The 60,699-nt window shown below is 36.2% G+C and overlaps 1 protein-coding gene across 4 annotated transcripts; it reads right to left on the bottom strand.

The window, feature by feature from the left end:
• Positions 1 to 18,900: 18,900 nt before the first annotated feature.
• LOC131523928 (cholinesterase-like) lies at positions 18,901 to 51,394 on the bottom strand. Of its 4 annotated transcripts, XR_009266882.1 has the most exons (7): positions 40,311 to 40,647; positions 37,440 to 38,978; positions 35,842 to 35,999; positions 30,465 to 30,805; positions 20,491 to 20,561; positions 19,174 to 19,279; positions 18,901 to 19,019 (listed from the first exon to the last, which is right to left on the bottom strand). XR_009266882.1 is itself a non-coding variant. In XM_058750578.1 (4 exons), the coding sequence occupies exons 2-4, from the start codon at positions 38,963 to 38,965 to the stop codon at positions 30,678 to 30,680; spliced, it is 1,812 nt and encodes a 603-aa protein (XP_058606561.1). In that variant the 5' UTR covers positions 38,966 to 38,978; positions 50,934 to 51,394; the 3' UTR covers positions 30,271 to 30,677. The 4 variants fall into 4 exon arrangements, 3 of the variants coding, with proteins under 3 accessions (XP_058606561.1, XP_058606563.1, XP_058606560.1); XM_058750578.1 differs by lacking the exons at positions 18,901 to 19,019; positions 19,174 to 19,279; positions 20,491 to 20,561; positions 40,311 to 40,647 and adding an exon at positions 50,934 to 51,394 and having other exon boundaries at positions 30,271 to 30,805; XM_058750580.1 differs by lacking the exons at positions 18,901 to 19,019; positions 19,174 to 19,279; positions 20,491 to 20,561; positions 40,311 to 40,647 and adding an exon at positions 50,934 to 51,393 and having other exon boundaries at positions 30,271 to 30,805; positions 37,440 to 38,901.
• Positions 51,395 to 60,699: the final 9,305 nt, after the last annotated feature.

Below are 60,699 nucleotides of genomic sequence, written 5' to 3'. Positions count from 1 at the left end.
GTTAGCAATGTAATCATACAACAGCACAGCTTTGCAGAATAGCAAAAAATCTTAATGTATATCAAAATGACATGTGAAGCATGTAAACATAAATAGATGATAAATACTAGAACTAGTTTTCTTGTGGATGACTCTTGATATCTTCCTTTCTGTTGCCTTTGATCCTCCAAATATTCAATAGCCAAGAAAATAAAAGTGGCAAAAACCACTTCAGTAAAATAAAATAAAATAAAATAAATCCTACTACTACTATTACTAATAATAATGATAACAACAATAAAATTAGAATGTGGAACATATTTAAGTGAATAGATGATAAATACAGCTAGATTATCAGTTTATTTATTTATTTTAATAAATGTGTTTTTAGCACATTGCTATGCATTTACTAGGATGTGTCTGGGTGTTTTTTAAGCATGTTTCTATGATATTGCTACAATATATTGTTGTTTACTGGCTCTGTAGGTCATCGACTCAAGTCTTTATATATGGCTTAGGTTCCTCGTTCAGTGTTAGACTGATGGATTTTTAGCCAATTTTATTGCCTATTAAATGGAAAGCGTAAATCTAATCATTATAAAAAGAGTAATTGCATACCTTTTCATGGACAAACCACACGATCTGAGTCATTCATGTTTGTAGCACAAACACTATGAGTAAATCACTAATGAATGCTACGGTTTTCAGTGGAAATGGAAGGTCAAGTCAAGTGCATTGCATATTGCACAATTTGGCAAATGTTGAAGACCACCTGTGTGTTTCCTACATACAGGAAATCTGCATCCTGTGCAGATAATCCACATTGCGTACTGTTTTCAGTCAACACATGGAAGTTGTATACCATTCCAGACATACGCAATGTCACTCCTCTTGTCCTTCAGACCCGTCTCTCTCTCTCTCTCTCTCTCTCAGCTGCTGAGATGAAAGTGCAGGTGCTGGACTTTCAGGTTGGCTTCCTGCAGTCTGTCTACATTTTGTTCATCTGGCACAGATCAAATCAACATGAGATTGGATATTTGTGGACTTGTATTCGATTTGGGCCAATTTCTGATTGCTCTTTTCCAACAAAGGTGGACCGAAGCTCTCAAGCTCTAAAAAGTACAAAAAAAGTATTACAAAGCACAATAAAATGAGTGCTTCAGGCACAGCTGCTATATTTCAAGACTTCTGAAGCTTTGTACGTAGAACAAACCAACATTCAAGTCATGTTTCACTTATAATCTTTAAATACAGTGAGATGTTAACTGCTGAGACTGGATTCTGAATCATTCAGATTCATTATCATTCAAACTGGTTTTGTGAACAGGTTCAACCAATTTACTGTAAAGATCCAGGTCAGATGAACGATTCTTTCGTGAAGTCTCTTCTGGAACATAACTTGTGATATATACTGTGTATATATAGCATGACTTTACACTATTTTGAACATAAAACAAGTGCTATGGACTAATTTTATGCTTTTTAAGCTTGAAAGCTCCATTCATTGCAACTGCATGGATTTACAATCATTGCATTCTGCAAAATCCACTTTTTTTTTTTTTTTTTTCACAGAAGAAAGTCATAGGCTTGGATCAACATGAGGGTGAGTAAAGGATGATTTTTAGGTGCCAAAATAAACTGTAAAATAGAATTAAATGTGGTCTTTCCTTTCTTTCACTTGTCCTTCTGCCCTTCCTGGCATATTGTTGACAATTTTTGTTTGGCAAGAGTGTATGTAAAACCGAATGATGCAATATCTGACCTTACCGCACAAAAATATGTACACAATGAAGCATGCAAGATGATGAAAACTCATGCCTGGATGAGAGATTCTGCCCACAGGCTCAGGATTTCCAGTGATGACACAAACTGTTGTCATGTTATGAGCAGCGCTGAACAGAGAAAAAGTAATTAATGCATGGATCGAGTCACAACATCTCATTTTCTCTGTACCGTTGGTTGATTCTTATGTGTCATAGTTTACATTGTGACAAAGTGATGTTAAGTGCTAGTGACTGCAACAAACAAATGGGTCAGGATGTGAAGAGAAGCACAGCACAAAAGAATCTTAAATTAGCCAAGTTATAATAGCACACATTAATTTGAGAGCATACTGAGCCAGATTTTTATTTATTTATTTCCGGCAAAAAAGATGGCAGTAATCTTACATAACTGTAGTAGAGTTCTACAAGGGATCTCTACAATATGTGCTCAGATTTGTCAAGATATCAAAGTCTGCAGTCAAAATACAGAGATCAATATTTCTCATCAAATTTACAAAAACAGTTTTTTTGAGTTGCTATATATTGACTTCTGGTGTCAAATACCAGAGAGTCTACCAAAACCTTTCTTCTAACAATGCTGAATTGCAAAATTGACTAAATTTAAGTTATTATATCATTTAAATATTATATATACATACTTTTCAATGATTTCATAAGATTTTTTAAATATTTTTTTGATGAATAGAAAAATCAAAGGAACAGCATTTATTGGAAATATAAATTTTAATGTTAAATTTTAATACATTATACATGTATTTACTGTCACATTTGATAAATGTAATGCATCCTTGCTGAATAAAAGTATTCATTTAAAACAAACAAACAAACAAAAAAAATTACAGGAAAGAAATGCTTACAGGTTGCAACGACACATAACTGTGGTCTTATATAAGCAAATTGAAATCTTGTTTTCAATTACATGTTAAACAGATCACTCCTTTATCTCATATGGTGGCACTTGAAGGTCATGAGTTGACTTCCAGGGAATGCATGAATCTATAAAATCTATACGTTGCATGCAATGCAAGTCGCTTTAGATACCAGCATTTGCCAAATGCATGAATGTAACATGTAGATGGAAACACTATTTGGCACATTTGCAGTTTAACCCCGTGTGCAACTTATGCACATTACACTGGTGCATGCATGGCTACAGTATGTGTGTGGGTGTTTGTTTACAGGTGTCTGCACGAGTGCATGTCGTCTTGCCTGTCATTATTTCTCTCCTGTCACCCACTTAGACAGAACTGCTGACAGCAGACACTCCAGCAGGGCTGTGTGAGTCACACTCACCCGGATTCTGTGCACTGGATGAAAAGGAGTGAGACGTAAAAATAAAAATAAAAAAAAAAAAAAGAGTTTTAAAGGAGGTGATATAGAAACAAACCATTAATTAGGTGCATAATAGAAGCCAGAATTTCTCTCAGTGACTGTGACCATTAAAGAAAAAAAATGGCGCCTGATAGAATGACTGTTTTCATAAATAATAATCTTCCAAAATAAGCATTAAATATTCACATGCTTATCTCTAAGTCATTTTAATTTGTTCTAGATGTCACATTATAATGCTTTGGAAGCCTGGCTAAAGCTAAAAAGGTGCAATTATAATACAAATGCTGTATTTTTAAGTCATTGACTGACTAGAGAGCAAGAAAAGTACCTGCGGTTCTGACAGTCAGATGGAAACCTCGTTCTGTCATTTGCATACAGTGTCATTTCAGCCTATCAGAATTAGGCTGATGGCCTTAGGAAAATGCCGTGCCATATTGTTAAGTGTGTAATTAGGGAGTTTCAGTTCCTAAGCGGACAATTAAAGAAGTTTTAGAAGTACAGGTTGCTGAATGCACTGACATTTTTAAATGCAGTCATTTTGCATATGGGCCAATACTCTCAGGGTCTCCTACACCTGGAGCTAAGAGCCCAAAGTGCTGATTTGACAAAAGTTGTTGTTGTTTTCTGGCCCACTTTTTGGCTTCAATTCCCAATCCACCAACAACGGCAGAACTGAGGAATGAGCTAATGAAAAGAGTGATTACAAAGAGTGATTTACAGTTCTTAAAAAAGGAAACGCGTTCATCTTTATCTCATACTAATATATGCAAAAGCTAATCTTGTAGAACAAAACGTACTGGCGTAATGTTTATTTTGAAGCTTATTCTGGCCAAGAACCACCTACCTAGAAAGGAATAGACCATGTGAATGACGTTTAAAGTGAATAACCAACCCATGTATGTGTGCTTAAAGGGTAGGTTTAGCTTAACACCATGACTATAAACTAGTGTGCAAAAAAGGATGGATGGATGGACGGATAGATAGCAAAGCAATGTATGTAAGAGACCTGTATGGAAACAAATAAAATTTGCAAGTAGACTTTGTCTACAGATCTACAATGTTTTCAACATTGAACATAAAGGTGCTGGTCATATAATTAGAATATCATCAAAAAGTTGATTTATTTCACTAATTCCATTCAAAAAGTGAAACTTGTATATTATATTCATTCATTACACACAGACTGATATATTTCAAATGTTTATTTCTTTTAATTTTGATGATTAGAGCTTACAGCTCATGAAAGTCAAAAATCAGTATCTCAAAATATTAGAATATTACTTAAGACCAATACAAAGAAAGGATTTTTAGAAATCTTGGCCAACTGAAAAGTATGAAAATGAAAGGTATGAGCATGTACAGCACTCAATACTTAGTTGGGGCTCCTTTTGCCTGAATTACTGCAGCAATGCGGCGTGGCATGGAGTCGATCAGTCTGTGGCACTGCTCAGGTGTTATGAGAGCCCAGGTTGCTCTGATAGTGGCCTTCAGCTCATCTGCATTGTTGGGTCTGGTGTCTCTCATCTTCCTCTTGACAATACCCCATATATTCTCTATGGGGTTCAGGTCAGGCGAGTTTGCTGGCCAATCAAGCACAGTAACACTATGGTCATTGAACCAGCTTTTGGTACCTTTGGCAGTGTGGGCAGGTGCCAAGTCCTGCTGGAAAATGAAATCAGCATCTCCATAAAGCTTGTCAACAGAAGGAAGCATGAAGTGCTCTAAAATTTCCCGTTAGATAGCTGCGTTGACTGTGGACATCAGAAAACACAGTGGACCAACACCAGCAGATGACATGGCAGCCCAAATCATCACAGACTGTGGAAACTTCACACTGGACTTCAAGCAACATGGATTCTGTGCCTCTCCACTCTTCCTTCAGACTCTAGGACCTTGATTTCCAAATGAAATGTAAAATTTACTTTCATCTGAAAAGAGGACTTTGGACCACTGAGCAACAGTCCAGTTCTTTTTCTCCACAGCCCAGGTGAGATGCTTCTGACGTTGTCTCTGGTTCAGAAGTGGCTTGGTAGCCCTTTTCCTGAAGACGTCTGAGCGTGGTGACTCTTGATTCACTGACTCCAGCTTCAGTTCTCTCCTTGTGAAGCTCTCACAAGTGTTTGAATCAGTTTTGCTTGACAGTATTCTCAAGCTTGCGGTCATCCCTGTTGCTTGTGCACCTTTTCCTACCCAAATTCTTCCTTCCAGTCAACTTTGCATTTAATATGCTTTGATACAGCACTCTGTAAACAGCCACACCTTTCAGTAATGACCTTCTGTGATTTACCCTCTTTGTGGAGGGTGTCAATGTTCGTCTTCTGGATCATTGCCAAGTCAGCAGTCTTCTCCATTATTGTGGTTTCAAAGAACAAGAGATACTCAGAATGTATACTGTAGGGATGGTAATTTATTCAAACTCAAATGTAAATATTCTAATATTTTGAGATACTGATTTTTGACTTTCATGAGCTGTAAGCTCTAATCATCAAAATTAAAAGAAATAAACGTTTGAAATATATCAGTCTATGTGTAATGAATGATTATAATATACAAGTTTCACTTTTTGAATGGAATTAGTGAAATAAATCAACTTTTTGATGATATTCTAATTATATGACCAGCACCTGTAAGAAATGTTTTTTGATCAAATCAGCATATTAGAATGATTTCTGAAGGATCATGTGACACTGAAGACTGGAGTAATGATGATGAAATTTCAGCTTTGCATCACATAAATAAATACATTTCAAAATAGAAAACAGTTCTTTTAAATTGTAATAATATTTCAAAATATTACAGTTTTTACTATATGTTTTATGTACATACACTGCTTTACAGTATTTTAAGATTGGTCTATGCATGAAAACATACAAACATACTTTAAGCGTCTATGAACTCATGTTGAACACAATAAAACTTAGTTGTTCTAATAACCGCTCTCTAAATCCAATCCTGAGGGGATGTGATCTTATCTCACCTGCTTTTGCATGATTCGCTTCTCTCCCGGATGAATTCTCCACTGGAGCAACTCTGTGGCATGTCCAATGCGACAGATAATGTTGTGCTTGATGCATGGAAGGATAAAGCAGCGATGCATGATCTCACCGGCAGATAAGGCCCTGTTTACATCAGCAAAGAGACAAAAGCATTCATGAACATGCATACAGGCGTCAGTGTCCTCAAGCGTACCCCTCACACACACCGCATCGCATCACATCAGCACAGGTCACAGTGCTCATGGTTCAAACATATGTGCATACTTTAACCAAGACATCCTTTAGAAATGATGAATTCATGTGGAATGTGTGCAAAGCCCCGAACTCTCTGGTTTAGGCCATAAAAGCATTTATGACATGAACATATATTCACATAGTATATTGTAAATTCATAACATTTGAGCAGCCAATGGATGATTTATTCAGATGTGCGCGAGTATGACACAATATACAAATACATTTGAACCCAGGAGTCATTCAAAAACATTTACTGAAACAAAATCTATAAACCAGCCTCTTAATAATAAATTGACTTTTTAGATGTAAAAACAGAAATAATTGGTTTAACTTAGATCCTAGGTGTTTGTTAATACTCACCACTGCCTTATTTCCTCCAGTCATGAGTGGAAGACAAAGAGGTGGACTGCAAAGTCAAACTCTGTCCTGATGGTGGATGTCTTTGTGAGAGGGTGATCCAGAGGACTTCCTGAGATCAAATCTGTAATTTATCTTCAGCAAGAGGAACAGCCAGAAACACTGTCCCAGACTCTAGAACGGAGGGCAGATTAAATAAAATAAAAACATCACATGCACCGTCTGTCTCTGCTATCATATGATGATATTTTGGTGCATAACTTTTTTATTTTATTTCATTTTATTATTACTATTATTATTATTTTATTTGTTTTTATTATTATTATTTTTTTTACATGCACTTAGAGATAAGTTTATGGAAAGGGTTATTGGAAAGGGTAATCTGACATTCACATGTGAAAGACTTTGTTAAAATAAACAAAATGCAATATTTATGTTCAGCAAGGATGCATTAAATTGATCAAAAGTGACAGTAAAGACATTTATAATATTACTTTTACTTCTGTTTTCTATACTGATAATAATAAGAAGTGTTTCGATTATGTGACACTGAAGACTAGAGTAATGATGCTGAAAATTCAGCTTTGCATTACAGGAATAAATTACATTTTCACATATATTCACATAGTAAACAGTTATTTTAAATTGTAATAATATTTAAAATATTAGTTTTACTGTAATATTTTACTATGAGCATAAAAGTGTTCTTTCAAACAAAAAAAGGCCAAATTTTAACCAGAAATGAATAAATAAAAATTTAAAATAAATAAATAAAATACAATAAAATAAAATATATTTTTAAATAATGATGACAATTAAATTAATAGAATAATAAAAACAAAAACTGTGATCTACATACAAAATCCAGTGTTTTTATATGACAAATTGGAAAATGTAAATATAACACCATGACTATACTGCATGTTTATGTCTTCACTCCCATGTAAGCAATATACACAACCTGGATCTGAAGACATTTTCTAAATGCTTATTATGAACAGTGTCTTATTAACCAAACAGGTATTGTAGCACAGCAGGGTAAATCAATTATGAATTTACATGATAACTGTGCTATCATTAATGCAACTTTGCATATAAATGGATCTGTGTAATGCTAAGTGTGATTGAGGTCTCCTGTGCGGAGCCCTAACGAGGATGAATCCTAAGAGGAGCGAGGGATTGTGGGAATCGTAGGCACCGTGACGCAGCTGACCCTGTGCAGAGCGAGTGGGAGATTGTGGGCTGACACAGAAGAACGGGAGAATCGCTGCATAACGTCTCCACTCCAACACTCCCACCGGCTCTCCAGACTAGCACTTTTATTTATAACGCTGATCTGTGGAAAACGTGCATGAAAACGAACAGAAATAGACATGAGAAGTGACTCAGCTCCCAGAGGGGTTATGCATCGCACATCGTCACACATAGATATATTTCAAACGCGCCGGAAAACATGAAAGATGGTTTATGACTAGCGTATATGTGAAGAGCCTACCCACATTAGCCTGGAGAGAGAGGAAATACATGAATAGAGACTGACAGTAGATGTGTATGAATCTGATTCAAGCAGCAGCTAGAAGGCAAAGTGCAGAATTAGACAAGATTAACAGTGCTGTAAGCGATTGTTTTGGAAATGCATGCATAAAATGTCTCTAACTGAAAGAGATGACTGAAATGGGTGTCTGTGTATCACAGCACAGGAGAGTCAGAAGAGCGGTCCAAACTTTGCCCGTTTGGGTTTTTGCTGACACGTCTTTGGAGGTTGGGGTTTTGGGTCGAAGGAATGAGGGCAGATCTAATTCAGTGGCTGAAGTCTGGCAGAAGGTTGAAAAATGGCTAAGATCACTTACAGCACTTTAAAGCTACATTATGTAAAGCTCATTGCAGACCACAAACATCGAAACATCCCCAGGAATAAGATTTTAATGTATTAGTTGACCCAAAAATGAGAATTCACCCTCATGTAATTCCATTCGCATTTGACTTATTCTGTGAAACACAAAAGGTGAGTTTTTGACATCTAACCTGGCCACTCTTTTCAATACGATGGAACTGAAAGACTGGCAAGACCTAAAATGACAAAAAAAAAAGAAAAAAGAAAAAGGAAAGAAAAGTGCACTCTATTCCAAGTCTTCTGACAGCATTTCTGCGAGGAAAAGACAGAAGGTTTAGTCACCGTTCATTTATTTGCAAGGATGCATTAAAATGATCAAATTTGACACTGAAGACTGGAGAAAATAGCACCAAATGAATAAATTACATTTTAAAACATATGAAAATAATAATAAAAAAAATAAATAAGCTGTAATAATATTTCACACTATTCTTTATTTATTTTTTAGTTTGACTGCGTCTTAGATCAAATAAATGAAGCCTTGGTGAGCAAAACTGACTTCTTTCAAAAACATTAAAACAATTGGTAACACTTTACAATAAGGTCCATTAGTTAATGTTAGTTAATGCATTAATATGCAATACATTTAATGCAATATTTATTAATAATTATTAAACTAACTGTTCATAGTTCAAATCCATTAAATAATATGAACAGATACCACTTACAATATTATAATAATGCATTAGTAAGCATTGAAATTAACATTAACTAAGATTAGCAAATGCTTTATAATCATTCTTCCTTGTTAGTTAACAAATGCAGTTCATTCATATTAACATAAATAAAAATCCAAACTTTTGAACAGTAATGGAGTGCATTTTAAAAGAAAGTACTAAATACTATGTCTGTCAGTCATACTATGTCAGGAAATCCTGCATCATTTTTTTTTTTTTTTTTTTTTTGTCTGAAGCCATTACTTGTTTTATAGAATTATTGCTTAAAAGGATTTTCATACTTGCAATGGTGCTGTTGTGTAAAATTCAAACAATTAAAAAATTATATTGCTGTTTAGCCTACATGAATCACGTGGATGGTTAGGTCAAGTATAGAAGGAAGTGAAAGTAAAAGAACTGCATAGAGAGAGAGAAAGAAAGAAAAATAGACAGTCTGTCACTTCTCCTCCCTAAAATATACCGACTGCCAATCATGTTCAACAGAGTGGATATTTACTGTATGAAACATGACCCGGTGTGAGAAAGCGCGCGCACACACACACACACACACACACGGGTTGAGGAGCACAAATCCTCCAGCAGCGGGATTGACACACCGATCTCTCATCGCTCTATGTGCTGCCAAACGCTCGGTCCACTCATCTCTGATCCTGCTCCAACCTTGAGCCGGTGTCACTCTGCCTGCGTGCCGCTTCTGTTATTTGTCTTGTGGCTGCTCTCGAGAGGAGTCTCCTTGTCTGCAGATCGGTTTGAGCACATGCATGCGTATGGTTATCGCCTGCAGCCGGTAATAAGATCCTGGTGATGGCATCACTCCTGGGATTCAAGAAGAAAGGCCTTTGGAGGAGAAAATTGTTGTGCGAGTTACTGTTAGTTTTGCACATACTCAGATTTTTTTAAACACTGTCATGCGAACAGTGCTGGGTAGTAATTTATTACATGTAATCTGGATTATATGTAATCCGATTCCAAAAAGTAAGTACTTGATTGCATTTTAAAGTACTCATAATGAGACTCCAGTTAGTTTTTAATTGATTACATATCCGCACAACAGCAATACACTATTTGTGATTCTCCACAATTTTTTTCCATCTTTTAAATTTGCCTTTTTAAAATAGAATACTGCGCTGATATACGTTCAGCAAGTCTTCCAATTTTGTGAACATTCACACAAGATTTTTACATTGCATGAACTACTAATTGACTTTTTTTTTCTTTTAATTATCACTCATTTGGTTATTCATGCAATTATTTATTTTAATTTACATTTTTATGATTTAATAATCATTATAGCTTTTCATTAAACTCACAATCCCCCTGCGGTTCATTTATTTGTGGAAACCCTGATGTAATCTAATGTTTCATGCACTATGTTTTTAATAAAAACAAATGTAATCGAAAGGTAATCAAAAAGTAGTCCGATTATATTACCTAAAATTTGTAATTTAATAGATTGCATTACTAACCATAATTCGGTCATGTAATTTGGCATCAGCAATGGACTACAATTTAAAAGTAATCTACCAAGCACTGTATGTGAAATGCTAAATACATAAATAAAAATTCTGAATTGCAATATCAAGAATGCATGACCATAAAGTTTGTAATATGTCCAGATGGATGCAGAAACTCCAAACTAAATGTATAATACATTAGACTGTATATAAAAAAATTTAAAAAATGACAACAAATGTTGTCAGATGTGACATCAGACATTAGGAGTGCAGCAGGCGATATGAAAACAGGTTAAATACTAGACAGTGATATATCATCAATGCATGGAGGGAAACAAATCTCTGTTTGTAAGGGGAGATTCAGCATTGATATACCAGAACATATCGAGTTGGTTTGAGCACATTTATTTCATAAAAACAAAAGAAGAGAGAAAACACCAACAACAGGAGGAAGGAAACTCAAACAGACAGAACCAAATCTGAATCACAGTGAAAACTCATAAGATGCTCACCTTTACACAAATTCCTCATGTTTTTCTCTCCTGTCTGCATTGTTCTGGGATTAGTGTTGTCATGCATGTCCGTTTGGATTCCGCTTTACACATATTGCTTCCCTGGGTGGAATGTGCTTATGAGGATTGCACATGAATGACAAACCACGATTAAGTAAAAAGGTGGATGCAGTCAATATAATCATATACAGAAGCATTCCAATTGTATTATTTATGATATTGAATAAATAGTTTAGATCTAAGGAAAGTTATGACATAAAATGTATAGCATAAATTTTATTCATTAAATAATACAACTGTGAATTAACCATAATGTAAGCTCATGTGTATTTACGGAGAGATTTTCTTGCCTTAAAAAAATATAAAAGTTTCAAAGTAAACTTCTGGAGCAAGTTTTACAAGAAAATAATATTTCAGTCTCTCTACTTCAATTTTTACATAAAAAACAAACAAACAAAAAAATACCTTTTTTTTCAGTGTAATTAAACATTCTCAAATCATGCTGTAAAAATTGGATAAATTGCGTATTTAAAAAAAACACACAAAATTAATTAATTAATTAATTTGATTATTAATTTATTTGACATTGAATATCCAAACCATCTCTGCTGGACAAAGTCATCTGTCACTTGGTAGAAGCTAGCCAAATTACACAGATGTCAACATGCACAGGTGGCATTTCATGCCTTTATGCTTAACAAAACCATGAACAAAACAACTTAAGTAAAATAAAACACTGCCTAATCTGCATTAGAAACAGGTTTGGTATTATTTTGAGTTGTTGCTGGATGCTCAATGCAAAATATGGGTCTTGGAGTAAAACCAGCTGCAACAACTAACCTATATCTGATTCTCGCAACTTTTCAGAAACTAAAGATTTCGGTTTCTATACCAAAATCTAGTCTGTATTCACTGTAAATGGGTTTGGAGCTCAAGAAGTCTAATTTCAAGCGGCTGGTATCTGGGTTACGGCTGACAGGAATGACAGGGTTTCAGGATGGCTCAGAAGTGTTTAATTCCCTCAGAATCCCTCCAATATGTTGATTAATGGCCACAGTCTCGGATTTCAACATGTGGAATGGATATAAACTCACCAGAGTTGCTCTCACACATAAAGCCAATGTCATTTTCTGTCTTTTCCCCCACTAAAATCCCCATTCCCGTTTTATTCTCCGAGTAAACGCTACCCGCTCCTGTGCTGTGCTCAACAGTTTCCCGTCCCCTCCGAAGAGGAGAAATAAATAAAAAAGCCCATAAGGAATCAGCCCTGACAGCTCTAATCAGGGGAGAATAAATGGGGCCGCGTCTACATAACGCATCTTATAAACATCCATTTGGGCTGCGGTGCCGCCGCCTTCAGGATGAGCCGATTGCAATGCCCCCTGGGAATTGCAGCCGATGGCAGTTTGTGATTAGGAGGGCCGCTCTCCACTCCATCCTTTTTAGGAGAGCTGTCCGGCCCCCTCAGCGGGTTCACTTTAAGCCTGGTGCCGGTGAACTGCAGGCTGAGGAGCTCTTGCCTTGATTCCCCAATCAGCCTGTGCCTCTTACAGCCACTTTAGCGGCAGTGTCTGAGGGGGATATGTATTAAGGACGCCCTGGGTCAATTACAGCGTGTTGATGGCCATGGATGGATGCGGGAGGTGGGGTTGGGGTCATTTGTAAGGAAGCCTGTGAGAAACCGGTGGAAACCAGACTAATGGTCGGGGCTGAAAACGGAAACACTGTACAGCTCTGTCCAATCAAGTCTATTCATTGCCAATTCATCTCGTCCAATCAAATCAGGTCATTTGTGACCCTGGACGACAAAACCAGTCTTAAGTGTCAATTTTTCAAAATTGAGATTTATACATCACCTGAAAGCTGAATAAATAAGCTTTTCATTGATGTATGGTTTGTTAGGATCGGACAATATTTGGCCGAGATACAACTATTTGAAAATCTGGAATCTGAGGGTGCAAAAAAATCTAAATATTGAGAAAATCGCCTTTAAATTTGTCCAAATTAAGTTCTTAGCAATGCATATTACTAATCAAAAATTAAGTTGATACATTTACGGTAAGAAATTTACAAAATATCTTGATGGAACATGATCTTTACTTAATATCCTAATGATTTTTGGCATAAAAGAAAAATCAATAATTTTGACCCATGCAATGTATTTTTGGCTATTGCTACAAATATACCCCAGCGACTTAAGACCTGTTTTGTGGTCCAGGGTCACATTTAAAGAATTTGAAAAAAATAATAATAATAATTCTATATAAAAGGCTGATCCACCATGTTCACCATCTCACCAAATTCCTCAAATAGATTCTTGCAAGCAAGCAAGCATAAATAAATAAATAAATAAAGTTGTTTATCCACTTTTAAAAATTGAGGATTTTATTATTATTATTATTATTATTATTATTATTATGAAATAGCTTCATTTTGTTTTATTTTTTTATTTTACTTTCAAAGGAACCATCATTTCAGCCAAGCTATTTTTGCAAAGAAGATTTGAAATGATATATTCACTAAACATATATTCATATAACATGGTACCCACATGGTACTTCAAGTTACCACAAATAATACCATGGTAGGCCATCACTATACCATGTCCAAAAATATAAACAAACAAACAAACAAACAAACAGTAGGTAAGAACATGTTTATACACACACACATACAGAACCAGTGCATAACATTAGTCAGTTACAATAAGGTCAAACAAAGACTCAGCCAAGTGTATAAACATGGATCAAGACAAAGGTAATAGAGACTGAAACATTCTGCTTGATTTACAGCATGTATGCAATAACAAGCTTTTGTTGCAAACATCACAAAACACATTCCAGCAATTCTTTCCTTTTAAAAAAAGAACAAAACGTCCTCAGGCCAGAGATTCAAGGTCTTTTACGCAAATTGTTCTGCTTTTGGTGGCATTTTAGGCCGTCTAATTACTGCTTGCTTATCTTACCTGTACTATTATTGTGACCTGACAGAGCAATGATGATGAGCACAGATTGATGAGATGAAGTGTGACATTGCACAACATCTTTTATCTGCCATTTTGCGTTAAATCAATGATTAAACCACGCAGAAATGGGATTAAAAACTGCAGAGATTGTGAATCATGCATCTAACAAGCAATTTAAGACAGAAAGGCCTCATTCGAAAGCAATTACAAGTGATCCTATTAGTGTTTGTGAACAGAACTGCCCCTCGTGTTCCTACACATCATGTTAATGACATTAAATTTACCTTAGAGTAACTGCAGGTATTTTTGATGTTCCCTTGGAAATCTTCTAAGGATTTATCTAGAGTTTAAAAACAGGAAAACGAATATTACATGTCCTCTCTAGATACACCTTTTTATAAAATTTGATTTAAAACTATAAAAACTCACAGAAATGCCATTAACTTCCAAGAGCAAAAGCTTGCATAGTAATATAACAGATGGCAACAGTTGCTAAGGTAGGATTATTTGGTACATTTTTAAGGTGGGGCTTAGCAAAATACAGTAAATGTAGGAAACTGAGTGTTTGGTTCACTAGCATTCCTATTTGAAGGAGACATTTTGAAGACATGGTCAGAAACTGGCCAAGACTACAAAAAAGTTGCATGAAATTACAGAAGGAGAGAAGAAGGGGAATGAAAATAGGGCAGAGTGTGATGTTTTTCACTGTGGACTGTCAGAAAGATTGAGGGAGAAAAAAAAGGCAAGTTGATTATATTTCTTGTCGAGTCTTGTAGCGTGACACAGCCCCACTCAGCAACTAAATACGCCTCAGCTGTTGAATATGTATGAGCCACAGTACAAGGTAGTAAATTGCATGTTCCTTTGATTGCTGACTTTTAATTATTAACAAGCAAGTCACAGGGAAAAAGCAGCTGTGAAATAAATAAAAGAAAAAGAAAACACACAAAAGTGAGTTTTGAAAATGTAACAACAGACCTGGTGTCTCTCCTCGTCTAGCAGACACGACTAACTGTCCGTAACTCGCTTCGTTTGATCTTTGAAAAACTTCCCGCGGTGGTAATTGGATATTTAAAGGTTGCACTCTCAACAGAACAAAGCAACAGTTCAGTACTGGTTAGGTACAGCAGACAACGAAAAAAATGATAATAGCTTGTGAACATTATTGAAAATGTTATGTAAATAACAATTCTAGCAGCAAAACCACATGCTCTAAAACACAAATCAAAATTTCACTAGCTGAATGAACAATAATACATCTGGTTTAAATGGCATAGACATTTGAGGGGAAACTCTATTGTTCATCTGAGCATGCAGGTTTGCTAGATCGGTGGTAAAATGAAAATGTACTCACCCTCAAGGTCATCCAAGATTTAGAACGAGTTTATTTCTTCATGGGAACAGATTCCATCACTTGCTCATCAATGGATCCTCTGCAGTGAATGGGTGCCGTCAGAATGAAAGTCCAATCAGCTGATCAAAACATCACAATAATGCACACTCCAGTCCTTCAATTAGTTTCTTGTTAAAGGAAGAGCTGTTTGTTTAGAAGGTTTTTTTTTTTTTTTTTCACTGGATGAAACAATATTATGGATAGAGGACTCATATTTTAGCCATATCACTGTAAAGCAGCATAGAGACTGAGTTTCAACATAAAGAATGCTATTCATGTATAGATTCATATAATCAGGGTCTTTAGAGGTGTTATGAGTTACCGTGTTCACATGTGACCCTGGACCACAAAACCATTTTTTTTTTTAAATTGAGATTTATACATCACATGAAAGCTGAATAAATAAACATTTCACTTATGTATGGTTTTGTTGGGATAGGACGATATTTGGCCGAGATACAACTATTTGAAAATCTGGAATCTGAGGGTGCCAAAAAAATAAATAAAAATAAAAAATCAGAATATTGAGAAAAATCGCCTATAAAGTTGTCCAAATGAAGTCCTTAGCAATGCATATTACTAATCAAAAATAAAGTTTTGATATATTTATGGAAGGAAATTTACAAAATATCTTCATGGAATGGAACATGATCTTTAATTAATTTCCTAATGATTTTTGGAATAAAAGAAAAGTCGATCATTTTGACCCATACAATGTATTGTTGTCTATTGCTACAAATATACCTGGTGCTACTTGTTTTGTGCTCCAGGGTCACACACACACACACACATATATATATGTGTGTGACCCTGGAGCACAAAACAAGTAGCACCAGGTATATTTGTAGCAATATATAAACAAGTATATATATGTAATATGCCACTACTGCTGAGAAAACAGACAAACTTGTTGAAATTGTCCAGTGCATTTCTGGTTATATAGAACAGGTTAAGTAAAATCACTCAATGAGACATATTAGAATGAATTCTGAAGGATCACGTGGCACTGAAGACTGGAGTAATGATGCTGAAAATTTTGCTTTATAACATAGGAATAAATTAAATTTGAAAATATATACAGTTATTTTATTTTTCTAATAATATTTCACAATATTACTGTTTTTACTGTATTTTTGATCAAACAAATGCAGCTTCAGAAACACTGAAAACTGACCCCAAACTTTTGAACTCTAGTGAATGTACAGTAAAAATAAAATTAATACAGCAATTACATAAAATGCATCATGACATTGACTCCCATTCTATTAGGAGATATCAGCAGCGTTTGGAAAGACATCAAAGAGGAAAAACAGGGTCCGAGCTTAAACCGATATCCTGAGCCTTATCTTGCTCACTGCACCTCAAACTCACCTTTTCAAAAATGCTGATTAAATATTTTGATGCAAAAACACATTTAAGCTGATTAGAGATTAGTGCCTCTCCATAAAAGACATCAGATAGGGCGGAGGCGATAGTTGGTGATGAGTGATGGATGAAGTGTGTGCGTGAGAGAAAGAAAGTGACTGAGAGCGAAAGGGAGATGGGTTGATGCTGAGGGTGGTTTTGAAATTCATAAGCCCCAGAGAAAGAGGAGGATTGGCAGAGAGGAAAGCTGTATGTCAGCTTAAAAATGCACATGATGCACTTCCCACATCAACAACTGCTCTCATACAGCCTTGATCAAATGATTTTACAGAGCAAACCATAAAAAAAAAGGGATACTTTAGCCACACAATGATATATTATGCACACATAAATATATACATATACACATGTATGTGTATATATATATATATATATATATATATATACACACACGTATATATACAGGTGCATCTCAATAAATTAGAATGTCGTGGAAAAGTTCATTTATTTCAGTAATTTAACTCAAATTGTGAAACTCGTGTATTAAATAAATTCAATGCACACAGACTGGTCTTTGGTTCTTTTAATTGTGATGATTTTGGCTCACATTTAACAAAAACCCACCAATTCACTATCTCAGCAAATTAGAATACTTCATAAGACCAATAAAAAAATAAATAAATTTAAAAAAAAAAACATTTTTAGTGAATTGTTGGCCTTCTGGAAAGTATGTTCATTTACTGTATATGTACTCAATACTTGGTAGGGGCTACTTTTGCTTTAATTACTGCCTCAATTCGGCATGGCATGGAGGTTTGTGGCACTGCTCAGGTGGTATGGAAGCCCAGGTTTCTTTGACAGTGGCCTTCAGCTCATCTGCATTGTTGGGTCTGGTGTCTCTCATCTTCCTCTTGACAATACCCCATAGATTCTCTATGGGGTTCAGGTCAGGCGAGTTTGCTGGCCAGTCAAGCACAGTAACACTATGGTCATTGAACCAGCTTTTGGTACCTTTGGCAGTGTGGGCAGGTGCCAAGTCCTGCTGGAAAATGGAATCAGCATCTCCATAAAGCTTGTCAGCAGAAGGAAGCATGGAGTGCTCTAAAATTTCCTGGTAGATGGCTGCATTGACTGTGGACTTCAGAAAACACAGTGGACCAACACCAGCAGATGACATGGCAGCCCAAATCATCACTGACTGTGGAAACTTCACACTGGACTTCAAGCAACATGGATTCTGTGCCTCTCCACTCTTCCTCCAGACTCTGGGACCTTGATTTCCAAATGAAATGTAAAATTTACTTTCATCTGAAAAGAGGACTTTGGACCACTGAGCAGCAGTCCAGTTCTTTTTCTCCACAGCCCAGGTGAGATGCTTCTGACATTGTCTCTGGTTCAGAAGTGGCTTGGTAGCCCTTTTCCTGAAGACATCTGAGCGTGGTGACTCTTGATGCACTGACTCCAGCTTCAGTTCACTCCTTGTGAAGCTCTCACAAGTGTTTGAATCAGCTCTGCTTGACTGTATTATCAAGCTTGCAGTCATCCCTGTTGCTTGTGCACCTTTTCCTACCCAAATTCTTCCAGTCAACTTTGCATTTACTATGCTTTGATACAGCACTCTGTAAACAGCCACACCTTTCACTAATGACCCTCTGTGACTTACCCTCTTTGTGGAGGGCGTCAATGTTCATCTTCTGGATCATTGCCAAGTCAGCAGTCTTCCCCATTATTGTGGTTTCAAAGAACAAGATATACCCGGAATTTATACTGTAGAGATGGTCATTTATTGAAACTCAAATGTAAATATTCTAATATTTTGAGATTTTTTTTTTAATTTTTAGAACACATTTTTTAAAACTAATAGAACACAGCAAATGACAATCAAATTAAAAACGGTACAACAAATCTATCATTCCATTGTAATTGGCTATGAATACAAAATCAAGTGATATAGCATATATAAAGTAACCTTAGTATTTTAAAGAGGTTTGAAGGTTGAATTATATTAGCATAATAAGTACTCCTACCATTTATTTATTTTTTCTTCTCCGGGAATTTTGCAATTAAACAATTTCTAAAAAAAAAAAAAAAGGAAAAAAAAAGTTACATTATAGTATACACTATTATACTATATTATATATATTATGATCAGTCTCTGTATGGAGAAAATATACAATTATATACAGTTTCTGCATAAGATTGTTGCTTACAGAAAACACGGAACATACCTGTATTTGCAAGGGACACTGGCATTTACCAGTACTGCATGAGTTAACCGGGTTAACCTAATCCACAGTTCTTTATGTCTCAGTTTCTGACCTCAGCTCAAGTCACCTAGCAAAGAAAACAGACACATTTACGGGTACCCAGCAGCTCGTCTGAAGGCAAAGGTTGAGGGAGTCCCTCCTGCTGCAGCAATTTCATTTTAAAGCAGCTCTTTCCTCACATGAAAGAGAAAATCACAGGTTTCATTTCTTTAATTTGCATTTTTTTCACTCCCCAAACCATTTTTAATCACTCCCTTGTGCGCACGATAATTAATGTATTCATTCAGCGACACCCCCTCATCCTGTCCTCTCCTCACCTTCCCTTGCAAGTTTTTCTTGCATTTCTGCTCTCAGTGGCCTTGCGTCGTGGGCGGAGCGAAAGAGTTCATCGTCCGCCGCTCTCAATTACTTGAGCACAGACAGACCACTGATAGTTTTCACGCTTCTGAAGTTTTCCAGTTACCTGAAAGAACCCCCTAAATAAATAGTAGACACCCTCAGATCTGTGGATGATTTCTATTACAGTAAACGAAATTAATCACAGCATGACAATCACAATCCTTCGAGTCGGCCCTCCCCAACTCTTTCCTCCTGTTTATTTTCCTCATATCTTGCTTTATTCTGTGTATGCAAGCTATTGGATGCGGAAAAAATAGTTTAAATAGTGGTGATTTGACAACCTTGACCTGATAGATAAAACTACAGAATATTCAGACCGGCACACAATGTATTTGCATTATACATCATAAACACAAGAAACGGATGGCACTGCGTGCACATGAAACATGAAGAAATATACTGTCACCTGTATACATCCATCTTCCAACAGCACAAACTGTAGCCTGCCAGTTTCTTAAAATTATTTTGAACACACGTAATGAACAAAGTAATGCATTTACAATTGAAACTAAGCAGGCAAGCAAGCCATAGGGGTTTCAAGTAGAAATGAAAAGCTAACACAACTGCAAAAAGAAAGCAACCGTGTTTAATACCTGGTTGTGAAATGATTTATGGAACAGTGGCAAAGAGCTTATTTTTTAAACTTGAAATATTTCTTTAAGTGCTGGTAAATGAGTCATACTAATGTATTATGGTTGTACTTTTAATTGTAGTTAATGCTTGTTTGTGGGGTTTGCATGCTATTTTTCCAAATTTGGTGTTTTTTGTTGGTTTGTAAAGATGCAACAAAATTATTAAAAGCTGTATATGACTATATTGGCAATAAAACTGTCAGCAAAAAAAAAAATAAATAAAATAAAAAATGTTAGTGGCACTTACCTGCTTTAACTGCCATGATGTTGGAGTGGTTGCTAGGTGGTTGCCAGGGTTTTGGAGTGGTTTCTAGAGAACTGCAACCCAAAATTGTTGTGAGTTTGGGACAAACATGGGATTGTCGTCAGGGTAGGCACAATATTGAATATGAAGCAAAAAACAAAACAAACAAACACCAAAGTACAGATTAGATATTTGAATATGACATTTAAATATCAACTTAAATATGTCATCTACTCTGATTATGGGCCATTGAACAACTGAAACTAACACAAATTCAAAATAAGAATATACAAATGTAACTCGAAATGAAATAATATTAAATAAAATTAGTCATCAAGGCAAGATTTATTGAAATAATTTAGTTAAACAATGTATTACAGTAACTAAAACTGAAATAAAAAAAAATAAAAATAGCAATGCTATATAGCATATACACATATACATATCTCAATAGAGTTGATGACATGGGTTGCTGAAACAAATGAACATTTTAATGGGACAGTTCACCCAAAAATGAAAATTCTGTCATCTTTTACTCCCTGTTACATTGTTACAAACTGGAACACAAAAGTAGATCTTTTAAAGAATGTTTGTAATCAAACAGTTTTGGGTCCCATTAACTTCTACATTTTTTAAGTCCATTCCATTGAAAGCAACGGGACTCCAAACTCTTAACAACATTCTTAAAAATCTCTTATTTTGTGTTACACAGAAAAAAAGTCAGTCATACAGGTTTGGACTGACATGAGGGTGAGTAAAAGTTGTCAGCATTTTCATTTTTGTGTGGACTATCCCTTTAGCATCAAAAATGACACAATTAAGCCTGAAAAGCAGTATGCATCACTACTCTTTATCACCAGCATCTCTGAATCAGCATCCCTTCATTCTCTGAAACACTCGTGTGTGTGTGTGTGTGTGTGGGAAGGCAGTTATGGGTAATAATCTTTCTTACAGCAGGCAGTGGCACGCCGCCTCTCCAGCGCAACAAAACCCTCTCATCAACCCAATCACACGGGTCCTCCAGCGAGACCCCAGAGCGCTCAACGCTGCCCTGCAAATGATGAGGTGCGCGGCCCGCAGAGGAGGACTCTCTCCTCTCCGCTTCCACAATCACTGCCTACACTCCTCCTCCCTGATTACCAGCCGTTTCTCCTCCACCCTCCTCTTCCATGAGGAGAAGGCAGGAATTCTGCTTATAGCTCTCCTAGCTGTCAGTGTGTGTGTGTGTGTATACTATATATGTGTATATGTGTGAACATGCAAATGTGTGACTGTTCTTTATCCCGAGTATGACGGCACATGTGTTTGCTAATGGGGTTTAATGAAATGCAGATCAGAGTCAATCAATGACAGTGCACAGCTTATGCTTCGGTCTCATGAAATGATCAATAGATGCAACACAATGAGACCTACAAAGGGTCATATCATAATTTGTAAAAACATAATTTAGGGTTTCATGACCATATTTTACGCTCTCTCTCTCTCTGACGTGTTCAACATGTCTTTAAAACCCCAAAGGGTCAACTACTAATAGTTGACAAAGAATATTATAGAGAATCAGACAGATTAACTACTATAAACAAACAAACAAACAATAAATAAATAAAATATACATATACCTGTAAATAATATCAAAAGTTTAGGGTTGATAAGATTTTTGAATGTTAAAAAAACAAAAAACAAAAAAAATAATTTTGTGAGATGTTCCTACATATAAAAATTAATTCAGTCTTCAGTGTCACATGATCCTTCAGAAATCATTCTAATTTGATTTGCTGGTTTAAAATAATAATGATAATAATAATAATAATAATAATAATAATAATAATAATAATAATAATAATAATAATAATGATTTCTTGCTGAAAATAACTATTTCTAAATAAATAAATACTTTATTTAAAAATAAATTAATTAATTAATTATAAAAAATTAAATAAAAAAAGATTTAGCCCAAAACTGTGAAAGGTACTGAAACACATTTAACTATCTGAAATTTAGTGTTCATCATCAGCTTCACACTGCTCTAAATCACACATCAAACGTTCAGCTGGCCTCATAAAAAAGTCAAACATTCCTGCAAAACCATTTAATGACTGCCCAGTAAACAATCCAAAGCCAACGCAACATGGGTGTTTGAAAACAGCATTATCCAAGCACCACTTGCAAAAGTTTAAGGGGAATGAACGAGTGTGTGAATTTGATGAAAAGGTGAGAGGGAGGAGTGTGAACTACAGGTGCAGAACGAGAGGAGAGCGGCGTGACTGAAAATTTTCTGTTAACTATTTTTGTATAATGATGATGAATTGGCCATTGTCCCTGTAATTTTCATGTCTCTTGCATGATAGAATAATTTCAACTCAAATCAATATTTTATTTACACTACTATTTAGGGCCAGTTAAGCTTAAAAAGGTTGAATAAATTTATTTTACTACAAATGCATGAAAATAATGTTATTTGGTATTAAAAAAAAAAAAAAAAAAAAAGCACCAAACTTTTGGTTGACCGTGTACATCATCCTGTCATTATCACAAGATAAGGATACAAAAGGAAAAAAATAAAGAAAAATAAAGAAAGAAATACTCTACAAATAAATGTTCGTATCTCATCTGATTATTTTGTCTTTTAATTTTAACCTTAATGGATGCCGAAAGATCATATTGATATAGCAATAAATAAAAGTATGATCAACAATTTGTGTACTTTTGAAGCAATTAATCTGACCACGTCGTTTTATAATCAGTGTTATTTCAGTATGAATATAGTTTTATTATTTTTATTACTATTACATATTTTATTAATATTTTGAATTAGCTTTTATTTAGATTTTTATTTTAAAGTTCAAATCGTTTTGTTTTGTGTGTCTATATTTATTTCATAATGCTTTATAATGGTTTTAGCTTTTTTTAGTAATCAGTGCAAAAAACAGATTCAATACTTAAAAAAAAAAAGGCTAAAACATCACAAGTAATATTTTAAAATGGATACATCTGCCACATTTGAAAACATTAGAGTAATAAGGCAAATTTGTGATTTTCGGCAACCCTAAACAACTAAACAGTTTTTTTTTTTTTTTCTTGCATTCGTGCCAAACAGCAACCTCTTTATTATTAAGCTCCTTATCTTTACTTGTTTGTACTTCAACATTCTGAACATACATAACAAATCAGTGCTGCCCACCCCTTATCTGCACAAATATGTAGAATACAGTTGCAGAATCAGCACCAATTGACATTCTTACTGTCATACAGTATACACATCGTAGCTACCAAGCTATACAGTTTCACCTTGGCCTAGTTTCGGCCTACAGCTCTTTTTCTCAAATACCTTTATATGCTTAGAAATCAGAAAATCAGAGTGAGAGAGAGACAAATAGTAAAAAAAGACACACAAAGACAGGCTAAGAGGCACTCAAACTGAAAGAAGAAAAGGAATCGTTGAAAATAAGAATACATATGAGAAATGAGACACCCACTCATACATAGGGGAACATAGCGGATGAATTAATCTCCCTACGTACACAAAAGCAATAACATTTGCTGCACCAATTCAAACAATTATCACCAAGTGAAGAACAGACACTGAATGAATAAATACATGAGCTGTGAGAATTGTCACAAGTTGTTCAATGTACCTTAAACAATCACATTAGAGTCCTCCTGATTTCTTTTTCTCCAGCGCCATATGTTTCCACATCCCAACTCGGCTGAACCTGAAGATAAACCCACTGCTTCCTCTACTGATGTGTATCTCTCTTTCATTTGATGTGACAGTGAATGGCCCGTGACAGCAGAGGTCAGCTTTTAGTGTATGTTGCCATGGCATTTCCGATGCATCTTGACGGATTGTTGGGTTCGTGGGTGAGGAAAGCTCTCCGAGGTCCATCAGCTCATACAAACTTCAGACAGCATAGGAGCACAACTAAATATCTTTAGACTCCACTGTACTACTTAAAAGTTTGGAATAATTAAGATTTTGTTTTTTGTTTTTTTTTGACTGCAAATATTTGACCAAAAATACAGCAAAAACTGTAATTTTGTGAAATATTATTACAAACTGACAGAACCATTTTATTTTTGAAATTATTTTAAAATGTAATTTATTCCTGTGATCAAAGCTGAATTTTCAGCATCATTACTCCAGTCTTCACTGTCACATGATCCTTCAGAAATCATTCTAATATGCTGATTTGCTGCTCGTTATTAAAAAAAAAAAAAAGATTCTTATTATTATCATGTTTTCAGGATTCTTTGTTGAATAGAAAGTTCAAAAGAACAGCCTTTATTTGAAAAAAATTAATATTTGTAACATTATAAATCTCTCTACTGTCACTTTTGATTAATTTAATGTGTCTTTGTGTGAATACTAACCCTTAAAATTTCAACTGTAGTGTATCTCAGTTTCCACAAAAATATGAAGCAGAACAACACTTTTCAACACTGATGACGATTACTGGAGTAACGATGCTGAAAATTCAAGAATAACTTATATTTTAAAATATATTCAAATAGAAAACAGTCATTTTAAATTGTACTATTATTTCACAATATTACTGTTTTTACAGTATTTTAATCAAATAAATGCAGACAAAAAAAAAAAAAAAGTCAATTATTTCAAACTTTTGACCAGTAGTATATATTAACATCAACCTATAGAGACCTTCTCACAGGGAGTCATTTACTAAATTAGTTCCTTCTCCAGGTCCAAAACTCGACCTGGCGGCTGGTGGTCTCTCCTGAGGAATGCTGAGAACAAAAGGCTGAGAAAAAAAAAAAAAAAGAAAAGTACTCTACTCTAAATCCATCCCCACTTTGGACTGCAATTAACAGTGTAATTAGAAACCCAGCAGTGGTTTTGTCCGTGTTGTGTGGTGCCAGTCTCTGTGGAAATCTGCAAACAGTGCGCGTTTGTGCTCCAGGGGTGGGAGATGCAGGTGTGTGTTTGTTTGTGACTGATGAGACGGAGGAAATGTGCTGAGGAGAATCCTGCGGGCTGCTGCTGTATCAGTTCTGAACACTCTGACCTCGTGAAGATCATATGCTGAGCACTTTCCTCATTATTATAATCAGGGTTCAAAAATTACCTCACAATGACAGGAAAAACTGGCTCGCCAGTCGGCAGGCAACTTCGTTTGACACTTAGAAAAAACACAAAAATCTAAATAATATCGAGTCATAAGCAGTTAGAATGGCGTATACACAAACAAAATAGAAATAAAATATTTGAGAAAATTATGAACTATTGGGGAGAAAAAAATACTAAATAAATAATTAAATACAAATATGTTTATGACCCTGATTTTAAAATAATTTTAACAATTACAAAATTTTATAATTATTTTGTATACAATAACTGATCCAAAACATCATTTTTAGATATCATAGTCATCTGAGAATGGCATAGATATTTTTGTGAATAAGAAGGAAATTATCAAGCAAAATTTAACACGCATTCTTTCCTCTTCATTCTGCCACACTAGTGATAAAAAGCTTCCTGTTTTTGTCAGGAAGTGCGAAAGAGAAATACAGTATGAAATTGCCCAAAGCGTTCATTTTACTCGGACTAAAATCACTTGAATGCACATCACATCATAATTATAACTTCCGAACTCATAATTAGGAACTTCCCCGGAGAAGTTGAAGGCAGCATGAGTGTTGAATCTCTCACACACTTCTCGTAAGGAGTGTTAATTGTCGGTGTGTGAGCGACTGTTACCGGAGCTGCTGGTCATGAAGAGCGTTTCAAATCATTGCATATAAGGATCCAGTTGAGTCAGGATGCAATCTTAGAAGACAGCTGCCTATGGACTATGTCACTAGGGTTTGAAACACAGCCTACATAAGTTTCTAAACAAATTGAGACACACATTCTGACAAAATGATAGGTAAAAAAATTGGTGTAGTAAAACAATTGTCATTAACAAATTGCTAGTAAACTTCACAAATGATTACAAAGAAACAAGTAGTAACACACCGAATCAATTTAAATTTGCTGAAAATGTACTCACTCTCAGGCCGTTCATAATTTAGCGTTGCATCACTTGCTCACCAATTGATCCTCTGCAGTGAATGGGTGCCGTCAGAATGAGAGTCAGAACAGCTGATAAAAACATCACAATAATCCACAAGTAATCCACACCACTTCAGTTCATCAGTTAATGTCTTGAGAAGTGAAAAGCTGCATGTTTGTAATAAACAAATCAATCATTAAAACATTTCTAACTTCAAACCTTTGCTTCTTGATAAAATATGACTCCATAATCCAAAATAACAGTTGAAAAAGTCCATTATTGTCCTCCTACATCAAACTGATTTAAAACCATTTGGTCTCTTTTAGCTGGTAAACAGTGCATATTTCTCCCCTGATTCAGACGAGACACCTTTTTCACTGGAGAAAGCAATATTATTTTAGTATTTTAGCCCGAAGCAAAGTTTTGAAGTTAAAAACATCTTAATGATGGATTTGTTTCTTATGAGCACACATCTTTTTGCTTCTCAAAACATTAATTGATAGACTGAGAGTGGTGTGGATTATTGTGATGTTTATATCAGCTGTTTGTACTCTCTTTCTGACGGCACCCATTCACTGCAGAGGATCCATTGATAAGTAAATGAGTAAATTAGTAAATTATGCTAAATTTCTCCAATTTCTATAATGCAGTTCTGCTAATATCACATCAGCTTTACATAATCTTCACAAACATGTCTCAACTCTGAATTTTTCAAATTCATATCATAACTTAATCTCCAAAGCGTGACCGTTTTCTCAACCATTTTAAAAAATGCCAATATTTTCATAATTGAGGGCACCTGCTATTATTACACAGAGCTTTTCTTTCTTTTGTCTCGATTTGGGGAGCTCTTTTTGGCCTTTAATAACAGAACACAGTGCCACCTTTAACCAAATGCTTGGGAAAAGGTCAGTTGAGTAGCGTCCCTAAATGATTAGTGCATAAATGGACAACTATGGCATTTCAGACCCCAACTCCATCTGCTCGACTATTAAACCCTCAGCATTACACGCCAAACGCTTGTGGCTTCTTCATATTATCAGCAGGAAGGGCGAGTTCAAGGACACACGGCAAAAATACAAACTAGCATCGGCAGACGGCTCAAACGTCACAACAAAATACGACGTGATCAGATTAGCTTGTGTTTCATAATACACACATCAGCGCTGTGATCTTTGAATAATCAGAAAGTGAAAAGTGACACTTGATGTGAGTGCTGATGTCACAATAGCTCTGCAGACACATCAAAATACAATCTGCAGCTAGAAGAGAAGGTTTCTTTGCAAACTTTAAGCTGTCTTGGCAAAAACGTCAGCTTGGTGATCAAGGGGGATCAAAAAGGAAAAAGAGGAAGAGGCTTTTAAGAGCAGGGACAATAGCTGGAGCTCCATTGAAGGTTTGGTGGATCTTGATGGTTGGAGTCTTAACTCTAACTAGGCCATTACAGGGCAGAACAAAATAGAAACAGAAACGGACAGGATGTGGCTTATAAATTTGGAATTGGCTGCTGCCAGTAATGCATGTTTGGTTTGATTGAGGTTTTCATCTTGTATCTGAATCCAAAATTATTTTATGCATCTCAATTTCAACATTTTATCTATTTATTCATTGCAGTGTTGGACACAGCATGCATGTAAATTTAGTTTTAGTCAGTGTAGAAGAACTTGACTGGTCAGCAGAAAGCAAAGTCCTAATCCCAGCTGAATGCAGACCTTGAGCCAAAAACTCATCACCAAACACCATGTACATATGGGTACAGTCATTTTATTCACTAGCAAAAGAGATGGAAATACAATTTTTAAATACATGAATTGTGTCTCCATAATTGGTGCCACAGTTTTTGAAGTGCCTTTTTTCTGTTCTAGAGAAGGGGTTGTTTCAATACCTTTGTCCATATAGTGTATGTACAAGTCATTGGTGTTTGGTGACGAGTTTTTGGCTCAAGGTCTGCATTTAAAGTCACACCAGAGGTGTTCATATATGTATATATGCAATGTTATAATATTATATTTACATTATATTGTAACAGGTCTGGGAAGTGAGAGCAAGGACTCCATGTATCATTTTATGACCATTGTCTTGTGTTACAGATATGTTTCCTGGCAAAAAAAAAAAAAAAACGTAGACATACTAAAAACGTAACTAATACGGATATAACATTTTGTTTCTATGACAACTGAATTATTTAGTTGTTTTTTTGTGTTTTTTTTTGGCTAGCACATTTGTGCTGCGGGTCATTGTGACACAGCTTCATATGCAAGATGAGTCAGTCTCCGTCCATCAATAAAAACACACCAACCCGATGCCCCATTGTGATTTTGTTCCACATATTTCTGTTATGAAGGCCTAATGAGAAGAATATTTGCCACATGGAGTTCTAGAAAATTACTTTAGGCATGCCAGATAAGCATCTGAATGTAAATTTACAGACGGTAAAATGGTCACTATACAGATGTTTTCTTTAGTCGTCGGCAGTCTCAAATAGAGCACATCATTTAAATCTGCAGGAGTAACATTATCATTCATTTCAGCTGAAAACAAGCAATGCTTTGTGTTACAATTTCTAATAAGGTCGTCAACTGACTTTTTCAATTGCCAAAGCCAATTTCATTCACATTAAATTGATGAGTGCTAAGTTATAGGCAAGATAATATATGCAAGGTAAGAATACATAGAATAACAGTAAGAAGTTTATTACATTTTGTCAAGCCAACAAACTGAAAAGAACAGACAGTAATTATGTTTGCATTCTCAGTGAGTAGTGTCTCCCAAAAAACAGAAGGAAGGAAGGAGGAAAGAAAGAAAGAAAGAAAGAAAGAAAGAAAGAAAGAAAGAAAGACAAAGTTACATAAAATCCAGCACAGACAGAGTTATTACAGTGACTAATTGTGCAATATTAGCATCATGTTGCTGCAACAATAATATTCATCTTCATTTCCATTATAGAAGTACTTATTTAAAGCACCACAAATGTGCCGTGTAAACACTGCGGTTTATTACTGTTTGAAGGAAGCTTTGTGTTAAAAATACTCCATTAATCCTGAATTTCATCATAAAATGCAGAATTTCCACTTTCATTCATATTTAATTCTATATATTCGCTCAAATACATTAATTAGAATGGAAAGTATTAAAAAATTACTGTTTTGATAACAAAACAAGGAACAAGCCTCAAGCAAATCATGAAAAATATTCAACATTAAACAAATCAGATTGCATAAATAGTACTGTTTAAAAGTGCGAAACTCAACAGTCACACATTACCAAACCAATCGAACAAAAGTTTTCTTGGCCATTAAGAGTTTTTTAAAAACAAAAAACAAACAAAAAACACCACGTGTGTATGAAATATATGTAATGCGTCCTTTTACGGTCAAGCTTGTTTTGTAATTTTCATTTTTCTAAATGATTGTCATTTAGATTCTCATTTCTGTAATAAAAAATATATATTTTTTATTTACAGTTTAATTAAAATCCAGCATAAATGAAAGGCTGTAGAACAAATAATATCATGCTGTTTAATTACTTAAGAAAGAAAGAGACAAAAAAAAAAAAAAAACAATTACACTGTGGATTGAAAATAAATATATATATTAATGGTCCTAAAACAAAAACTCTGGGGGACAATTATATTACATATATAATTAATTTATATATATATATATATATATATATATATATATATATATATATATATATATATATATATATATATATATATATATATATATTTATTTATTTATTTATTTATTTATTTATATACACACACACACACACACAGTAGTGCTGTCAAACGATTAATCGCATCCAAAATAAACAATTTTGTTTACATAATATATATATGTGTATTTATATATACACATAATAAATATGCACAGCACACACACATATATTATGCAAACAAAAACTTTTATTTTGGATGCAGAGTGGCTTAGACTTTTTCTTGTATCACTTAAACAAACTTACCAAAGTATCTCAATATGGACCCTTTTTTGAGTTCCCAAAATAGCAATTCTCTTCCAGTCAAGGCCCAGAGGAAGCAAAAAGGCACCATGTTGTGAAGATATAGAAACCATAGAAGCTTTCCTCCGTCCATATGTATGGGCTCTGGCTTTCTGAAGCTTTCTGAAGTAGTTAAGTGCACTGCATGGGCTGTTTTTGGGGAAATGTGGTCAGACATTAAAGGCCTTCACACTGTTGCTTTTTGACAGAGGCATAGTCGTTAAATTGATTCTTCCAGTCCAGCATGTAAGAATGCCAGCGGTGGAACTGAGACTTCCACTGCAACTCCACTTCATCAATACTTGCTACAACACAAAGAGAGAGAGAGAGAGAGAGAGAGAGAGGCAGGTCAAATTTGAGAAAGAAGGATATTGGATTTATCATAGTGCAAATGAGAAGTGAAGTCATTTAGACCGGAGAAACATTCAGGAGGCCTAAACAGAGCCTGCATGACTGTCTGAGTTTGTGCAGCGGTGCATGCGTGTATTATCGTGATAACAGCCCTAATGAAAAAGTGATAAATTGCTTTACATTTTTCTCATCTTGAAGCCATATACTCAACTTCGATCGAGCAGAACCAAAACCTCAATCAAATATTCAAAGCTCTGCTCAATGTTTTGGCCCGTTTACAATATACACAACCTGACTTTAATACTGGAAACCCAAAATAATGTTGGAAATATTCCCTGATGGTGGATATTTATCTCCAAGGTACATGTTAAAGTCACTAAAAATAATTGTAAGACAAACAAGTTGTACATGTACAATTTTTTTGGTGCATTTTGACAAATTTGTCATTTTGCACTTGAAATGCAATGTTTGTGTTCTGCAGCATGCAACATTTTAGGTGAACTATTCCCTTAAAGACCAACTTCTCTGAGCAGCATACCAACATAATCAATACCCAGAAGAATGACATTGTAAATCGCACAACCTTGCTAATAAAAAACAAAACAAAATCCAAGTTAATAACTAGTTACCTGCTGTACAGTTATTCAAGGAAATTCTATGTTAGAATTCTCTTTGCATAATTTTCTAATCTTATTGCCACAGAGCATTCAGTGCTGCTATTTTAGCTCCCTTTCTTTCAAGCACAAGTGCTATAGTTGAAAGAAAATAGTTGAGAATAGAGAGTCACGGCTTGCATGGCAACAGAATGTCACTTGATCCGTGTCACAGAAAGAGAGCGAGAGAGCAGAACAGGGCTGAATAACCATGTTCTTTATTTAGAATGAAATCAAGTGAGAGAACTTTACAACTTCTCACAATCATGAAAGGCTCCTCATGAGAGAATCACTAGAAAATCAGAGACAAGCACTTTTGTGCTTGGTCTATGAGTCAACAAATTTCTAATTTCTCTTTAATATAAAAAAAAAAAAAAGGACTCAACAAATGAGTCATTCCCTTTATGCAGTAACTTTTCAACTCTGTAACTCTAAACAATAAATAGGGCGATGCTGCAGTTTAAGGAAGCATATCTATAAAAGGGATATCAGACTTTTAGAAATATGCACTTTGATTATTTACACAATGGCAAGAAAACAATCACAGAATCCATTAAAAGTGCAGCTGACTGTTGTTTTCCCTCCAAAATGATGTCACTTCCTGGAAGATGATATCATTAAGAAACTGGCTTTTGTTAGTTAAAGGGATTTTATAAAAGACTGAGAGGATGGAAATTGATTTAGACACAGCAAAAAAATAAAAAAAAAACTGAGCATGAATTAAAATTATTAAATGTTCTGTTCAACATTTTCATTAAACCCATGTCCACTTATTTCTAAAACTGTACCTTCAATATATTATCAGTATTCTACTCTATATCTACAGTATTATATACAGAATTGTGTGAACCACCCAAGTAGTATCCTTCTATATTGGTGGTTTAGTTCTGGTTGCTGGTTCAACCCCTAGAAGCAGTGTGCCACGAGCGATCACCGCTGTGCTCTTGATCAGGACACTTAATCCCAGGATGCTTCGGGGGGATTGTATTTGAAATAAGTTAATGATGTCAACTTGGTTCAGACTCCATAAATCACTGTTTACATTACAGACTAGAGTTTGGTATAAAAGCAGGGGCCAAATGGAGTTTACCATCTCGACTTGACCCCACTCACATGCACTTCAGCAAATCAGCTACTACGACTGGGTGCTGCATCACTAATTAATATTCATGAGTCAAGCTGATAAGATTTCTTCGTTCCTATGCCCTCACTTTAAAAAAATAAAAAATAAAATAAAACCTTGTTTGTACATAAGCATAGCAGTCTCAAAAGAGTAGGCACGTCTGCGAATCCTCCGGGAACGGCTTTGCCGTCACAAGCGCCAGAGAGACTGCACACGGCCCGCAGTGACGATAATTCAATTTGCGCATATGTGCATTTGTATGCGCAGTCACTGGCGCCTGACCTCCAGTACATAAACGAGACAAGGCTTTCTCCTGCAGCTCTCCATGTATTTCTTCACCTAGACTCAAATCAGAATCGATTCATTCCATTTCAGTGTCAAATTCAATTCTGCTCCCTACGGTTGCACTACCTGGAACTCCAATTCCCTTCCGTTTTCTACCACCGATAATACTGACAGCCAGAACTTCAGGAGTTTCTACAATATTGAGCGTCACCTTGCAAAGACCTCCAGAAAGCCGATTAAAAGCATCAGTCTATATTCATTGCTTAAATCAGTAATGACAGCTGTGAAGACAGCCCAAGGTTTACAAGATGATTTTAAGTGTGCCAAAAGCAGTTTAAATATACAAACGCACAAGCGACCGCTTCCAGTACATAATGCCGTGACTTGCTCTCCCACCTTATGTTTAGTAACGCACTTAAAAGCTCACATCTCTCACCACAGGCCTAGAAACAAGCCACAAGCTACATGCTTAGTTGAAAAAGGTTTAAATGAGCGAGGAACAACAGCAGAATGCTCTTCAGTGCAACCAAAAAAAAAAGGTTTTTTCTTTCTCACTTTGGAATTTGATGACACAAAATGGCATATGTTTAGTTGTAGGTGCCTGAATAACTTCAGACTCAATCACTTGTATTCTCTTCAAGAGAGAAGATTCTCTTCAAATAGCATCCATGGTGATCTTTTAGCAAAGTCCTCAGTAACAAATAGAATATCAAACCTACTTCACCTGAAAACACCCTGATGGTGGAATACATGTATAATGGATAAAATGGATGCACGGCCAAGACTGAAGCATTCAAAGCCATTCACGCTGAATTTAAATTGATGGCATTTTTACATAGCAGCATTTCTGCAACATATTTTTCCATTACACGCATCCATGTGACCTTATGAATACATTCTGAACGTGTTTAACAAGTACTTGCTATTCACGGTAGGGACAAAACAGCTTTTGAGGAAAGTGTACATTTCAATCTCAAGCTCCTGGATTCCAGGCCAAATCGTGCTACTCTTGTTATTCATAGTTCGGAATGACAAAATAAAATAAGACATTCACCGTTTTTTTTTTTTCCTGTAAAGCATTTTCATTTAACTCGAGTAACACAGCTCGGTTCATACAAGCTGAAACGTTATTAGTGATGCTTGCTAAGGGAACTTGTCCTACATTTTTATGCTTCGCACATTATGTCCTACTACTTTTCAGACACGAGTTCTACACCTTAAGAATGACAAAATTACAAACATCTCAAAAGACCTCAGCCACCGCAAAGCTATGACCAGCTCAAACAGCAAAGCATGATGCTAGCAACACCAAGATCATAGGTTAGATTCCCAGGGATGGCATGAACTGACAAAGGGTTTATTACGAATGCAATGCAAGTCATTTTGGATAAAACATACTTGCAGCAAAATTTTAGATTATATTTTGCTGCATGTGTTTTTGTGCTGATACAATGATAAAGAAATTTGCAGCAGTGACAGAAATTAACTTTATTATTAAAGGACAATATCTGCCACCTTAAATTGATTGATTGAAAAAAGGGCATTTTTCTATACTTATCAGATGCATGCATCACTTTTATGTAAAATTCCTAACATTCAAATTAAATTCAGTTGGAATAATAATGCAGTGTATGGCTGTTACCAACCCAATGAAATCCAAAACAAATTATCTTTGCATTGCAGAGGTGACACAGAAGTGGCATCAGAAGAAATATAGTGTATTTATGTTGCATTTACAATTACATAAATAATGTTATGAGATTGTCTTTTGATTCAATATTTAAATATGAAATTATTTTGAATTTTAACTTTAATTAAAAGGTACTTTAAATATCAAACTAAAACCACCAGTAGGTGGCAGCAAGTCACTGTCTCAATGAGTGAGCTGAGTGAGTCATTCATTCAACTGATTTGTTCAAACTGCAAAAGGAAAAAAGCAAGTGACTGTCTTTATGAATGGGTCACTGAATTACCAGTTAACCTGATTCGTTCAAAACACATATTCATTCAGTAATGAATCACCACTGTGTACTGCTCGGAGACTCGATTCTGCTTTGGATTTATTTTGAAATTTTTGCTGTCAAAATAAAGGGAAACAAACAATACTGACAACATTGTGTATAAAATGTAACTCACAATGTTAACTTACTGTTTATTTAACTGTTCATTAAAATAAATGGCACATTTGCAATCGTGCTGATACTTGGGAAAAACGCCACTCCGGTTGTGTTATTTTGTGATACAACTACATCATATGATACAAATATATGACTAAAGGTGTGTCCGATTTAATGCAGTGCTGCGCAGACCGATCGGTGCATGACATCAAAGTACTGTGAGAGCAGACGGCTTCTTATGCTTTCGAATTGCTCATGCAACACTTTGTCATACTTTGATCGGTCTGCGCAGCACCGCTTTAAGTCAAATACAACTAAAACCTCATCGGAGATGTCTTACATTATGAGACACCATCTTAAATACACCGTCTTAAATGACTTAAATTGACATGTGAACATGCAAATCCACAAAGAAAGAATAATAAAAATCAATGCTAATTAATTTTAATTTGGTAAAGCATTTAGATAGGTCTAAGCCAAAGTGTCATCTAAAATTTAAGACCGCTCATAAGTAAAAATAAGACTTTTATGGTTTTAAATTTAAAAAAAAATTACCCTGTTAAAGCACCTGCCAAATGAAAAAAAATCAAAATGTAAATAATTGCAGTGCCTTTGAAACACTCAACCACCTCCAGTCCCGCATTAAGCTCCACTAGCTGGCCAGTTCTGCACTACAGGTGTCCTCGAGAGACTAGAAGACGACACATGTGCTGGCCATGCAGAGCCGGAGAGACAAGCAGAAGCGAGTGTGTCATGATTTTCTTTGTTTATGAGGTGTGGGTGGACGGCTGTTCTCATTCTGTGACTCTCACCTGTGACATACTCCAGTTTTGGCAGGAAACTGTCCCAGAACTTGCACTGCTGGGCTCGAAGCATCCGGAGTGTTTGTGACAGGCCAGTGTTAAGCGTGACATACTGCTGATGTTCCAGCATGAATGGCGGCCAATCCGCTCCCTCCACACTCGGATCCCTGAAACGTCAAGCAAGGAAATCAACCAAAAGGTCAGTTTATGTATGGTGCCAAGATACATCAATACATTTGTGCCCCAAAACAACTCAAGCCAAAAAAAATCAATGCAATGACTCAATAGCTACGACGTTTACATGCTCTTGTAAAGAACACCTTGCAGTTCTTTACAACAAGAGGCTTTGAATCCCAGCAAAGTCATCATAACAAGCTATTTAAAGAATCACACTCAATACTTTTCATACGCAAATCAGCCCATTTCAGGAAAAGATTAACTTCAGCGTGTTCTTTTGTGATCTTGTTTACTGATCATGTTCATTGATGTATTAGCATCATGTCGTTCCCCTGCAGCATAAAGAGTGTATGAAGTGTTAATTGAAAGAAACTAAGCTTGCTCACAGCCACAATAAAGGCTGTCTCTGCTTCTCCATAATTTATGCCAAACAAATGAGGATGCTAATCAACACTAGCCTGCCAGCAACACCAAGACTTGCTTTTTTTTTTTTTTTTTACACATTAACTGAAAAAGTGTGAGCAGATGAAAGCCTGTCTCATCAAGATATTATGGATTAAACAACTTCGCCAAATCTGCACTGTTTTATACTTTTCTCATCTATAAATATAAACAATCGCCCCTCAGTGTTTTTAGTAAATATATACAAATGCATAAAATAGTCTTGTAAACACAAATGTGAGTATAATATTCTCTGTATTAAAGAAATTACAGTTCAGACAAAAAAAATGTCATTCCAACACCATACAAAGTTTTTCTTCTGTGAAAAACAAATAGGCAGAATGTTTACACACTGCTTTTTAAATACAGTGAAATTGAAAAATTATGGCAATACTTCAAAAGGGACAAAGAGCGCACCATAAGGGTCATCCATGTTTTGTATGCCACAAGTCATATGATTCTACATGTCACATAATGGTTTTTATGTGTTGAACAAACATTCACACTTCAGTTAGAAGGCATGCAACAACCAACATTGTTTCACATCATTGATGCCAAACCTGGCGCACAAACCACGTGTGAATATATGCAACACAAATGAGATTTGACAGCAACTACAGAGGGCAAGGATTGGAATGAATTACTACTTCTTTTTGTGCTCCACAAATATCACACCTTTAGTTAATCAAAGGGGCAGTACCTTCAAAAGGGCATCTTTGTAACTTATTTACCCCTAAATTGTTCATAGTAGTATATAAAGTTTACACATTACTACTCTAAAGTACTGAGAGGGTTGATAAGGTACAAAGTTGTCCAGAGTAACAAGATGTTGTAAAGGTACCGTTTTTGCACATTGTTTTCTCTCACAGTGCAGTATGTGTTTGAAACTATGTAAATTAAATAGAGTAAATGACAGTATATTCATGTTTGGGCAAATCTGGATAGAAAATAAGCTCATGAAGAAGGTTTGGTGTCAGATTTACACTTACCCACTTCTAGCAAAGTTGCTCCAGTGCTCCATGATCCTCCTGCTCAGAGCTTCCTCCTCCTTTGAGAATCCAAAGGTCTGGTTCAATGGAATCCCAAAAACAAATGGGATCTCATCCCCGTGCATTACACCCATCCACCCAGGCCAGGGGTTGAAGCTGGAGCGATGGTTAAAGAGGAACAATCGGGCACTGCCACCATTCTCGACAAACCTACGGGCAAAATCCAGTAAGGGACATGAGAAATAGCCGTCGCCCACCAACCAGCCTAGGGCCTCTCTGTTTTTTGGCTTGCTCTGCTCATCCGTCCAATCAGTATACTGAAGTACAGCCGCCTCTCTGGCTATGTAACTGAAACCAGGGAGGCCCAAGGATACACCTCCGAGGAACTGGTCTCGATTGATAAGACTCTGGTTATGGATGCCAAATCCAGGTGCGCCATAAACAAGGAAGTATGTCCCTTCATCCCTGTTCAATCCCAAAAGTAGTTCAGTTTTCAGTAAATGCCCCGACTGGATTAAGACACTTGGCATGTCTGCGAGAAATTCTCCATCCACTGTTGGTGGAAAAGGCACACTTATTATCACAGGATCAAGAATGACTTCAAATTGACGATTGACTATCTTCTCAGGTTCAACTGCCCTTAAGCAAGCCTCCATTTCATCAGCAGATGATCCAAGTGGGCAGTTAAGACGCTGAGCCAGAGTCAAGGAACGATTCCAGGCCTGAGCTGGCTCCACTGCCGCCCACACAGCATTGGGACTGCCACTCTGGAGAATTGCGCGGGTGAATAGTCCATGGCTGCCCTGCGAAAGCAAATGGTGTCCCACTGAGCCAGCACCAGCACTCTCCCCAAACAAGGTTACAGAGGATGGATCACCCCCAAATGCAGCAATGTTCCTTGACACCCAGCTGAGAGCCAGGCGCTGGTCAAATAGACCAGCATTACCTTTAATGCTCTCACTTTCTGGTAGAGATAGGAAGCCCAATGCTCCTACTCGGTAGTTCATGGACACCACCACCACTTGTTGTGAATGGCTAAGGAAACGGCCATCGTACACGTCCAGGGATGCGGTACCTGTGGAAAAGCCTCCACCGTAGATCCACACCATAACTGGGACAAAGGGTTTGGCTCGGTTCTGGAGGTCAGTTGAGGGAGTCCAAACATTGAGGTACAGGCAGTCTTCGCTAATTCTGGTGTTGGGATTCCACATCTCAGCTCCAGGGAATCCTGGGTACAATGTATCTGGATTCTGAAAGCATGAATTGGAGTACTGAGTGGCATCTCGTATCCCGTTCCACACCTCAGCAGGCTCTGGTTGTCTGAAGCGAAGCTGGTTCAATGGAGGCTTGGCATAGGGGATCCCAAGGAAGGCTGCCACATACTCCGAACCACCAGGCAAAGGAAGCCTCAGTCCTCTGACTTTGCCTTTGTCAGTGGAGACGATCAGCTCATCTTGCCCTGCTGCCAGTTGTAAGAACAACAGAGCCAGAATTAGCAAAGTAGCTTTGATGTGAATGCCCATCATGATGTCTTCAAGGCTGATAAATAAAACCATAAGAGAGATCAATATACGCTTCATCAATCAAAACATGTCATGTTCTGTTTGGGGTTTCAGAGAACCTAGATCAGCGGTTCTCAATTCCAGTCCTCGCGTACCCCCCCTCTGCATATTTTGCATGTCTCTCTTTGTTAACACAACTGATTCAGATCATCAGCTCGATAGAGGTGAGCTCCGTGAATGAACTGTGTTCCAATTGACATGGTCCCTACACAGTGTCCATTGCTCCCTACCCCCTGAACATGGGAAATCCGTTGAAGTTTACTTCACTTTGGAACATTCATTCACGGATTGGCGCTGCGCCACAGCCTGCAGCGTCTTCACACACAGACAAAACTTACTAGAGAAGCGTGAAGTATGGCATAATATACCATTGTAAATAAATACAATTTAAATTCACGTCTCGCACACTTCAATTTCCTTTGAATGGAACATATACGTTCGCTTCGAACTGGAATCATGGCAGAATATCCTGTGATGCTTACTTCGCAGGGCACTTACAATCGAATAGAACAAACGTCTGAAGCAAAAGAGAAACATACAAGACGTGCAGAGCGGGTGTACTCGAGGGTCTGGAATTGAGAACCGTTGACCTATATCATATTAACAAGTATCAGTCTGCTGTGTTTTGATTAGATCAGAGGAACTTATTTAAAGAATACGAGGTAAAATTAACTGTTAATTTCAAATTAATTATTAATTGTCACTGAAGTCTCTGGGACCCCAAACATAAAAACAGCAAAGTCAATCACAACAGAGCATCAGGGTTAACAAAGAGTGACATCATAACAGTATATAAATATATATTAGGGCTGGGCGATATGGCCTTTAAATCGATTTAAATCGATTTTTTTTCTCCCCTACTTAAAATCAATCTGCAGATGACAAAGAAATTGTTCAAAACAAGTTTTAACTTTATTTTGTTTTGATTTTCCCTTCTGGGATTTGATCTGGATTTCCCCCTTGGGGTTAAAGTGCAATCAGAAACAACAAGCCAAAGAGACAAGATGGCAGGCCCTGCCATTGAAAACAGTGAAAATGTAACATAACATAACATACAGTATAACATAAAACGTAACATAAAACATAAAATTATGTGACCCTTTTTGATAAGTTTTCTTTAAACACAAGTTTAACGTCTTGCTATTCAGTAGATAGGAGGTAGTTCTGATAAAGGATGGACGATGACATCGTGGGGGTTAGGGGGTGTGCCCAAAGCGTGAATCAGTATTCAGAAAGGCACGGAAAACGAATAACGATTGCTAACGGTTGCCTGTTACAGTTACATTACAGTACATAAAATGTCACTTACCACATAAACAGAGTAAGGAGAGAAGAAATATACATTTTCCTCCCTTGTATTTATTCTCCGCAGTGAGTCAATGTCATGGACGTAAGGGTAGAGCAAGTTTAAATATCTTTCTCGTCTATATCCATCTTGTAATCCCGCTGTTTTGGGTATTTAAAAAAAAAATATATTCTTTGTAATAGAGCAGACACTGACTGTTGTTCATGTATGACCTCATTTGGCGAGACGGCAGACGCTGAAAACACTGCGTGCTTCAGTATGTGTGTAGCAAACGAAACTGCGCGTCTGTGCATTCATTCATAAGGAGACACGCAGGATTCATATTTAAATGGTATTTTTGCAGCTTAACATTTACAGATACTAGTTCATATCGCAATTTGATTTAAGTGTAATGACCTACTTTTGATTTATACATCCAAACTTTGACAAATTCAATGACATTCCGCGTTATACAGTACATTCTGTTTTTATAACTAGATTCCGTGATTCTGTCCGCGTTTTCCGCATCGCGGAAATCATAAGCCCTGATCGCACCGCGACGCTCACGACCGGTGTAGACATGGTGTGAGTTTTTTTTTTATGCGTTATGTTATAGCCCTGCTTGTTTTTTTTAATGTTTTTATGAAATCTCTGTATTGCTCATATAATCGTATTATTTACTGCCATGCGAGCCACAAATTAAAGCTTGGCGAGCCGCATGAGTCTCGTGAGCCGCGAAACACGGCTTTAAGGGATCCGCATTCCGCAGTACACGTCATCTTTTCGAACACGTTGGGATGCGGCGGATTGCGGGAGGATCACGAAACCCTAACTAAACTCTAATATGGCAAACGCGCGTCGGGAGGGCTGAGCCCTTTCGGGACTACGGGAGCGTCGGCGGATGTTAAAGAGAAAACCGATTTTCATTCAAACAAAATCGACGTGAACTACACATTCGAGTTAATCGATAAAATCGATTTATCGCCCAGCCCTAATAAATATATATATATTTTTTTTTATTTTTTTTTCTTCTAAAGGCTGGCTCTCCCCTGTGACAAAACAGCATATTGTGACATTACACGGCTACACAAGTAAGGCAGGAGCCAGCAGAGACAGTCAGACAGCTATTAATGACACCTCGGTTTCAGCTTACTCCAGATGGAGAGGAAAGCTCAGACAATCAAAATGCTCTCTATGACTCACTCAGTATGATGAGACACCCAACAACCCCTACAACCCTTCTCCTTTTCGAGATTACTCAGCTCCAAGTGCAAAAAAAAAAAAAAAAAAAGATTTTCTAAAATTAGACACCCTGATTGCTTGTTGTGATAGTGGGTAAATCCTGCTTGATTAATATGGCATGCCTGCACCAGACAGATTGACCCAGAAGACTGAGCGAGCTCCTACGTTATTGAGAATAACTACTTTCCTTAAGCAGAAAACATGCTATACAGAGCATCTTCAAGAGTGACAGGACAGCTTCAGGGTTTGCACATTGGGACTGTTGTTGACAATGTGGTAAATTAACTTGTAAGTGTTTGTTTCCTCAAAATCTCTTTATCGTGGTGAGAATTTTTACTTCTGCCTCTTCTTTGATGTCGTGATGAAAGGAGACGCTCCTAATCTCAAATACAAATACTAAAAATCACAACTTTCCTCAAATCTTGTAGAAAGCAAACAATAATAATGAGCATCTGAAAATGGAGAGTAGAATGTAAAACGTAATTGTAAAAGTTAATTGTCATAGACTGGTAAACATCATACAGAAAAGTAGTATTTTTTCTGGTGATTTCTGAAGCCACACTCTCAAATAACAGCATAAAAGCGGTCTCTTGGGCAGTACCTTTACTAATATGTACATTTTAGGCACTAATATGTACCTTTAAGATACTAATATGCACCTTTTAGTGGTAAATAAGGTACAAAGGTGTACCTTTTGAGAAGTTACCGTCGCAGTGACAGCTTTTGTACTTTCTTTTCTGATAGTGTAAAGAGAAGTGGGCTTGTTTTGATAAACAACCCAGAACAAAGTCTACAAGGTATTCTGGTCCATAGATGTGACTATTTATTGATTTATGTTTTTTTTTTCTTCTTCATCCATTTATTGTATGCCAGGTGAAAAATGGAAGTCTGATGGCTAACAAAAGTAACAGCACTCTCTTCAGCAAGCTGCATGATTTGAGGTTTCATTCATCAAAACTGTGCAGTAGGCTACACATTGCATGTTTACACTTCCATTAAGTTTATTTATTTATTATTTATTTATATATATATATATATATATATATATATATATATATATATATATAAAGAAATTAATACTTGTATCCAGCAAGACTAGAAAACTAAAAGAGAATTGATCAAACATGACAGTAAAGTCTATTAATGTCTTTATTGATCAAATAAATGCAGCCTTGGTGAGCTTAAAAGACTTATTCCTAAACATTAAATACATCTTACCAACCTGATACTTTAAAACAAGTGCAAATATTCAAAAGTTAGAGTTTTAGAGAAAGCTCTTAATTATAAATATTCAAAATAATAATAGGCACCACTAATTATTAGATTTTACATATAGATTAAGTCAGCAATACTTTGATTAATGTCTTAATGTTAATTTTACATATTAGATTACCCTAATTTATAAATCAAAGTAAACGATAGGGTTTTGCCGTAGGAGCTTTGTCACTAATGAGGAGCCAGACTGAACAAAAGGACAAAGGACTGTCTCAATTTAGTCAGAATCCATGTTAGTTTTGCAATTTAATGCCTGACAGATGAAACAAAAATCATATGCAACAAAGAATATATTAGATACCTTGGCAAGAAATGGCACATTTTCAATCAATATTTAGAAGATAATATGCTAAAATATCTTTGTAAAATGGTGAATTTATTGCTTATATATATATATATATATATATATACACACAGTGGGTACGGAAAGTATTCAGACCCCCTTAAATTTTTCACTCTTTGTTATATTGCAACCATTTGCTAAAATCATTTAAGTTCATTTTATTTCCTCATTAATGTACACACAGCACCCCATATTGACAGAAAAACACAGAATTGTTGACATTTTTGCAGATTTATTTAAAAAAAAAATTAGATATGAGAATGTCCGGCCATCAGTTTGTGACCTCAAGCTCAAGTGCACTTGGGTTATGCAGCAGGACAATGATTCCAAACACAGCAGCAAGTCCCCATCTGAATGTCTGAAGAAAAACAAAATTAAGGTTTTGGAGTGACCAAATCAAAGTCTGGACTTAAATCCAATTGAAATGCTGTAGCATGACCTTAAACAGTCCATTCATGCTCGAAAACCCTCCAATGTGGCTGAATTAAAACAATTCTGCAAAGAAGAATGGGACAAAATTCCTCCACAGCAATGTGAAAGACTCATTGCCATTTATCGCAAACGCTTGATTGCAGTTGTTGCTGCAAAGGGTGGCACAACCAGTTATTAGGTTTAGGGGGCAATCACTTTTTCACACAGGGCCACGTGGGTTTGGATTTTGTTTTCTCTTCATAATAAAAAACTTAATTTAAAAACTGCATGTTGTGTTTACTTGTGTTATCTTTGATTAATATTTAAATTAGTTTGATGATCTGAAACATTAAAGTGTGACCAACATGCAAAAAATTTAAAAATCAGGAAGGTGGCCAACACTTTTTCCACACTGTATTATCTATCTATCTCTATATCTCTATCTAATATATCTATATCTCTATCTAATATATCTATCTCTCTATCTATCTCTCCATCTATCTATATATCTATATATATATATATATATATATATATATCACACACACACATACATACACACCCTTTTAATGTGTCAGAAGAAAAGAACTAAAGAAAGACCAAAAGACCACAAGGGGTCAACCCAAAAAAAGCATGAGATAGCTTGAGAGATATATCAGTGAGTAGACTAATGACGGTTTTATTCATCCGACAGCAGCATCATAACACTGGCGCCAGGTTCATGTAAATGGCATGTTTAATGTCAGTAGATCCCTGAAGATTCACAGCACTTTATCCAACCGACAATGCAGAAAGACAACAGCAAATCTCTTGTGCCTGCAGGTTGAATTGAGAAGATAAAACTCTCGCCTTCGCTTTTTCGTTTTGTCCCTTTAGACCAAGCCTTCAGACAAGTTTGTTTCCCTCTTCACTCATATCTTTGTCTTATCTTAGGCACACATTTTTTTGAACCTTTGTCTAAGAGAAATCAGACATTTGGGTTGAGTTGTCAAAAACCTCTGAAGCGGATCTCAATGAGACCCAAGAGGATGGCGTTTTGGGACTTTCGTTGCAGTTCTTAGGACGAGCACCATACCTTTGTAAAGGCCAATCTGAACATTTGGCTTAAAGTCAACATGAAATGGCATTCAAAACCCATTTTACTTCAATAATGTGATTTTCAAGTGAAACAGGATAAGAATAAAAAATAAAGATAAAAAAAAAAAAAAAGTAAGGCCAGTTTTTACTCTGTGACTGATTGAATAATGAGAAATGTGCATTGCATAGCAGAAAAGATCATTCAGTACACCAGACTAGAAATGCGCATTAAGAAAGTATACACATACCTATAACATTTGTAAACTAAAACAGCAGTTTAGTTTTATTACCAGAGGTGGACAGTAACAAAGTACATCCACTGGATTACTGTACTTAAGTACACTTTTTGAGTACTTTACTTGAGTATTTGTTTCTGGAAACTTATGACTTTAACTTCACTACATTTTAAAGACAAATCTCATACTTTTCACTCCACCACATTTCTATCAAGGCACTCGAAGTAGATAGTCGTTACCATGTAGCAGCTTTGAAAGTCAGTTTATATATATATATATATATATATATATATATATATATATATATATATATATATATATATATATTTTTTTTTTTTAGACAGACTATCAGTAATCATTTATTTTCCCACTTTGAACACCAACCAGTTGCAAATGTGATATTTACTTACAACAATATTGTAATACTGTAGTACAATATTGTTTACTTGCAAGATATTGTAAAGAGTACCTGAAAACCATACTTGAGTAAAAGTACAGATACCTTACAGTAAAAAATTACAAGTCACCAATTCCAAAACAACTTGATTAAAATTCTTATAGTATCTGATTTTAACATTAGGCCTACTTAAGTATTTTACTCATACTAAATATAGGCTCAAAGAAGCACTAGTCAAAGAGACATTCCAGTCAAAAACTGTAATGTTGTGGAGAAGCTGGGAAAACAGGCAGAGACAAGGATCTATGTGCAGGTATTTCATGGAAAAACTAGAGCAGACAATAAACCAAAGGGAACAAAGAACAGAATGACGGGCAAACAGACAATCATTACATTCAACAACTCACAAAGAACTAAAGAAACACTAGGTATATACACTCTAAAAAAATGGTGCTATATAAACCACTTTTGGTGCTATATAGCACCATATCTTTAATGGTTTTATGGTTCTACATAGATCTCTGACAAGCTACGCAATAAGCAGATGAATCGCCTTTGATTATGAACGCAATATTGCGTAGCTTGTCAGTGAACAACGGCTCTGTGTATTAAATGCCGCTCCATCTGAAAGCACATGATGGAGATTTACTGCTAATTACGGAACCGGCTTTACTGACGAGATGCGCATGATCATCGCATTCGATATATCGCACAGCCCTACTATATACTATAGCACCTTAAATCACCCCAAAGAACCACTGAAGAACTGCTGAAGAACCATACAAGAGCTTAACAGGTTCTGTATATGGTAGCGGTGCTATATAGCCCCTCAGTCATGCCAAAAAAAAACGCTGACGAACCACTGAAGCACCAAGATTTGCTTCCCCTATGATTACGAGCCAAAGAACCAATTTCAGTGCTATATAGCACCATTTTTTTAGAGTGTATATATTATATGTATGTATATACAGGAGGCTAACAAGCTGAACAAGATAAGATACAAACTGACTACAAACACCACGGGAGACAGGAAGTGGCAAAAGTCCAAGACAAGGCATAGAGAACATGTAACAAAAACAAGAAAGAGCTTATTTGTGAGGAAAACCAAAATAAAACTGAACACCTCGAAAAATTGCAAATAAATAAATTAAATTAATTAAATTAAATTAAAAATTAATTAATCTTTTGTAGCAGAAATAAACTGCTGCAGAAAAGCTAGGTGCCATGCAAAATGTAATGTGTAACTGCAACACTCATTTCAAATGTACTGGAGTAAAGAGTACAGATACTCATTCAAAAATGTAGTGAAGTAGAGAGTAAACATTGTTAATATCTTTGATACGCAGTACAACTACAAAGTATCCAATAAGATAAAAGTACAGTAATTAGTTACATTTACTCCAATACTTTACACCGGTGATATTAATATTGTGGTATATATTCAACAACACAATTATTTGATTTTGCAAGATTATGTAAATGAAAATATTACCTATAAAGCCACAGAAGAACTGTTGTGCATCTCCTAACAAAACACAAAGTACAGAATCTGTACTTTCACTGAAGTAATGGACTTGTGTACTTTGTCCACCTCTGTTTATTACTTTATATGATAATGATGGTTTAAAAACAACATCATACTGGGCAGGAATCCATCAGTCTACATGCTTTCCTCCAAAATCGATATCAGTTCAGCAAGGGCTGCGGAAGACTCAAAATATCCACCCACATGAACACTTCTTCAACAGACAGAGGGTTTTACCAAACACTTTTAATAAAGGAAACTCCTATAATATTTCCCAGCGCTGAACACCGCAGCTGTGACGTCTGCCTTTAGTTATAATAGTTAATGGCGTCATACCTGCATCTGTTTGTGACTCTCCCACAGTCCCTCATCACAAACGCCCCCCTACCAGCACTCTCAAAAGGCCTGCCAAACAAGCCCTTAGATCTGTGCTGGGCAGTTTGGAATAAGATCTAGCACATTTCTACATTCTGACTCACTCCAATCGCACCATCTCCAGTTATTCATGGAGATCAGAATGAGGAGCACACAAACTGGCACAAACTTCCTGGGTGACTCAGAAGAGCATGATGGGAATTATCGGAGGAATGCTGCTGCACTGTTTTTCCCTTGTGATTTGTAACCTTTTTAGGAAAACATACACAAGATGTGCGAACATAATACCTATGGTGGTTTACTTATTGACTACAAGATAAATGCTGATATCAAAAGATGATTCAATGGCTTAACAGCACATATTAAACTCCATGAGAGAAGAAAATGGACCTGGCGAGAGGAAAGACGGTCTATCAGAACAAGTGAGCTGATTTGAACAAAATATTTCCACTTGATTTTAGAAGAAACAAATACAGTGATTTCAGGGTCAATGAAGTGAGAGAATGACAAACATAAAGAGTGCAAAAACCAAAGTGGTGTACATTTGTGACCAAGTTGGTATGTAAAAAAAAAGAAAGAAAGAAAGAACTGAAGCATGTTTATTTTGGCCAGTAAATTAAAGATAATATCTATATATATATATACACGTGTATAGAACTGGTGAGCATAAGTGACTTTCAAAACACAAAGTGTTGTGTGATGTTAAAGATGTCAAAAGAGAGTGTGACAGACATTATTTGATTGTCAATTTATTTTATCAATACTAGCAGCTCAAACGCTCCATACAAACCTTACAGGAACTTCTTGTTTACAGAAAACTTCAGTGGCAGCTACATATCCACTGATTTGAGGGGATCGATACTCCGCACTCCTCTGGACACACACTGCTCCCTGTGCCAGCGCTTAAAATGGGCCCATTAGACAGTGTGCTGTCAGACACTGCTGCTTCTGCCAGTCAGCCCACAAACACGGCCATAAAACATCCAACGTGCCACATTTATGACTCAAACGCTGCCAGACGTATATATATATATATACACACACACACAATCTGAGACTCTCTACCATTAAAAAAAAAAAAAAAAAAAAATACTGATCAGATTTCATAGATGTGATTTAAAATCATGATCTGTCTAGATCTCAATCCAAAGAGTTAGTGCAGCTGAAGGAGGACTGGAACTCATACTAGGAATGGGTCAGGATGATTAACAACCCATTGGTTATCCAACATATTACTAGCCTAATGTATGAAAAAAGGGCAAAAAGAGTTCAATGTTTGTTAAATAACTCTGTGGAAATCGCTTAGGGCTGATGCAATAATTATCTGATAATTGAGAAATGTCTAAAAATAACAGGAAACATCTGTTGCCCTTAAAAGACTGTGTAAGATAATGGCAATATAAGAGCTTTAGTTTTTTAGATAATGACTTGCTCAGCATAAAATGAACAGAAACAGAGACAGATAACACGAGCTGTGTGCTTTAAAAAAAATAAGAGCTCTGAAAATGTATTTGTGCGTGTATGCCATGACTCTCTCCAGCCTTAATTTAGAGTTTTCCTCTGTGCATAGACTGAAAATGATTTTATTGATCAAAAGGAGATTTTAAGGAAATGAATGCAGAGCCAGTTTCTCACAGAGAGATTTTAGCATGCTAACACTACGGTTGGACTGCCAGCATGCTAAAATTTGAGTGTATAATATTCAAAATGTACACGTAGACACGCTATAACCTGCAATATGAATTGTATTTTCACATGCATAGAATTGTTGTTATTGTTAACTACAACAGACTATTAATTTGTTTTTAAAGCTGAAATCAAATATTAAATGTAAATATTAGATGAAACCCCTAAGCTAAAGTACTAAAATGATTAAACAAAAATGAAATAAAATACAAAAAGCAAATAAAATTACAAAATTAATCTAAATATTCAAAAATGCTAAAACAGCATATAAATAATACTAAAATAACACTAATGCACAGCTTCAGAAATGTACAAATCTGTATGAATCCTTATAAATGTATATAGCTGTATTGTATTTACATTAATGCATCCCTGTTGAACAAAATGAAAAGAATAAGAAAAGAATAATGATTAAATGACAGAATTTTAACAAGTTTAGGAATGAGAATACGGCATCAGAAATCACAGATCAGAATGAAACTGATAAAGTGTTAATGTAACAGCACTGAAGATATTTAATTTAAAACAAAAAAATTAAAATAGGCTAAATACAATCACATATATCTATCAAGTCAATATGAGGCTCTATGAACCTAAAAGGATTCATACTGTAAACATTTGCACATCTCTAATGTTGTCAACTGCATACCGCTTGTGTGTTTTAGATGCCATCGTTAATGTGTTTCGGTGTCAATGTAGGCTAATTGTGACTTTTACCAAAGTGAAATTTTATATATAGGTTTACCAGCTAGACAAGAACTACCAGTTGTAACCAGAACAAATCAGCTTGCCTTGGACCAGCATAAACCTGTTAAAAAAAAAAAAAAAAACACCACAAGAGTGGCACTTTCAGGTCTCATGACTCATGGTGTCCTGACCCGGCCTGACACACTGCCCTTACTACCGCATCAGAAAGTGACACTGCAATACCTCACGGGTCTAAAGGGCCCAAACCTGGGCACAACATACACTCTATTAGCATACTATTATCTATTCAGAGCAGGAAGTGTGGGCAGGCCGGCAATTAAGCTACGATACGAGAGAACTTCAGCCACAGCGTGTGATCTGACCTAATCTCTGGTTTCGTTTGCAGGGCGTCCTCCAGACTCAATGATTTACAACGAGGAGCTGGTAATGAGGAGCTGGACCATGTAATCAGAGCTCTTGAGGGACATGAGAGAAATACAAATGTAATTCGCAAATCCACATGGACGACGGTGGCAGATGCCACACAACTAAGTCCTTTACTGAAGCCACACTGTGCTGCAGTTGCACCTTACTGATCTCCTCTGATTAACAGAGATGGAAATCAATAAAGGCTGTGTGAGGAAAGTAAAGTTTAGACTAGCTAAACTTTAAACTAGTTACCCAGAGTGACTTCAGAGTGAGTCATCCTAGGAGGAAGAAACATGAGAAATGCTGTAATACAAAGTTCCAAGATCGATCTCTTTTCCAGCTTACTCCTCCGAACAAAGAAATTGCAAAGATTTATTTCAATATAAATGTATGTCTAATATAATAACCACCCAGGATAGCCTAGCAACTGCACACACCAAAAACATCTACATAATTAAAATATCTTAGAACTGAGCATAAGAATAATTTATATTCATTAGAAACATCTATGACTTTTAATGTTTTATTACTTTCACACTTTTACAATGTCCTAATATTTTCAGGTTTCTAGGAGTGTGGGAACATTTTGATAAGGCCAGCAGAATCAGATAACAGTCTTAAAATAGTCAATAATTACAGCGCTGCTTATTAAGGAAATGATGGCAGAGAATCAAGTGACGCACGTCTGTGAAACCAACGCTAAATCTATGAACTCGGCGTCGCGTAAAAATGCCATGGGCTTTTACGTGGTGCGCAACTTTGGACCAACTCTACAAAAACCGAACCACAGTCTAGAATCCAGCTTGACTGAAACACAGTCCACAGAAATCACCCGAGCGGCATGTAAACAAACTTCCTCACAAACCCGCCATTTAAGATGCAGAAACAAATGACACAACAGCCAAAACGCGTCCACGAGCTTGGAAACAGAGACGCTTTCCAGGCATAAAGATACAGTTCTTACCCTGTCAAATGGTGATTCCCTGTATGTTTTGGGTTTTCGCGGTTTGTTACCGGCGTCTGATCCACCTCTTGCGCGCAGTGCGCTCTGCGCGTCCAACTTCTAAACTCGCGAGGTTTGGAGATGTCTGAATGAGAGACGGGACAGACATTTCTTTACATGCGTTTAAAGGGTTCAGAGGATTGTATCCGAAGCAATTCTCAAATGGGGAACAAAAGAGCATGAATCATTGCATAAATCAAAGCGGACACTTGCCATTATGAATTTCCACATTAAACTGATAACTGAGGATACTGATGAAGATCAGTCAATCACATAAGGAGGTCACTAATAGGGTTTTGCTTGCTTAGTTCCTGTTTTCTTGTTATGTTTGTTTGCATGTGCCCCGAGCTGCAGTATTTTAGTTAAAAGCTATTATTTCAGCTGAATTCGTTTCATGTTTAGGACACAAATCTGAGTCACTGACTAGTGGGTAACTGTGCTGTTGCTCATTGTAGCCCAGAGTAAATGGCTTAGTTTTTCCTGCCATGAAAAAGTCTAGTTTAGTACTTCAGGGTTAATCTTCATCTAAATCATTTACATGATTTGACTATGTGTGATATGTATGCCTTTTGGTCTGGATGAATTTGTGTTGACATTTTAATGTGATATTATTATTTGACATAATATTCAGTGACATGTGGTGAACCTCTCAAATGAGGCAAAGCCTTCTCTACAATGCATTTTGAAACACAATTTGTTTCAAAAATATGTTAATGTTTATAATCCAACCATTAAAGTCTCAGCAAGTGTATGCACTTTTAAAATTGCTTTATTCTACTAGTTGTCTAGCATTTTTATTAACAGAAGCAGACTTTTTTAAGACCATTAGTCAACAAATCCACTGTAAGCACTGCAGGTGTGATATGGGTCGCAGATGCTGAAGTGTAACTTTCATTTAACTGACCCGAGAGGTCGCTAAAAAGTGGCTCATTGACAGATCATCATTTCAAGTTCAGTTCAGTTGGGTCATGAGTTAACCTGATCATGTCCGAGTGGGTGAGTGTTTAATTCTAAAATGAATTCACCCATTTCCACCAGTTTGACCTCTCATGTGGGTTTGTCTCCCTCTGAATCCGTATCAGATTGTGTCCCTTTAGTGAAATGAGTGCTGCATTGAATATTTCTCACTTTACTACTGTAGTGTCAGTTATTTTTTTTGTGATTACACGGCAAAAGTTTTGCACAAAAGTTTTTGTTATTGAAATTCAGGGGTCATTTACTAAAAGGAAGCTTCTCCTCCTCCGTTCTCCATTTAACCAAAAGCAGTTTTGTTTGCTTTCTGTGCTTCCTGTATGTTAGCTAGTGCACAGATCAGATAACGTTCTTATTTCCCAGAACATTCATACCAGAGGAAAATATGAAACACTGTGATGTGATGTTGTGGGTTTATTTTCATGCATAAATGACTGAGACACACACACTACAAAGAACAAACTGGAAGTAATTTTGCTAGTCTTCTTTAATAGCAGCTTCTTCCCACCGCAATGCATTCATTTCCCTTTTATTCGATCTGTTCAGTCCCAGAGCGGGAATTTAGAAATTCGTTCTTATATGATTTGTGAAATGAGTGGAACATGCACTATATGCACCAATTTCATGCTGATGTATTTTTTAATATTCTTAATGACAATGATTGACTTAAGTTATGTTATGATTTTCCCCAAAGCTGAAATAAAAACGTGTGCATAGCTCATCACTCTTAATGTCTTAACAAATGTAATAAGATGAAGCCGTGTACAGACTTCCTGTAGTTTCTGTTGTTTTAGGCTGTATGTTTTTCTCATCTGCGGAACTATCGTGATAAATAGAATAGGTTTGAATGACAAGTTTATTTGGGATCTCTTTATCTGACAATTGCTTTTTCATTCAAAGTCTTACTGATGGCAATTACAAAAACTATTGCTGTAAGGCAGTTTTCTGTATTTAAAAAATAGAAATGATTTTCATCAACACATCATGCACCTTGATGAGAACAGCAGCTGTTGACATGCACGGTCACCTGATCACTGAAGTATGTTTTTGCTTGAATAATAAAACAGATTTGGCTTAGTGCAGTGCATACTTTATGAAGATAAGCAAGGGTGTTGCTATGCAGCTGCTACGGTGTTTTGGGTGGTTGGTTGCTTATCCAGAAATTTGTAATTAATCTGGTCACTAGATATGACAGATCCTTCCAGATCCTTTCTTCAGTGTCAGTCTCTGAGATTTTTAAAACCATTTTATTGTAAAATGCAATAGCACACTTCTTATCATCCATGTTCATAGCATGTGCAGGACTAGTTATGTGCCCAAATTTAAAGGAAAAATTCAGCCAAAAATGAAAATCTGCTTTACTCACCCTCAGGCCATCCAAGCCATAGATGAGTTTGTTAACTCTTCATCAGAACAGATTTAGAGAAATGTAGCATTACATCACTTGCTAACCAATCCTATGTATTTATTGCATTTGTCTATAAACTGTCTATAATATATATATATATATTTTTTTTTATTTATTTATTACTTGTGAAAACTGGGCAGATTATGTTGCTTAATCCAGCATTATTGGTTAATTGTGTTGCCAGATCTGTCAAAATTAAGCATATTGTGTGTGTTCTAAATTTGACAAAATTGGGATGTTTTTGTAACATGCTTTATTTTACATTTAACGCCCCCGTAACCCCACACATTCGTGTGTGTGTGTGTTTATAATGTGCTGATGAGGGTTTCTGAAGACTGCTGTTCTCAGTCATACTGGGATCAAGCTGTGTAAAAGAGAACTGAATGTCGTTTGATTAAAGCCTCCATTTAGGCGCACCCTCATCTTCTAATCGTGTCAAACCGGGGCTGGGACTCGAGGGAGTATTTCAGTCTGTCTAATTTTAGAGACTTTTTGTCCCTAGACATCTCATGTTATCTGTTTCATCTTGTTTATAAGAGCTACAAATGATGTTCTTTAAACTTTTCGCTTCTCAGTTATCAGAGCACGTGTTCAAGCAATGTGTGTGTGAGAGATAAAAGAAAAACCGACAGCCTACATTGTGCGTGTGCAGGTACAGAACAGGACCTCTATAGAAAGTGTCAATCTGCAATCGGCCACATCCTCAAAAAACTAGGTTAAGGCCCAGAGCGCAGTACTGTTGAGTCTCACAGGGGCTTCTGGCCCCCTGAAATACTAATAAAACGTCAATTCAGCATTGTGAGAATAATTTCTTATCTGCTTAAGACCTGTGAAGGTCAACAGGTCACGTCTCCACGGATCCACCGCAGAAGGGAAGAGCAGCAAATTCGACACCTCAGAGAACAAGAAAACTTGGAATAACTAGATGCATGCATGTGGTTTAAGCCTGATGCGCAGTATAAGATTTTTGTGATGGTGTTAAAAGGTCATAGTGTGATTGTTCAAAGTAGGTTAGCATGACCTGGTTAGCCCCTGCTGGTAGATGTCGTAATTACACCATCAGGTTCCTAAAAGCATCTTTCTCCATTAACTATTTAATTCTAGAGGTTCTTAAAAGCATAAAATGGATGTTTTTGTCAGTCTCTGGAAAAAGGCACTGTGTGTTTTCTATTTTGGGCTTGTAGAATACAATTTTTAATTTTGCGTACAATGAGGATGGCTGAATGCACAGATATTTTTTTCCGTGAAAAAAATATGAATGTTATCGTATTGGAATAAAACTTACTATTTAAAACAAACAAACAAACAAACAAACGGAAAATAAATACAATTATTTTTGCATTTTAAGGATTTTTTTCTTGTGGTTTTCCTAGTCAAAAAGTAAAAGGGAAAGAAAAAAAAAACATAGCTTGAAAATCTCTAATTATGCTATGTTATTACTACATTTATTTATCAAAGTTTTTTTCTTTCTTTCTTTCAATTAACACAGGTTTTGTTTTTCTTTTTGGAGCTTATGCACTGTAGGCCTCATTCATCAAAGCTTATGCATCTCAGTTTTTAAGTGAATATTGTCAAATTATAAACAAATAATGTTTTTTGTTTGTTTTTTTCATCCAAAAAATTAGGTGCATAAGCTCAGATCTGTAAGGCCTACAATTAACCGCTTCTAAAAAGAAATACAAAACCTGTGCTAATTGTAAGAAAACAAGTTGACAAAAAGATTGAGTCTAAGATTTGGTTATAATATAGCATAATGAGATATTTACAAGGCCGTTCATTTTTGACCAGCAACACAAAACCAGGTAAAGAATATTCAGCACAACACAAGAGTAAAAGCACAGCATGACAAGCAGCAAATGAAAATCATTGTATGCACCAGGCTTGAGTTCACTGGGAATGAACAGCCTTCACATGGGCTGGGGCCTACAGAAATAAGAGTGTAATGCATTGAAATATCTTTTTAAAAAGTAAACTTAGACAGGAGCATATCTAGGGGCAAGATTCTTGTGGAAGGCAGCCCGAGACATCTACTGTTTTTAGCTTTTTATAAATATTTAGCACATGTGAGATCGGTAACCAGAGGTGAAATGTGTTTTGCACTCTCTTTTAAGGTTATGAGCTTCTGTAATGGTGAAAAATCCTCTGTAACATGCTAAATCATCCTGAACACTGTCATTAAAGTGGTTAACAGGGAACTGCGGAGGAGTGCAGTCACACATTGCAGCCTGCAATCTTTGACAAGCTGCTAGCCAAAGGGTAAATGCTCAGGGCAGCAATTAGTCATATGTGCTACAAATGGGGGATTACATAAGATTATAATATAGTTGTCTAGATAAGTAGACACTTTAAAAGTATATGGAATAATATGTAATTCTTATGAACTGTAATAACTTGTAATGATATATTTCTCTATTTAACTTTTTGAGGTTCTTTTGTTCAGGATGTTAAAATGCACAATGAACACAAATGCACAAATTCATGATAGTCTATATGATGAATAACTTGTCCACACTAAGAAGGTCTGTACCTGCAACAGGGTTATTATCCTAAAATAAAACTAAGTAACATACATACATACAGTACATACATACATAAATTAAACACAAGGGTTAAGTATACAAACATTTCTCATTTAATTTCGTTTAAAGATGTACTAAAAAACTCCTAACCAAAACTCAGATAAAAATTAATAAAAACTATATAAACAATCATTTAAAAACTATTAAAATTACATTTTACACTATTGAAGTCATAAGCCTTTATTATCAGTTTTTAGAATTATAACACCTCCTTGCTGAATAAAAGTATAAAAAAAAAAAAAAAAAACTTTTTTCAACTCTCAACTTTTAACTCTCTTTAACTTTTTATTCATCACAGAATCCTAAAGAAAAGTATCACAAGTTTCAAAAAAAAAAATAAAATAAAATAAAATAAAATAAAATAAAATAAAAAATAAGCAGTACAACTGTTTCTAACATTGATAATAAATCAGCATATTAGAATGATTTCTGAAGGATCATATGACATTGAAGACTGGAGTAATCATACTGAAAATTCAGCTTTGCAGCACAGAAATAAATTACATTTTAAATATTAAAATAGAAAACTTTAGAGAGAATTGAGAAAATTTTAAATAGCAATAATATTTCACAATACTACTGTCAAATATTATTATCGAATAAATGCAGTCTTGATGAGCATAATAAACTCTATTAATCTTACTGGTCCCAAACTTTTGAATGGCTGTGTATGTGTGTGTGTGTGTGTGTGTGTGTGTGTGTGTGTGTGTGTTAATCAGTCAAACTCGACTCTTTGGTCCACACTGGATGTAACAATGCTGTGCAACTCTACAGACAATCAATTAATGATGTTAAACTTAACTATACTATACCATTTCTCTCGACAGTGTTACCTACGGTGGCCGAGAGAGCTGGACGCACTGCAAATAGAAAAAAAACACCTGCAAATTAAGACACACTCTCTGCAAATGCTCACGACACAACCAAATAATGAAACACGCAGCAAATAAAATTCTTTATTTGGTTGTGTTGTGAGCATTTGCAGCGCGTTTCTTTGTTTGTTTGCGTTGTGAGCATTTGCACCACCTGCTGTCAAACTGATGAAGACATTTTCTTGATTTGCTGGTGCTTTTTCTGTTTGCATGTGTTTTCTGAAGTTGCAGCGCGTTGAGCTCTCTCGGCCACCGTAGTTACCTGCACCTACCGTATGCATTGAGGATATCTGCGGAAAGTTTTTCATGTCATTTTTTAAAAGGAAATCTTGCTTTCCATTTAAAATAGCAGAGGAATTGCTGAAGATGCAATTTCGAGAACAACTCATGTGACGTGCTCCACCTTTCTTCAGCACACGCATAATGAGATTCTCATGTGAAAAGCACACCACAATGGTGAAGAGAACACGCTTGTATTAATCCTAAAAGTGGGTCACAGCCCTATTTTCCTTTAACACATTGCTCAGAAAGTTTTGAGTTATGAAAATGAATTTAAGCATTGCTGTGTGGCTTTGTTGTGCCTTGACTAATACCTTTTCAGCTCACAAAGACATCCTCTTAAGCTGTTCTTACATTATGGTGCAGCTTAGAGCTTCTTTTTAGCTGGAAATACTGTTGAAACATCTTTTTTAAGAAGAATAAGTGTTATGTATTTGCCAATCTCAAGCATGACTTATGACCTTTTTGTACTTTTACATCTCAGAAAGACAGCTGGAGAAATTGGCTAAAATGTGCAGAAAGTCTGTGAAATCCCATTTAAAAGTCAATAGAAATGAAATTGTAAGATCTAACGGTGTTTTTCTGTTACGCAGGCATGCACACACACACAATCACTGGACTGTATCGCTGCTCTGGGTCTGATCAGTATTGATTGAACTACCTTATGCAATGTGCTTTGGAAACGAGAGAGTTTTGACTGCACTGCGTTGTTTCAGCAGAGTTTTCTGGTTTGTATGTAATGGGTGAATCAATGAAACATCACACGCTTTCTCATCCTCCTTCTCTGATGCAACACTTACTATGTTATAGTCGCTTTAAGGCAAGTTCACTCAGTTCACTCACCAGCCATCTTGGCAACAACCCCGGACAGCTATTTTCTATTTAACGTATGAATGCAGCTCCTGACTCTTTGAATCCGGAAAGATCTGAATCTTCACTTTTTTGTGCACTTCAATAACATAAAAATATGTTTACTACCATGCAGGAAAATCCAACTTTAGCTGATAGCTATTTTGAAACGTAGTAGCTGGTCTATAGCATGTCATTTGTTGGTCCTAGCTGGTCTTTATCTGGTAAGGCACCTTGTACCATCACCAATCCAGCTAACTGCTGGTCATATCAGTTTTTCAGCTAGGTTTTGTATGGAGACTGTATGTCCTTTTTTTTTTTCTCAGACATACCCTGACTGGGATTTCTAAACTGCATAAAATGTTTGGTGTTGGATTTGTTTTCCTATTGTCAAAACAAAGGGGAAAAAAGCCAAAACCTGGACACTTTAGGCATTTTAGAATGCTGGGGATAAAGAGGACGTATGCTCCCCCTAGGTTTTGAAACATAGTCACTGATTCACCAGCTAATAACTAACCTGAACATGCTAATAACCATCTTAAAATGGCAACCTATGCTTATTGGAAATAGTACCTAATTAAAAGTACCACTAGAGTCAGTGACACACCCATTTGTATTATTTTTACACAAATTATGCTTACAGGGAAGATTAGACTTATTTTTGCATGTTCCCTTGCACAATACTATTGTCACATAAGGTTGAGAGAAGAACATGAAGATGATGATCAAAAGTCTTTAATAATCCAAGCAGGAAGGCAAACCACAACACAGCATCTAACTTAAAGGGTTAGTTCACCCAAAAATGAAAATTAGCCTGTGTTTTACTCACTCTCGAGGCATCCTAGGTCTATATGACTTTCTTCTTTCAGACGAATCCAATCGGAGTTATATTAAAAATTGTCCTGGCGCTTCCAAGCGTTATCATTGCAGTGGGCTGGTGTTTCTGTTGAACAGTCCACAAGACGTCAAATAAAGTGTGCACATCCATAATAAAATGTGAATCACACGGCTCCGGGGCGTGAATAAAGGCCTCCTGTAGCGAATCCATGCATTTTTGTAAGAAAAATATCCATATTTCAAACGTACGATTAAATGAAACTCCACGACAACTAATAAGTGGCGGGAAACTGAACAAAGGACAACAGGAACTGAAGAAAACAAACTAAGATAAAGTAACTGAAAGTCTGTGACAACTATGTTATGACCTCAAAACACTTTTATCATACCGCATGATTTGTAAATTAATATGTTTTGATGTTTGCATCACATGTATGACTTTTCTAACATTGTAAACTTGCTCGGTAGTGCACCTGGTACAGTACTGAAATTGTGATGTGGAGCACTCAGGTGCGAATACAGTGAAACACGAGTAACAAATCACGATAAAAGAGCTCAAAGACTTGTATAAGGAAACTAAAATGGCATGGTGGCTTCAGCGAATGTGTTTTTATCTCGCATTTGCTTTTGGTATCAGTTCAAACGCAATAGAGCATTAACTTTTTAGCACCACTCACCAGACATTACATTTCTGATCTGTTCAATACATACATCAAGCAGCATCTTGCCAGATTCATCTCTTTTAGATTAAACTGAACTCACTTTTAGCACCACTCATTGGACATTTCAATCTGAAAGTGTCCCAAAACATGCATGAAGCAACATAATATCATTTTGCAGTTGCCACAGGCGTGTATTTCCAATTAGCCTGAGTTGTACACTCTAAAAAAATGCTGGGTTGTTTCAACCCAACTTTGGGTCGAATATGGACTAACCCAACTGTTGGGTTAATTTTTTACATTTATTTTTCAACAGCAACAACAAAAAAAAATGACTTAGTCCATATATTTGATACAAAGTTGGGTTGAAACAACCCAGCATTTTTTTAGAGTGTAGAATAGAAACCAACAAACATGTTCAGAAACGCAGCTACCAGATCAAGCTTTTCCAGCTGTTTCTTGAAAGCTGACATTTAAATAAAAAGCCATGCAAGCCCTGCTGAATTGTGGTTGCTGTCTGCTAGTCTGAATGTGTTGTGCCATTTTCCCTGTGGTTCAAAGGCAAGAATGAAGGTAAAATTCTCAGATCGCCGTGATTTACTGATCTATAGCGCTCTGAGCTATAGGCTCGGCCTGAGGAACCATGCAGATCTGCTGATCTCAGGGCAGTTTTTCCCACAATGCATCAGTGTTTATGTCTGCAGAAGCTACGTAGTGCTGACCCAGGACCTGTGGGAGTGAAAAACCTTGTCTGGCTATCGCTTAATAACACACTTAACCAACTAACACGCTGTTTAGTGCCCTGCCATGTATACACTTGTGCAGGTTTTATTGCCAATGTGCATTTGAAGTGTTGTGGGATTTTTATTGAGGCCATATTTCATTTTGGCCTACTTTCCCTAAATTGCCTGTGGGACTCAGTGAGGGGAGTGAAGCGTAGCTGCTTCTAAATGAGATGGGAGGAAGAAAGACAAAAGACAGGGAGGGAGAGCTAGAGCCCGACCCTTTCTTGTGGTTGTGACTCATCGAAAAAGACGTTGAGAGAGGGCTGAAGAGCAGGAGAAGTGAAGGATGCTTGGATGAACAGGGTCAGGTCCTGACTAAATGAGGAAATAGTGCTGTCTCGGTCATTGCTGATCAGTAATGGTGGTTATTTAGTGAGAGTTCAGGCGCGGTGATTAGGGGTAATGGTGGAGTTGTGTTAAAGGTTGCAGAACCCAAAAACACCTTCAACAGCACGTCTTGAAGCTGATTGTCTGACTCATCGCCGGC

The sequence above is a fragment of the Onychostoma macrolepis genome, chromosome 18 (genome assembly GCF_012432095.1).
Source record: "Onychostoma macrolepis isolate SWU-2019 chromosome 18, ASM1243209v1, whole genome shotgun sequence".
Lineage (NCBI taxonomy): Eukaryota > Metazoa > Chordata > Actinopteri > Cypriniformes > Cyprinidae > Onychostoma > Onychostoma macrolepis.
This window is presented reverse-complemented; position numbering and strand designations above follow the sequence as displayed.

Coding starts and splice junctions, on each gene's coding strand:
- LOC131523928 (XM_058750577.1), bottom strand. CDS start 40,345: ATGTATATTTCTTCTCTCCTTACTCTGTTTATGTG. Junction 38,979..40,310: donor CTCCTTACTCTGTTTATGTG/GTAAGTGACATT, acceptor TTTATTTATCAG/CCTTGAAGACATCATGATGG. Junction 30,806..35,841: donor AAAACTGGAGTATGTCACAG/GTGAGAGTCACA, acceptor TTTGTGTTGTAG/CAAGTATTGATGAAGTGGAG.